This window comes from Marmota flaviventris, chromosome 2 (assembly GCF_047511675.1).
Source record: "Marmota flaviventris isolate mMarFla1 chromosome 2, mMarFla1.hap1, whole genome shotgun sequence".
Taxonomy (NCBI): domain Eukaryota; kingdom Metazoa; phylum Chordata; class Mammalia; order Rodentia; family Sciuridae; genus Marmota; species Marmota flaviventris.
This window is the reverse complement of record NC_092499.1, coordinates 177,353,903-177,422,324: the sequence shown is the minus strand read 5'-3', so window position 1 is coordinate 177,422,324 and position 68,422 is coordinate 177,353,903. Positions and strand designations below refer to the sequence as shown.

The window sequence follows — 68,422 nt, the reverse complement described above, 5'->3', positions numbered from 1 at the left end:
TGGCCATCCCCAGTTTCTTCCTTCACCCACACCATCAGCACCAAACCCACAGGTGCCCCCTTCCAAGTTTGCCCACCAGTCAGCCCCCAATAGAAGCCTCAGCTCATAAAATCCCAAAGTCCCTCCCCAGAGCAGGAGGGAAAGAGATGATCAAAAAGGTGTCTGTCCTTCGTAATTGCCTGGGAGGGAAGTCAAACACCCGACCAGAGACAGTGCCCAAGCTGTGGGCCTGGGCAAGTCTCCTTCCCTTGGAGGGCCTTAGTGTCCCCTATATAAAGTGGGCAAGGGCCGACTCCACACCACCTCTTACTCTGGTTTCTTCCATTTCAGATGCTAAAAGGCAGGGAAGACACCAGCTTACAGGGACTCTGGGGACACCTAGCGGCAGAGAGGAGCAGAAAGCAAATTCTGGGCTGCTGGGAGAGGGGCGTTGGGGTGTGTCCCACAATAAGGAACTAAATCCATTCAAGCAGTCACTGAGTCACTGCTGGGTCGAGTCCCTTCCCTCGGCAGTTTCAGCCATTTTAGTTCCAAGGCTTAAAAACACCCATATGTTAACATTGGTTACTGTGTCACAAGTTGCCAGAAATTTAGCAGCTTAAAAACAAGGTGCATGTGGCTGGGGTTGTGATTCAGCAATAGAGCACTCGCCTAGTATGTGTGGGGCCCTGGGTTCCATCCTCAGCACCACATATAAAAAGTAAATAAAGGTATTGTGTCCACCTACAACTAAACATACATACGTATATATATGCCTTTACTGTTTTCCAGTCTGGGTCAGGTGTCGGGCTGCCCTAGCTGGGTCTGCTCAGATCTCAAGGCAGCTGCCTAGGTATTGGCTGATGTGCATTCCTTTCTGGTTCTCAGCATCCTTTTACCAACTCAAGTGATTGTGGGCAGAATTTGGGTCTTTGTCTTAGGACAGAGTCTCCTGGAACTTTGCTGGCTGTCAGCTGGTGCCACCCTTAAGCCCTGAGAGCTGCTCACAGTGTCTTACCACATGGCCCTGTCACCAGGCCTCTCACAACATTGCCCTTTGTCAGAGATAGCAGAGAATCTTTCTGCTGTTTGGAGTCACCTGCCTCACAGAAGGTTTTAAGATGGTTTGTTGTTTGTGGTGGTGGTGGTGGTACCAGGGGTTGAACCCAGGGGTATTTAACCACTGAGTTATATCCACAGCCCTTTTTATTTGTTATTTTGAGACAAGGTATCACAAAGCTGCTTAGGGCCTCTTTAGGTTGCTGAGGCTGGACTCAAACTTGCAATCCTCCTGCCTCAGCCTCCTGAGTTGCTGGAATTACAGGCATGTGTCACCATATCCAGTATAAGATCATTTTTGGAAGTCTACTGGTGCTGGGCATGTGACACATGCACATGCTAATGACTGAGAAGACTGAGATGGAGGATGGCAAATTCTAGACCAACCTTAGCAACTTAGTAAGACCCTGTTTCCAAAAAAAGGATTTAAAAAAGGCTGAAGATGTAGCTCAGTGGTAGAGCACCCCTGAGTCCAACTCTCAGTACCAAAATAAATAAAGTGACATCCTTCATGCTAGATTTCCCCACACTCAAGGGGAGCAGGTTATGTGGGGCCTGAACACCAGTGGCTGGGGATTGAGGGCCATCTTAGGATTCTGTTTATCAGCCGAGGATTCCTGAGTCTCCCTACCCCCATATTGCCAGACCCGCGGCCTTGTGTGACCACTGGAGGTCTCATCGCTGCCTCAAACTCCACACGTTTAAAAATGCTCATTTCCACAGTGACCCCAGCCCTCTCCCCGCCTTGGTCTCCAGGTCCAGCGTGAACTACAAGGCCAGCCTTTGCGCTGTCGACTCCTCTTTCCCTCAGAGCTTCATATCCCCTAGATCTGTCGGTTCTCCCTTCAAAATGTGGCCGGAGCCCTCCCACCTCTGAGTCCTTCCAAGTCCTCCTGGTTCAGCCCTGGCCTGGCGTCCTGCACCAGCCGCCTCCTTGGCCCCTCGCCTGTCCTTGTGCCCAGTGTCTTGTTTCCCAGGGCCACCCGTGGGGTCTGGCTACCTGATGAGTCGGACCCTGTCCTGGGCTCCAGTCTTTGAATGGCTCCAGGTCATCAGCGTGGCCTGCTCTGCCCTGACAACCGCCCTGTGGCCCCACCTGGAGCTCTGACCTGGAGCTGCCATCGGACCACTGTTCCCCTCTCATGGTGCTCGTCACTCTGTTGTCAAAACCGCCCCAGAATCTTGAGCGTAATGAAAGGGCAGCTGTTCCCACTTGGGAGTTGGGGGCGGTTTGTTATTGCCTTTAAACTTGACACGTTTAAAATTAAAGAGTGGTTACTGGGACAGTCGGGCAAGGCGGGCGAGGGGAGGAGGCTTTCCACACTCCTGCGCAGTCAGGGAAGACCAAGGACAGCCCAGGCCACCAAGGCCTTGAAGGTGTTTGGATCTTGTCCTGGGTCCCCACGCTGCAGCCTGAGGGTCTTTTTTGACCCTGGCTGAAAACTTTTCACCCTCAGGATACCTCTGAAGTTCCTGACCTTGAGGAGTTCCAGGCCTTTTGCAGTTGGCTCCTTCTCTGGCTGGGCTCTGAGACTCCAGGTCAAGCCGATTGGCTCTGCTCTCTGAGGAATTGGAGGGGCCTTGGGCTAATCATGTTGCTTTCTTGTTCGTTTGTTTTTAGTTGAAGATGGACACAATACTTTTATTTAATTTATTTATATGAGGTGCTAAGAATCGAACCCAGTGCCTCACATGTGCTAGGCAAGTGCTCTGCCACTGAGCCCCAGCCCCAGCCCTCGTGTTGCCTTTGGAGGCCTCAGTTTCCCCAGCTGTACGAGTGGGTGGTTGGACTAGAAGTCTCCAAGAGCAACCCACCCTGGCACTCTCAGATCTATGAAAAGGAGGGAGAAGTGTGTTTGTGGGCAAACCTGCCGTCTAGCTGCTTCTGAGTTGCCTAGCAATGGATCAACCCTCTCCCTCATCCTTGGGGGTTTCTTAGCAACCCAGTTTCTCACCCTCGGCTGCTTTCAGGATTTCCTTTTAACTAAATGTCAAGTTCTGCTCGTTCTGCTCCAGAAAATCTGAGGCCAAAGGCCTCTATGGAGGCCTGGCTACAAACCTAGCGTGGAAAGAGGCCTGGCTTGGAGGACAGAGGAGGATTTGCTGTGTGACTTGAAAAACCTTTCTGGCTTTTATTTCAGACTGTTTTTACTTGTCACATGCTCCTTAGGCTTTCTCTCATCTCTTGTATATGTTTGGTTTGGCTACTAATTTATTTACGCCTGCAGTAAAATTTTACTAAGCACCTACTATGTGCCAGGCATTATCTTAGGGATTGGGGATCCATCAATGAAAAAGACAGATGCAGTCCCTGCCTCTTGGAGCTTATACTCTAGTGGATGGAAAGACAGTGAATAAATAGATAAATAAATACAATGGTGTCATGACAGAGGTCACAATGGTACAGAGTGAAGAGTGGTCATATCAGTCAGGATAGGCTGGGAAACCAGAGCTGTGCTGGGGAGAAGTCCTGGTTCTGCCTTTCTCCAACCCCTATGGTGCCTCTCATTGGCTGAGCTGAGCTGGAAGTCAGTGAGAGAGGATGGGCAGCCCCCGGGTCAGCTCTGCACAGCAGGGAAAGAGTGTGGAATCCACTGGAGGACAATAGGCCCAGGAGGACCGCTGGCTCCTTGGGAGGTGCACAGCTTTTTCAATCCACTCCCTAAATATTTTGATAATTTTTAAAAATATTTTTTTTAGTTGAAATTGGACACAATATATTTGTTTTTATTTATTTATTTTTAGGTGGTGCTGAGGATTGAACCCAGGGCCTCGCCCATGCTAGGCGAGTGCTCTACTGCTGAGCCACAACCCCAGGCGCAATTTCTTTGAAGTGGTGGTAAAATGGGTATAGCATAAAATTCACCATCTAAACCATTTTTAATGTTTTGGTTAGTGCATTATAGTTAGACATCATTCATTTCCACATATTCATAGATGCATGCAATATGGGGTGCTCAATTTCAATCCCCAGTACTTCCCCTTCCCTCCCCTCCTTCCCCGTGTTAACCATTTTTTTAAATATTTATTTTTTAGTTGTAGTTGGACACAATACCTTTATTTTGTTTATTTATTTTTATGTGGTTCTGAGGATCGAACCCAGGGCCTCGCATGTGCTAGGTGAGCAATCTACCGCTGAGCTACAACCCCACGCCCCCACATTTTAAAAAATTTATCTATTTATTTATTTTGGTACTGGGGATTGAACCCAGTGCCACTTTACCACTGAGCTTTTACACCTCCAGGCCTCTTTCTTTCCTTCCTTCCTTCTTTTTAAATTTTGAAATAGGGTCTCATTAAGTGGCTGAGAATCTCACTAAGATGCTGAGGCTGGCCTCAAACTTGGGATCCTCCTGCCTGAGCCTCCTGAGTTGCTAGAATTACAGGCACATGCCACCACACCCAGCTCACCTTAGCCATTTTCAAGTATATAGTTCAATAGCAAATAAGTTCACATTATTGGGCAAGGAAGGAGTGGCACCATCCACCTCCTGAACTCTTTTCATCTTGCAAATTGGAAACTCTGTACCCATTAGATGCTAAATCTCCTTTGCCCACCAATCCTGGTCCCTGGCTTTCTGCTTTTTCTATGAATTCTATATGAACTCTCTATGTTGTAGCATGGGTCAGAATTTCCTTCCTTTTTAAGGCTGAATAATACTCCAGTGTATGTAGAGGCCAATTTTGTTTATCCATTCATCCCTTCATGGATGCTTGGGTTGCTTCCACTTTCTGGCACTATGAATAATGCTGCTGAGAACTCGGTTTACAAATACCTTTTCAAGGTACATGGCTTTCAAATCTTTTGGGTATGTACTTGGAAATAGAACTGTTGGATCATAGGTCATTTTATTTTTAATTTTCCAAGGGATCACCCAACTGTTTCCAGAGCATCTGCACCATTTTACACTCTCACCAACAATCCTCCTGCCTCAGCCTCCCCGGTAGCTGGGACTGCAGGTAGCTGGGACTGCAGGTTAGCTGCCACACTAGCTATGCTTAATCAATACATTGTCCTTAGGTCTGCTTTAATGCTTTGCTTTCATGCCCTAAACCTCTCTCTATATCTAAAGGCAGTAATCAAGAATAACAGGTGGCAAAGTCACACCTTTAATGGGATCTTGGCCCTGAATCATTTTATCCATGTGAGAAGTTTTATAGGGAATTTTTCGCTCAAAGCCTTTTTAAAATCCAATCTCCTACTTTAATTGATTTCAGCCCTGAGGTACTTTTTTCCAGAGAGAGGAAATTTTAAAAATTGGTGTGAAGGTCACACCCTTAAATTTAATCTTTGCCCTGAAGTATTTTAATGAATTGATAGATTTTACTATGCTCAGCGTGGTTTTTTTTTTTTTTCCTTTTTATTTTATTTTATTTTTTTTTAGTTCCAGGGTACTTTACTACCAAGTCATATCCCCAGCCCTTTTAATTTTGAGATGGGGCCTTGCTAAGTGGCTGAGGCTGGCCTCAGCCTGTGATCCTCCTGCCTCAGCCTTCCTAGTGGCTGGGATTGAGATGGCAGGTATACACCACCACGCCCGCACGCTGGCTTTTTCTGTCATTCTGTGTGTGTGTGTGTGTGTGTGTGTGTGTGTTTTACTGGTGATTGAACTCAAGGTTTTATACATGGCAAGTGCTTGACCGCTAAGCTCTGTCTCCAGTCCTTTTTTTTCAGTTGTCAGTGGACATTTATTCGTATGTGGGGCTGAGAATCGAATGTCACACATGCTAGACAACCCATCCCACCCCCACTCCCAGTCCTTTTTATTTTGAGACAGGGTCTCTCTAAGTTGCAGAGGCTGCCTTGGACTTTCCATCCTCCTGCCCCAGCCTCCGGGTCCCTGAGATTACAAGATGGTACCACCACACCAGGCTGCTCAGCACCTTTTTAAAGCTCATCCCTTTCTATTTGGGATCTAGAAGTATTAGACCAACTTTTATTTTAAGACTCACTCCCCCCACCCTTTTCTTTTTTCTTTTTCTTTTTTTTTTTTTTAATCAGGGGTTGAACTCAGGGGCACTCAACCACTGAGCCACATCCCCAGCCCTATTTTGTATTTTATTTAGAGACAGGGTCTCACTGAGTTGCTTAGTGCCTCGCCATTGCTGAGGCTGGCTTTGAACTCGCGATCCTCCTGTCTCAGCCTCCTGAGCTGGGATGACAGGTGTGCGCCACGCACTTTCCTTTTATTCCTACTTGTAGACCACATGGCAAGTGCTCTACCGCTAAGCTTTGGCCAGGCTGGTCTTTAACTCTTGGGTTCAAGCAATCCTAAACTCATCTCTATCTTGAATTTTTTGTTTGTTTGGTTTTTGACCCTGGGGATTGAACCCAGGGCCTCAAATATATTCAACAAGCAACTCCACCCCTGAGCTACAACCCCAACCCTTGAATTTATTTATTTGGTAATGCAAAACCCAGGGGCATTCAACCACTGGGCCACATCCCCAGCCCTATTTTTGTATTTTATTTAGAGTCAGGGTCTTAGGGCCTCACTGAGTTGCTGAGGCTTGTTTTGAACTCACGATCCTCCTGCCTCAGCCTCCAGAGCTGCGGGGATTACAGGCATGCGCCACCGCACCCAGCCTCTAAATATTTTGACGAACTCAGCCAAAGGTGCCCATGTAGTCTGCTTTCCAAGGTACTACAGTAAAAATTTTATCAAATGCTTTTGCCTGACAAAGATTCCAGCCTTTCTGCCCACCGCCGGGGCAGCAGTCTGGGCTGCACATTTTGGTTACATAAGTGTACTTCTGGTACCAACGTCTATCAGTCAGGGTAGGCCAGATGTGACATAGTAACAAATGAACTCCAAAATAACAGTGGATTAACACAACAAAGCCTTCTTTCTTCCTGAAACTACTCTGATGTTGTGACCCTCCAGAGCAGCTGTCCTCCACTTGGTGACTTAGCAGTCCTGTCTCCTTCTCTCTTCTAATCCACCATGGCCCCCACAATTGTCATGGCCAGAGGAGAGATAATGTGTGTGTGTGTGTGTGCGTGTGTGTGTGTGTGTGTGTGTGTGTGATGTTCTGGCTCTTAAATGCTGTTACGTTTTACTCTTTATTTATTTGCAGTACACTGAACTATATCTCCAGGCCTTTTTAATTTTTATTTTGAGACAGGGTCTCACTAAGTTGCTCAGGCTGGCCTCAAACCAGTAATTTTCCTGCCTCAGGCTCCCAGGTCACTGGGTTTACAACTGTAGAAGTTTTAAAATATGGCTCCCAAATTATTTGACATTTTTCCTGCGGAGGGGTAGGGAGCATGTCTCCTCCACTTGAATGTAGCTTCAGTGACCAACAGACTAGGGTAGAAGCCTCAGGAATGGTGGCACACACCTGGAGTCCTAGTTGCTTGGGAGGCTGAGGCAGGAGGATTGCAAGTTCAAAGCCAGCCTCAGCCAAAGTGAGGCCCTAAGCAACTCAGTGAGACTCTTTCTCTAAATAAAATACAAAAAAGGGCTGGGGATGGAGCTCAGTGGTTGAGTGCCCCTAAGTTCAATCCCTGGTACCAAAAAAAAAAAAAAAAGGGGCAGGAATCTCACTGGGCAAGAGTTCCAGGAGGTTTTCCAAGGGGGCAATGGGACCTCGCTGCGCCTGGGTGGGCTTCTTGACTTGCATCACTGAAAATAACTTTCGGATTGTTGAAAGCAAGGCCCAAGCAAAGACGTACTAAAGGACAGCAAAACTAAGGCACGCACACCCGAGAGGCAGGCAGCTGACACCGCCACCTCTCAAAGAAGAGATGACGGTGATGCTCCCAGGGTTGAGCTCCTGACTATATATAGGGTTTTTCTAAGAAAAGTTTAGGTTTCCAGGCAAACTTTTGTGAAAGTCAAATCCCATGTCAATCATTTGCTATTTGGGGATCATAATGTTTCTTTCTGGTTAAACTCTCTAGCAAGAAATCAGCTGGGGGACCTTGTGTCGCTCTTTGACTCTAGTGACATTTAAATTGGTTGTTTCTGTTCTGATTGATCCAGTCCGAGCGTTCGCTGGAGGTTTTGTTCATCTAACTAGAGACAAGCAGAGGATGACTGAGGCTGCGGGCTGAGCTCACAGCCCACAGCCATTACCCACTTGCCAGCCGTGTAACCGAGCCATCTTGGAAGTGGATCTGTCGAGTCCCAGATGAAGCCACCCAGCTACTGCCAGGTGGAGTGTTTGGGGCCTTCCTGCAGAGGCCTGCCCAAGTTGCAGGTTTGTGAACAGAATAACGATTGTCCTAGTCTCAAGTCACGTGTTTTAGGGTAGTTTGTTATGTAGCAGTAACAACTGGAATAAATGCTTTGGCCCAGAAATGACCTGCATTGTAGCTTACCAGTTCTGACCAGTAAGCCACACGGGTTTCCTAACTGTGAAGGGTTGGGAGATATATGTGGAGAACAGAGAAATGTGGATAGCGGTTTGTGTCCATCACAGTGTCTGAATCAACCTTTGAGGGCTGGGATATGGCTCAGTGGTATAGTGCTTGTCTAGCACGCATGAGGCCTGGTTTCCACCCCCAGACTGGAAATTAAAAAAATAAAAAAAAGCTTTGATAATGTGACCTACAAGCAGAGATCTGAATAAAGCAGGAAGCTAGCTATGAGCTGGGCACAGTGGCTCATGCCTATAATCCCAGCCACTTGGAAGGCTGAGGTAGGAGGATCATAAATTGGAGGCCCCTGGGGCAACTTAGTGAGACCCTGTCTCAAAATAGAAGATTAAAAAGGCTAGGGGTGTAGCTCATTGTGCAAGGCCCTGAGTTCAATCCCCAGCACTGCACACACAAACACAAACACAAACACATAAACACAAGATTCCACTGCTGTTATGATTTGGGTCTTAAATGTCTCCCAAAAGCTCATATATTGAAGGTTTGGTCCCCCGGGCAACAGTTTTCAGAGGTGCAGACTTTGGGAGGTGGCTGGGTCATGATGGCTCTAACCTTATGAACATCATGAATAGATTAATCCACTTATGAATTCATAGCTTAATGGGCTTGGGGGAAGGGACTCTGTTATAAACTCTCTCTCTCTCTCCCTCTCTGTCTGGACTTTCTGCCTGCCAGTAGGTGAACAGCTTTCCTCCACCACACGCTTCTGCCATGATGCTCTGCTTACCACAGGCCCACAAGCAACTGGGCTAAGCCCCCATGAACTGAAACCTTTGAAGCTCTGAGCCAAAATAAACATTTCCTCCTTTCAAGTTGTTTATCTTAGGTATTTGTCACAGTAACAGAAAACTGACTTAACATAATCACTGCCATCATCAGATTGTTTTTTTTTTTTAATATGTATTTTTTTTTTTTTTTTAGTTTTAGGTGGACACAATATCTTGATTTTACATTTATGTGGTGCTGAGGATTGAACTCAGTGCCTCACGCAATGCTAGGAGAGCACTCTACCACTGAGCCACAACCCCAGCCTATCATATTATTATTGGTTGTTCCAACTCTTCACTTCCTTTTTTTAAAAACTTTAGTAAAACACACATAATATAAAATGTAACCTTCATGACTTTTAGTACATTCACAATACTATATAACCATCACCACTATCTAGTTCCAAAATATTTCATTACTCCAAAAGGAACACTGATGTGTTCTGACCATAGATTTGCCAACTCTGGATATTTCTTGTAAATAGAGTCATATAATATGTGAACTTGGTTGTTTGAGACAGGGTCTCACTATGTTGCCCAGACTGACCTGGAGCCCTGGGCTCACTTGATCCTCCTGCATCCTGAGTAGCTGGGACTAGAGGAGCTCTCTGTCGCATCCAGCCAGGACTTTTGGATCCGCTTTACCACCCTCTTCAAGTCTCCAGCTGAACTAGAAACTTCTTCTTTCTTTCTTTTTCTTTTTTGTACCATGGATTCGACCCAGGGGTGCTCAACTACTGAGCCACTGAGTCCCTTTTATTTTGAGACAAGGTCTCGCTAAACTGCTGAGGCTGCCTTTGATCCAGCCTCCCCAGCCTCTGGGATTAAAGGGTGCAGCACTGAGCCTGGCCTTCCTGTTTCCTAATGGACGGTGTCTTGTTTCTCTCAGCAGACAATTCATCAGGTGTCACCTTGTTCACCTTCCTGCCTACTCACGCGTGAACCGGCAGAACTGCTGTGGTAATAACAAGATTCCAGGAGTTCCCACTCTGCTCCAAGTGCTTCGAGCATCTCACTATATGCACATCTCATTTCACTCTTCCAGCCACTTTGAGAGGCCAATACTTACATAATCTCTGTTACAGTCAGGGAAACAGAGTCTCAGAGTGGCCGAGTCACGTCAGCAGCAAGTGGCAGAATCAAGATTCAAACCTGGATCTGTTGACTTCCGAGTTCAGCTCAAAATCACTGAGCTGTATCTCTTGCCAACGACCACCTCCCTCCTTCCAGGGCCTCAGAGGACAGGGGATCCCTCCTTTAGCTCGAGGTCGGCCCATTTGCCTGCACGGTCGACCTGGTTTCTTCCCATCACCTCCAGAACCTCATCCACCCTTCTCTGATAACCACTGGCTCCCTCAGGTCCTCCCCACACATTTTCTCCAAACTACTCCACATAACAGCTCCCATCTCCTCGCTTTCCTGTCCCCTCACCTCCCAAACCACTGCAGTCTGCCTTCCTCCCCTCCACACCCTACACCCTCCTGATCCCCACTGATCTTGTTGCCAAATCTAAGTCCTCTTGTCTTCCTCTGCGCCTCTACCACACTTGGCAGGGCTGATCAGGCCCTCCTTGGAAATGTCTCCTTGGTTTCTGTGACACAGGGTGCCCCACCCTTTCAGATGCTGCTCCCCCCACCCTCTGCGGCTCTGTGGATGCTGCTCTGGCTCTCCTCCTCTCCTGATCTCTTCAAATGGTATGACCCTTTTAAAACAGGTCCAAAATGTCTCCCATTGAGTAATAAGTCTATGTCCCTTCCCTTTGAATCTGGCCCCACCTTAGTGACTGCTCAAATGACAGACCACCATGGACCAGGCTCCATTCCATGGTGACTGACTGCTGAAGCTGGGTCACAAGGGCAATGTGGCCTGGCTCACTGGAGCCCGGAACCAGGGTGGGAGAAGTTTCACTGCCTGAGGCCACCGTGCTGTGCAGAAACCAAATCAGCTCCCGCAGGGAGACCTCCTGGAGAGGCCTGGACTATAAAAGAAAAGAGAGAGAGATGCTCGGCCACCCCCAGATGCTCCCGCTGCTGGCTGCTCCAGCTCTTACCACAAAAGCGACCCCAAGGCTGAACCACCCAGATGAACCCTCCTCACACTCCTGACCCACAAAAACCGTGAAAGATGATGGAATGGTAGCCTCTAGTGTGGTCTGTTCACCGTCTTGTAACCAGAACAGAGCGGTCTCGATTTGTTCCCGCCACTATATTAGGGGTGACTTAAGCCACAAACATTCATTTCCCAGTTTGGCTGGCTGCAAAGTCCAAGATGAAGGTGCCAGCAGATTCACCTGCTGCCAGGTGAGGGCCTGCTTCCTGATTGGCAGACAGCCCTCTTCTGCGGGTAGCCTCTGAGTCAGGCAGCAGAGGGATAAGCAGGCTCGGCCTGTCTCCTCAGCAGGGGCTCCAATGACTCTCAAAGAGCCCACTTCCAAATGTCACCATGTTAGGACTTCAGTCCATAGCAGAGGGGTGCCTGGGTTCTGACCCAAGTTCCCTTCCTTTGGTTTCCCTGCAGTTCATTTTACCCCCCTGATCAGATCACATTCCTTTCCTCTTTTTTTTTTTAATATTTTTTTAGTTGTACATGGACACAATACCTTTATTTTATGTGTTTATTTTTATGTGGTGCTGAGAATCAAACCCAGGGCCTCCCACATGCCAGGCAAGCGCTCTACCACTGAGATTCAGCCTCAGCCCACATTCCACCCTCTTGACAACCTTCCATGGCTCCACAGTACCCTCAGATTGTAGTCCAAATTTTTTCCCTCCAGGGCTTGAAACCCACAGTCTCACTTCTGCCTGCATCTACAGTCCAGCGTGCACACACACACACACACACAATGAGTAAGTCCTTCAGTACAAAGCTTTTAAACACATAATGAACATCAAATGTTGCAACTATTATTAGTTTGTGTTCAGTAAATATTTATTGAGCTGTCTATTCCATGCCAAGCACTATGGGAGGCTCAGAGATACTGTAGTGAACAAGAAAGATGTGGTCCTATCCTTGAAGGGCTCATTCATTCCCGTTCCCCTGTCCCAAGGCACACAGAGAGACAATGCATGGTCAAGACATCAAGGCATGTTCCTGCAATGGTGTCTGATGAAGTTCAGGCAGGTACCATGACTGTCCCAAGACCACACACCAAATGTGGGACTTTCCCAAGACCACACAGCAAATGCTTGAGCACATAACAAGGCCTGAAGCTGATGCAGCTGTCTGGGAGGTGGCAGCTGGCACACACTGCCCAGGGCAGAACCAAGTCGGATGGGGAGGGAGGGCGGGGCTCCCTGCCTTACTGGCTCCTTCCGGAGCGGATAGGGCAAATGGCCTCTCTCCAAACACCTCCTCCCCACCTCTAGCTCCTCTAGGCGGGATGGAGCTCCAGCTCCATCCAAGTCAGAGGGACTGATCCTTAGCCGGGGGTGGAGACTCAAAGAGGAAGAGGCCAAGCACAGGGGCACTGTCTGTAATCCCAGCAACTCCAAGGCTGGGGGAGAAAAACGCAACTTCAAGACCAGCCTGGGCAATTTAGGGAGAACCTGCCTCAAAGCAAAAAGTGAAAAAGGCTGGGGATGTGGCTTTAGGGGTTATGCGTCCCTGGGTTCAATCCCCAGTACCAAAAAATAAACAAATAATTAAAAAATAAAAAAGGATGGGAGTGTATGCAGAGCAGCGGTAGGGTACCCCCGGGTTCAATGCCCAGGAGCGGGGGCGGGTTGGGGAGAATGGAAGGAACCCACGGGATTCCACGAGAGGTGAGGACTCCTGAGAGATCAGGGACTCGGGTACCCCTGGGAAGGAGGTGCCCAGGGAGAGAGGCGGGGCTCTAGGAGGGAGCGCGCCGAGATGGGAGGGGGCGAAGGAAGTGGGTTCAGCCAGGAGATGCAGGTTTCTCCACTCCGGTGGGGAGCTTCACGAGAGGGGTGGAGACCCAGAGGAGGCACTGAAGAGATGGAGACTCAGTGATGGGTCTTCAGTGAGAGGAGTGGGCAGCTGAGGAGTGATGAGAGCTCAGATGAGGAGTTCGAGGGACCGCAGGAGGGGCCGAGGTCCAGGCAGGCGGTGGGCTCTGCAGAAGGAGCCTGGGGTCTGAGGGAGAAGGGAACTGGGAAGGGTTCAGGGCTTCGGGGAGCTTCCAGCAGCCGCAATCTGCAGACCCAGCCCCTAGGGCGGGCCGGCGCCCCCCTCCTCTTTCTGCCCCCGTACCGCCCCCCCCGCCCCCAGCCCCGGACTGCGGCGGCGCACGCGCGGACCAGACCCGCTTTGGCTCTGCTCGTCTCCAGCTCCTGTTGGCTCGGCGGAGACTGCTGGTGGATAGGTGAGCTCAGCCCCTGCTCCACTAGCACCGACCCCTATCCGGCCGTCTCCCGGGTTCCAGAGAACCTCACCCTCTAACCGCATCCTCAGCCCGGCCGCGTCTGGCTGGGTAGGACCGACATCTGCGCCCTGGTCTTGAGCTTCGGGAGGTGGGGGGTCCCAGGGAAGTATCAGGGGGCAGACGGCAGGAGCTTCATCACGCCCCCACACCCCAGGGTCGGTAGCTGGGCGGAGGCTTCAACGGCCAAGATCGCCCCCCAACCTCCCTCCAAAAACCCATTCCTAATCCATTCTGCCTCAGTTTCCCTCTAAGGGAAAGGACGCAGCTAATTTCACCCAGGGGAAGGGTGGTCGAGTCCGAAAGAGCGATGCTGGGGGCGGGGGGCTGATTTCCCCAGCCATCCCTCCAGGAGGGTGCCCCTTCTGACCGCCGGGGCAGCGTAGGGTGCTGGAGTGGGCGGGTCTGGGGGGTCTGGGAAGGGGAACTGAATAGGGCCATCAAGATGCGACAGATTCCATCCATCTTCAGGCCCTCAGACTTGTCACCTCCGTGTACGTTTCCCTTCCCTCGCCTCCTCCACCGCAGTCTCCCCACCCTCGCCCTCGGCCAACGCAGCCCCCTCCTCTTCCCGCGGCGTTCCCACCAATTCCTCCCCGCTGCTGGCTGGGGACACCTCCCTAGCGGTTCCCATGGCAACCCCCGAGGATCCTCAGCCTCCTTTCCCTCCCAGCCCTCCCTCTCCAGCTAGACCTCCTCCTCGCAAGCCTAAAATGGGAGGGGGAGGGACCAGCGGAGGGGAGGCACCGTCAAGGTCACCTTCCTTCTCTAGTATCTACAGGACTGAGTGATTGTATAGATTTGGGGGCGGGGGGAGCCGTGAATTAAAGGGAGGAGCTAACCCAGGCCCACATTCCTCGATCCCCTCCCCGCCCCCTCACGTGGGGTCTTCAATTAAAAGTCCCTGTTCTGAGGCCCTAACTGCCTCGGGGCCCCATTCATTCTCCCTACTCCGGCCTCCCTAGCGGGGGCGGTCACCCTGTTGGCCACGCCCTCGCCGAGCCCCGCCCCCTCGCCAGATCCCTGCTTTCCATCCAGACTTCTCGCCCTTTCCTTCTTCTGTTGCTTTTCGGCTTTTGGTCTCTGCCATTTCTCATTCTCTGTTACTTTATTTTTTTTTCCTTTTTCCCCCTCTTTCTTCACCTGAATTGTAACTGAGGAAGTTTGACAGCCGCGATCTATGGACAGGCAATCTTGGCCGCAAACCCTCGCTCTGTGTGGCTCCGCGGGGTCCTGAGGAAGCGCCCCTGTGTGTGTGTCTGCGTGTGTCTATAACGTGTGTGTCCACGTGCGTCTGTGTGGTCGTCTCCGTGCCCGTCTGGGCCTCGGTGTGGTGTCCTGGTGGTTTGTGCGTGTGCAGATTTCTCTGTGCTGTGTGTGTATATGAAAGTGCTGGTGAGTCTCCACGCAGGGACTGGAGGGTCACATCTGATTGGAAGTGAGGGGGCCCTGGATTGGTCTACCCGTCTTTGGTTTGAAGCTGCTCTGAAGACCCTGGTGGGGGTGGGAGGACAGAAGGCTGCACCTGCAGGCTCCAGTTTTAGCCTTACCTGTGCTCACACAACTTCCAGGAGGCCCTAGGTTCAATTCCCCCGCAACCAGCCTGGGGCACCTTCCCCTCCTGACACCTGTGTTCCCTTCTGTGAAAAATAAAGGTTCTTAAATAGGGTTCTCTGGAAATCAGCAGCCCTTAATCCTAAGAGCCCCTAATCCTGAGGGCCCCGAGTTCCCCTCCGGTGAAGCCGAAACTCCGCGGAAGTTGGAGGCTGTGTAGAGGCAGCCCTGGGAGAAAACTTGTAGCTTGGAGACTCCGGGCCCCACTGGACAAGTGTTGGCCATGACAGTTGCCCCTCCGAGGGGCCCAGAAGAGGGGATGAGATTTGGAAGAGAGGGAGATAAGGATCTCTCACTCCAGACACTGAGCCCCAGAAGTTCAGGATGGACGTAATAACAAAGAAATCCTAGTCATAATCATAACAGCTACCTTTACAGCACCAGACACGATAACTAAGTGAAACAGGTATCATTGTTAGCTCTATTTTACAAATGAGGAACCCAAGGCTCAGAGAGGTTAAAGCACTTGTCTAAGGTCACACAGTGAGGTAGTGGTGGGTCTGGGGTTGTAGTCCAAGTAGTCGGGCACATGGATGGACACCTGCACTGCAGGGCCCCAGGCTAAGCGCTTCTGTCATTGGTTCCTTCATAGATACTTAGGGAACACCAGCTAGGATTCCAGAGGCCTGGCCATGCTAGAGGTGAGGTGTGCAGAGCGGGAGGATGGCTGAGCGCAGCTATTCAGGAGGCTGAGGCAGGAGGATCCCAAGTTCAAGCCCAGCCTGGGTAACTTAGAGCTTGGCTCAAGATAAAAAAATAAAAAGGGCGGGGGATGTAGCTCAGTGGTAAAGGGCCCCTGGGTCCCATCTCCAGTACAAAAGAAAAAAAAAAAAAAAAAGTGGGAGAAGTGTGTGGGATACAAGGTTGCAAAGTAGGAGGGCTACCATGGGCAGCTCCCACTGACCCTGTCTCTGTCAGCTGCCCCTTGCCTGCCCCACAGGGATCCATGATGCTGAGCTGCGGTCGTCCCTGCACCTGTGGCCATGGCACCGGTGTGGAGGAAAGCAAGTGGTATGGGGTGCGCTCCTACCTGCACCTCTTCTATGAGGACTGTGCGGGTACTGCCCTCAGTGATGACCCTGAAGGGCCACCTGTCCTGTGTCCCCGCCGACCCTGGCCCTCATTGTGCTGGAAGGTAAGGGAACAGGAGCAACTCCTGTGATTCCTGTGGCTACATGGGGGAGGTGGGATTGGATTTGAGGTTCAGAGAATAGAAGTCAAAGGAACCGTGGAGAGTTAGGGTCTTGCACATTCAAGCAACAGGAAACCCAAGTGATAGCCAGGCGCAGGGGGCCACGCCTGTATCCCCAGCGACTCTGGACACTGAGGCAGGAGGATCGCAAGTTTCAGACCAGCCTGGGCAACTTAGCACTATCCTGTCACAAAAAACAAAAAGGGCTGGGATGTAGCTAGAGTGCCCCTGAGTTCAATCCCCATTACTGGGAAGGGGGACCTCAAATAGGTTTGAACAGTAAAGTGTGCTCATTGCTCATTTTGTAGAAGACATCGGAGGTTGGGTGCCTGTGGACAAAGTCTGATGCGGGAGTTCAAACCATCAATCATGTGGAGGATTTTGCATTTTCTCTTAGTCTTTGGGCTCCCGGTGGTGTCCCTCTCTATAGCCCATGAGTTTTTGGCTTTCTCCACATGTCCCCCAAATAACTACTATTGTGCTGGCCTCAGACCTTTAAGGAAAATCAGAGTCTCCTCTGTATTTCCTTCATAAAAGAAACAGTGAAACCAGCCAGAAGTTAAAAATGCAGCTGGGCATGGTGGCACATGCCTGTAATCCCAGAGGCTCAGGAGACTGAGGCACGAGGATGGAAAGTTCAAGGTCAGCCTCAGCAATTTAGTGAGGTCCTAAGCAACTTAGAGAGATCCTATCTCTAAATAAAATATAAAAAGGGGGCTGGGGTTGTGGCTCAGTGGTAGAGCCCTTACCTAGCATGCATGAGGCACTGGGTTCCATCCTCAGCACACATAAAAATAAAACAAAGATCTATGTCCACCTAAAACTAAAAAATAAATATTTTTAAAAGGGGGGGGGCCTGAGGATGTGGCTCAATGATTGAGTGCCCCTGGGTTCAATCCATGGTAACAACAACAACAACAACAACAAAGCATTACTGTCAGGTGTAGTGGTGCACACCTATAATCCCAGAGACTCTGGAGGCTGAGGCAGGAGGATTGCAAGTTTGAAGCCAGGCTGGGCCACTTAGCCAATACTCTGTCTCAAAAAAAAAAAAAAAAAAAAAAAAAAAAGCTAGGGATGTCACTCAGTGGTTGAATGCTCTTGGGTTCAATTCCAATATGGAAAAAAGATTACCATTTACATTAGTATGGGGAGTGGGGAGAAAGAAATAGGAATATAGGTGTAAATATGACAAAGTATGTATAATATGAGGAAAACTACAAAACCTTATGAAAAATATCAAAGAACTGGCCAGCCATGGTGATAAGTGTGTGTAATTCCAGAGACTTTGGAGGCTGAGGCCAGCCTCTGCAACTTAGTGAGACCCTGTCTCAAAATTAAAAAAAGGGCTGGGGATTTAATTTAGCAAAATACCCCTGGTATGTATGTATGTATCTCTCTCTCTCTCTCTCTCTCTCTCTCTCTCTCTCTCTCACACACACACACACACACACACACACACATACACACACACAACATGGAAGAACTAATAAGCATCCTGATTGTTTTCCCTGAGTAAGGGAGGTTTTAGATGAGATCTGAGGATGCATAGGTGTTAACCTAACAGAAAGACAGAGCAGAAAGGACAAGGTGATAAAAGGGGACCTGAATAATGATGGAGGGGACTCGGGATTGGTCAGAGAAAATCACTGCTAGCTGGGAGTTGGGAAGGCGATTGATCTGAGGCCTCAAGATTCCAAACGGAGCTGCTCCTGTCCGTCAGAGCCCAGCAGGTATGTTCTGTGATCCCGCCTCTTGAGGTTGGATCATGGAATCACTATTAAATCCAGGGGAGCCAAGGCGATCCTGGCCCCCAGGGACCCTGACGATCTCCTCGTCTGTCTGCCTCTCCAGATCAGCCTGTCCTCAGGGACTCTGCTCCTGCTGCTGGGGGTGGCAGCCCTGACCACTGGCTACGCAGTGCCCCCCAAGCTGGAGAGCATCAGCGATGGTAAGTTCCCATCGTTGGATCAGCGGGCAGCAGACTACAACCAGGCCCTGGGCACCTGCCGCCTGGCCGGCACAGCACTGTGTGTGGCGGCCGGGGTCCTGCTGGCTATCTGCCTCTTCTGGGCCATGACGGGTTGGCTGAGCCAGGACACCAAGGCAGAGCCCTTGGACACCGAAGCTGACCACCACGTGGAAGTCTTCAGGGACGAGCCAGAGCCCCGGCTGTCCCCCATCTTCCGTGATGCCAGCGGTCAGTCGTGGTTCTCGACCCCCACCAGCCCCTTTGGGCAGTCATCTGTGCAGACCATCCAGCCCAAGCGGGACTCTTGAGCTGCCCGTGTGGAAGCTCAGGGAGGAGCAGACCCTTCATCCAGACCCAGTGCACCTCGCCTTCCCAGGCCCCCAACGTCCCCTTTCAGCAGGGCCGCTCTATCCAAGCCCCAGAAGGCCCAGCTCGAGGTCACCTGGAGCCCAGATCCCACACTCCTTCCCCAGGAGACGGGTCCCAACTCATCCAGATGCCACCCCTTCTCAGACCTCCCAGACGACCCCCACCCCTCCTTCCCAAGACCCCTCAGGGGCCGAGAACCTTGCCCTCAGCCTGTCCCCGCTCTTTCCCCCGTGGCCGGGGCTAGCTGCTTGTGCTTTCAGACCATCAACACTTGCCTCTGGACCTGGAGGGGCTTGGGCCAGATTCTAGAGTTCTGTGACAGTCCCATTCCCCCCAGGATGTGAGCACTGCCCTCCCCAGACTAAGGCCAGGGGACGGGGAGGGGCGTCCTCCTGGCCAGGTTGCTGGCTTGGACTTGCCTTCCAGAATGAGGTGAAGACACACCTCGCACACCTTGTCTTCACCCACATTTTGGCATCAGAGCCCCACAGTCCACCCCCACTTCACAGAAGAGGTGGCTGTGGGAGGCAGAGAGGTGATCTGTCAAGCAGAACCAGCCTTTTCAGACTTCTCTCGGGCCAGCTGTGGGCCAGCTGTGGTTCTGCAGCTGGAGCAGTCTCACACCTTCCTGGTTCCCAGGGGATTCCCAGGATGGTGGACAGGTTTGGCCCAGAGCGACTAGCCAGCGGCCTGATGGTTCTAGATGGCTCCGAAATTATTTTGGACATGGATTTAAATGCCCCTCAAAGTCCGCCCCCCAGACCCCAATGCCCACTGGCTCTGGCCCTGACCTTGACCCTGATAGCAAATGTCCCTCCCTGGAGGCACAGCCCCTCCCTCCTACAGGATCTTCAGCCAGAGGTGTCATCTCCTTTCTCTGCCACTAGGGGGGGCGCCGAGACCGCTGGAGGACGTCCTCCGCCCCTAGTCCCGGAAGGCTTCCGGGGAGGGTCCCCAGGCCTCCGCCGGGTCCTGCACCCATTCCATCTCACCTTCCCCTTCAATAAACAGCTGGGATGGACACTGACTTTGCTTCTTTTCTCCGGGATCACCGGGTCGTGGGGGATCAGGAGCGCCTACTGTGTGCGGGAGCTCACGTCCACTGTTTCTCTTGCTCCTCAGGATAACCCTGGAGAAAGGGGTCGTTTTCTTCCTTTTCCAGGTACAATCACCAGTGGTCAGAGGGATGAAATTGTCCTCCCAGGCCTTCCCAAGGGAGATTTAAATGCCAGGCTGGAACCTCGCCGACTCCGGAGGCTGAGGCAGGAGGATGAAGTTCACGGCCAGCTTCAGCAATTTAGGGCTGGGGTGTAGCTCAGTGGCCCAGAGCCTCGGGGTTCAATCCCCAGCACCCCCCCCCCGCACCCCCACCCTGCAATAACGAAGCTAGCCCTGGCCCATCCCTGGAGGGTAGAGCTCCCAGTCCTGAGGAGGAAGGAAATTTGTCATCCCCAAGGGGGATGCGGGGGAGGGGCCCTGGGCACCTGTCCCCTGGCGGGCACAGCACTCCGTGGAGGGGGAGCTGGAGCCGAAGGAGGGTTGTCTCGGGGGCTGTAAGACCCACTGAGGGGAGGCCCTGCCCAGGGCCCAGGCCCCGTTGTCAGCGCTCTCCAGAATCACTTGACCCTGGCAACAACAGGTGACGGTGACCTGTTGTTCCCAAACTGGGCTCCTCAATTCCCAACCCCATCCACCTGGAGGCTGAATTCCAGCTCAGTCCTCCCCAACCAGCCTACACCCCCCCACACACCCCCACCCCCGCCTGCCCAGCCTTCGGGCCTCCACCCAACCCTTCCCACAGCCCCAGTCTTCCTCCAAGCCTTTGCTTCCTCACACCCTGAACCAAAGCCTCTGCAGGTCGTCAGCTGACCTTGGACACCCTGCGCCAGCCCTAGCCCTGAGCTGCGCCCTCAGCTCCCCAGCTCAGCCACCTGGCCCCTGGCACACGCATGGCCCCCAGCTTCTCCGCGGCCTCCGGATTCCACCTTGTACACACCCACATGCCCTCGCCACGTCTGATCCCCAGAGCAGCCTGACACGTCTGGGTAGGACTTAAATTAGGGCAGATTGCTCGCGGCTCCCACCAACTCAGGGTAAGACCTGAAGCCCTCCCCGTGGCCGTGGCCGGCAGGGCCTCCTGTTGCCCCCGGTCCCACCCCTCCCCGTCCTCCTCTCCAGCCACTTGAGCCCCCTGTTCCTCCAACTTCAGGCCCTGCGCGGGCCCCTGCCTGCTGGCATGCTTCTCACGGTCAAGGCCTGGCCTCCCTCAACACTCTGCTCAGAGGTCACCTTCTCAATAAGCAGCCTATCTGACAATGTGGCTATGTCCCATTTCCCCATTCCCTGTGCACACTGGCTATTGGCTTTCACTTTTTTATAGCCTTTATCATCGTTCATTACCTGTCTACCCCGTCCCACAGGAGCCCTGCAAGCACAAGACGCTCCACGCGCCTCCCCTCCTGATGCAGCTCCAGAGCCTCAAATTGCATTGAGCAGGGGATTGAACCCAGGGCACTTTACCACTGAGTTACATCCCCAGCCCTTTTTATTTATATGTTGGGGATTGAACCCAGGGCTCTGTGCATAGGAGCAAGCACTTTACCAACTGAGTTATATCCCCAGCCCCCTTTTTATTTCTTATTTTGAGACAGGGTCTTGCCAAGTTGCCCCAGGCTTGCCTTGAACTTGTGATCCTCCTGCCTCAGCCTCTGGAGTAGCTGGAATTACAGGCATGCCCCACTGCGCCCAGCCTCAGAACAATTTTGTTTAATAAATCATCCCTAGTTTTGTAGATGAGGACATTAAAGCTCAGAGACATTGTGTAATTTGCTCAGGGAAGCACAGCTCATAAGGGGCAGATCTGGGATTCAGAGTACACAGTTGGTGTCACACTATACTGTCCCTTGGTTTGAAAGTCTAAAAACATATCCAGATATTTTCTGTCAGGTGGAACAGAGTCAACAGTGTGAACTGTTTGTTGTTGTTGGGTCTTTTTTTTTTTTTTTTTTTTTTTTTTTTTGGTTTATTTGTTTTGTTTTTTGGTACTGAGGAAAGAAAGAGAGAGATGTGAGGACATTGCATATGCACAAAATTTCTTTTTTTTTTTTAAGAGACAGAGAATTTTTTAATATCTATTTTTTAGTTTTTCGATGGACACAACATCTTTATTTATTTTTATGTGGTGCTGAGGATCGAACCCAGCGCCCCGCGTGTGCCAGGCGAGCATGCTACCGCTTGAGCCACATCCCCAGCCCGCACAAAATTTCTATTGATCTTTTATTTATTTAGATGCTGGGAATTGAACACAGGGCCTCATGCATGCTAGGTAAATGCTCTACCACTCAACTACACCCCTAGCCCTTCACCCTTTTGCTTTTTTGTTAATATAAGGATTTTTTAGTTATAGATGGATCATTTTCTTTTTTTCTTTTCTTTTTCTTTTCTTTTCTTTCTTTCTTTCTTTTTTTTTTCCCCAGTGCTGAGGATTGAGCCCAGGGGCACTTAACCACTGAGCCACATCCCCAGCCCTATTTTGTATTTTATTAGAGACAGGGTCTCACTGAGTTGCTTAGCACCTCACTTTTGCTGAGGCTGGCTTTGAACTCCCGATCCTCCTGCCTCAGCCTCCTGAGCCACTGGGATTACAGGCCTGCGCCACCATGCCCAGCCCATTTTTCATTTTGAATCTTGTGAGTGTTTTTTCTTTTAAAATAATTAACTTCAAAAATTTAAATAATACAACTAATTAAATACATTTAATACATGAGGGAGAAGAGATAAATCTTCCTAATAAAAGTGTTCCAATTAATAAATGTAGAATTTAGAGAAATAGGAAAATCATCATTAGAAAACCATTCTACCAAGAAATGACAAAATAAATAGGTAATACTTTAGGGTGAAGTGATATATTTGCATAGCCTCAAAGTATTAAGTATTGAATCCTCAGTACAAAAAAAATAACAATAGTAAAAAATTGTGTGTGTGTGTGTGTGTGGTTTTGTTTTGTTTTTGATACAGAGAATTGAACCCAGAAGTGCTTTCCCACTGAGCCACATCCCTCAACCCGTTTTAATTTTTATTTTGAGACAGGGTCTTGCAAAATTGCTTTGGGCCTTCTAAATTGCTGAGGCTGGCCTCAAACTTACAATCCTCCTGCCTCAGCCTCCTGAGCTATAGGGATCACAGGCCTGTGCCACCACCCTCAGCTAATAATAGTAAAAGTTTAAAATGCAATTGCTCTGCTCATGGTGGAATAGCAGAGGGATCAAGAGTACACCCCACCAAAATGTGGAAAAAATAAAGAATGGACCAAAAACAAATGAACCCCAAAATGGCTTCCCAGAGACAGTTTCCAGAATGTGGCATGCATTTCAATCCCCTCTGTCAGTACTCGATGGAACAAATAGGCAGAAAATCATGAAGGACGTGGAAGATTCCATCGATGCTGTCGATCACTCTGCCCTAAGTGACTTCTGTGAGAGAGAGATCACTCAACAACAGCAGGATGCACAAGGCCTTGGTGGGTCGTCCTGGAGACCTGGGGAAGACAGAGGGCGCGGCTGTCTCAGGGCGCCCTCTGGTGTCCTCGGAAGTGGTTGCAGCTGGGCGGTCTGGAAGCCTCATCCGCCTGCGAGAAGCTGTTCCCTGGGGCCATGGGGGCTCCCTCTCCTCTCTAAGGTGGGGGAGATCTGAGAGAGGCAGAGTCAGCCAGTGGGGTTCACCTTCTGCCCCACTTCTCTTTTATCCAAGAGCCTGAACCCCCACAGCACCTGGAGGCCGCCCTCCCTCCTGCATACCCTCCCCCGTCCCTGCTGACCCAGAGAGAGCCTGGCACCTCACCCCAACTGCAGCACAGAAGGGGTGAGCTGGGGCCACTGCCTGGCCTCCCGCAGGGCGTGCTGAGGGCCCCAGGGCGAGAGAGACAAAGCAGCATTCACCAGAGGAGGAAGGTGTCCTGGGAGGTGGGCAGAGAGGACAGCCAGCCAGCAGCCAGGCAGGCCCCAGAATCTGACACCAAGTCTTATTCCCTCAAGGCACTGTGTGAGCCAGAGGAATTTCTTAACCTCTCTGAGCTTCTGTTTGGATTTTTAAAAATTTTGTTTTGTTTTTGTTTTTGTCTCTAAAATAAGGGTAGCAAGAATATGAAGCTCTATCAATCAATCTCTCTCTCTCTCTCTCACTAGAGATTCAACCCAGGGACACTTTATCACTATTACATCCCCAGCCCTGTTTATTTTTATTTATTTTCTATTTCGAGACAAAGTCTGGCTAAGTCACCCAAGCTGGCCTCCAAAATGAGGCCTTCCTGCCTCCGCCTCCTAATCTCTTGCGATTGTTTAAAGACCTGGTGGGCTTAGCATAGTGTCCGGCACATGGAAGTGTCCCTAAAAGCTATGAAAGAGAAAAGCTGAGGTTCAGAATAAGCAGACAACACCAGGTTAAAATTCTAGACGACTCAGACAGGAAGGACCTTGCCCTCCAGGGACTTCAGGGTCTGGCGGAGAGGACAGTCCTGCCAACTGACAATGGAGACAGAGCAGGGTAAACACTAGGATAGAAGAACAATGTAATGTCACCTCACAGGGACAGGGACATTCAGAAAGCAGTACATAATAGCGGTGTGCACAGCACTTTCGGGGCTGGGCTCTGTTCTCAGCACTTTCTGAGGATCCGCCTGTTCAGGCCTCTTAATTCCCATTAGCTTCAGTTCACAGAAAAACTGAGCACAGAGTGTTTTCGTGTTCTGTCCAAAATTGCGCAGTTGGCAGAGCTGGAATTTGAACCCAAGCAATGCAGGCCCAGAATGCCCCATACCTCTGGAGGGTGCAGACGCGGCCTGGCAGACTCTGCCCACAGAGCTGCCTGAGAAGGGGGGAGGTCATGTTCAGAAGCGCGCGCGCGCACACACACACACACACACACACACAGGCAGCTCCTGGGTGTCTTTTCCAAGGAACCAACTCCTGCCTGAAGCAGGGTCTCAGAAGCTCCCCGGGAACAGCCATGCACTGCTAGACCCACACAGGCAGCCTCCTGTGGCGCACAGATGCATGCATTCCTGTGTCAACCGACAGGCCCGCAGGCAGGGACCTGTGTGCACATGCACACCAAGAGGCACACAAACTGTTACCGTGAGGGTGACAGCCGCTGACAGGCTCACTGGGTAAGTGCTCTTTCTCTGATATTGACTGAGCAGCTACATTTATTGAGCACTTACCTTAGGTAAAGATAAGGCTTGGAGAAGTGAGGTGGTTGACCCAGGGTTACAATCTAGTAGATGGCTGAGGTTCAAACTGGCCCAAGAGCAAGGCGTAGTGGCACACACCTGCAGTCCCAGCTCCTCGGGAGCTTGAAACAGGAAGATAGCTTGGGCCCAGGAGTTTGAGGCCAGCCCGGACAACACAGAGTGATCCTGTCTCAAAAACAAACAAACTGGGCACAGTGGGGGCACGCCTGAAATCCCAGCAACTCAAGAGGCTGAGGCAGGAGGATCACAAGTTCAAGTCCAGCCTCAGACATTTAGCAAGACCCTCAGCAACTTAGAAAGTACCAAGGACTAGGGATGTGGCTCAGTGGTAAAGTACCTCTGGGTTCAATTCCCAGTACAAAAAAATAAAAACCAGCAGGGTGTGGTGTTGCACCCCTGTAATCCCAGTAACTCAGAAGGCTAGAGTAGGAAGGTTTCAAGTTTGAGGCCAGCCTGGGCAAATTTGTGAGCCCCTGTCTCAAAATAAAAAATAAAAAGGCTGGGGAGGTAGCTCAGTGGCAAAGTAATCCCTGGATTTCATCCCAAGATACAAACAGGGCTGGGACATGGCTCAGTTGGTAGAGTGCTTGCCTTGCATACACAAGGCCCTGGGTTCCATCTCCAGAACCAGGAAAACAAACAAACCGTACCACAAATAAACCCCGGTCCTATGTATATTTTTTGGATTGAACCCAGGGGCATGTAACCACTGAGCCACCCTCTCCTTTTTTGAGACAGGGTCTTACTAAATTGCTGAGGCTGGCCTTGAACTTTTAATCCTCCTACTTTAGCCTCCCAAGTCCATGCACTGCCGGGCCCGGATGGTCCTATGGTATTAAACAGGGCCATGGGCCTCCACCGCTGTGGAGGTGTATCCCTGCGCTAGATGTGCCATGCATGGCTGGATTCCCACACTGACATTCCCTGTGGCCTTGACATGCCATGTCCTTGGCCAGGCCACATGCTCACATGAGCTTGTTGACAGGTGTGCACCACAGATGTGTGTGGCAAGGGGACCAGTGTGACCCTGGCCTTGCTCCAAGTCTCACCTGAGTTGATGTCAGCAGGACTGAATTTCCTGTCCCAGCATACTGAAGCCAAGCTCTGGGCACCGGGCCATGGGGGACCTGGTGAGGGTGACACTCACAGGATTTCATAAGCATCTGGCCTGGGACAGACATGTGGCCTAGAAGGAGGGAGAAACACAAGATGTCCTCTGTCCTTTGTGTACCTGGGCAGGGTCCATGGACCAGATTTGAATGGGGAAGAGCTGAGAGGACTTGGCAGCTAATATGAGCTAGAGGAGGGGTGGGGAGGAAGGGCAGGTGGGGCTGCAGCTTTGCTAGCTCCAAGAGGCCCTGGAAGAGTGAGTGTGAGCTGAGTGCAGTGGTGCCCACTGAAATCCCAATGGCTAGGGAGGCTGAGGCAGGAGGATTGCGAGTTCAAAGCCAGCCTCAGCAACAGTGAGAGGCTGAGCACCCCAGTGAGACCCTGTTTCTATTTTTTTTTTCTTTTTTTTGTGGTGCTGGGGATTGAACCCAGGCCTTGTGCGTGTGAGGAAAGCACTCTGCCAACTGAGCTATGTCCCCAGCCTGAGACCCTGTTTCTAAATAAAACATGAAACAGGGCTGGGGTGTGGCTCAGTGGTTGAGCGCCCCTGAGTTCAATCCTGGTACAAAGGAAAAAAAAAAAAGTAAGAGGGTGAGAGTGGGAAGAAAGGGAGGAATGGAGGCATGGGTCCTTGTGCCCACCAGGCAAGTGCTCTGTCCCTGAGCTCCACCCCCACCCAGGAGTGAATAAATAAGAGAGTGTGGAAGCCGGGAAGCAGTGCTTCATTTTTCCCAGATCTCCAGGGCCCGCTCTGGCTGGCCTGTGGGTCCCAGGGACTTGGTGAATGGCAGGGTAGCAGCGTTGGGAGACACCAGTCGGGCTGGTCACTAGGAGGACCAGTACATGCAGGATGGCCCCTCCGTGTAAGCAGGGCTGTGTGTGGTGTGTCTGGGGAGCAGGTGGGGTGAGCGCAGGGCCCAGGCGTCTGCCACGGTGTTCTCAGACTAGCTTCAGTCATGCCCCCGGGAATCCTTGCAGCTCAGGAGGCTGAGGCAGGAGGACGACAAGTTTGAGGCCAGCCTCAGCAACTTAGCGAGGCCCTAAGCAACTTAGCAAGACCCTGTCTCAAAGTAGAAACAAATAAAAAAGGGTTGGGATGTGGCTCAGTGGTAGAGGGCCCTGGATCCAAACCCCAGTACGGCATTAAAAAAATAATAATAATCACCAGCTTTGGCCACTGTCCAAAGCCTCCATCAGTGCAAACCCCCACCCTCGCCCTCATTCCCCTTTCTCTAAAACCCAAAGTCATTGTCAATGGACAATAAGGACCGGGTTCCCTGGCTGCCTGTGTAGCCAGAGTGCTTTTCTCCATCGCTTTTCCCATTTGGTTTTGGGGGCGAGTGGCCTGACCTCATGCAAGTGCTTGCCTCCCATGCACAAGGCCCTGGGGTCTGCCCCAGCACCACAAAAAATAAAAATAAAATAGAGACAGGGTCTCACTGAGTTGCTCAGCCTCTCACTGTTGCTGAGGCTGGCTTTGAACTCGCGATCCTCCTGCCTCCGCCTCCCCAGCCGCTGGGATCTCAGGCCTCCAGCTAAGCCTCAGTTACAAAATCCTGAGAAGCGCCAGGGATAAAAGAGCCAGAATTACAGGTGGGAGACAAACTGCGGGGGCCGCCGTGGGCACGGCACTTTTTAGGTGGTGGCTCTCTGATATGATATTTCACCTGAGACCTGAAGGAAGATTCTGGAAAAAAATGGAGCATCTAGACCAAAGGCCAAGAGGCAGGAAGGTCCAGGGCCACCCCAAAGGATGTGAAGTGGGAGTTCAAGGTGGAGGCAGGCCTAGGAGGTAACTCAGCAAGGCTGGAAGGGGGCACCTCCTTTGTTATCCTCCCACTTTATAGACTGGAACCTGTCGCTCAGAGAGGGCAAGCGGCTGGTCCAACCTCACACAGAAAATTAGAGGCCATTTGGAGATCAAGCCCATGTCCGTCCTGGTCCCAGAACCCCAGCATTTTGTCTTTTACTCCGGGGTGCCACAGGGACACACTCCTGCCATATACACCGACATCCACACATTGCACGTACACACGGGAGCACGTGCATACACACGCACGCACACGCACGCACACGCACACACACACGCACACTCACACACTAAGACCCACCACGAAGGGTGGGACCAGGTGGGAGCCCAAGGTCCCAACATCATCCCCGGGGTCTCCTGGGCCCCTAAGAAGGCAGGATGTCACTCAGGCCCCGCTTCTGGCCACTCTGGGCCAAGGAAAAGTTAAATGGCAGAAGAGGGAAGTGGCTCCCTCGTGGCTGTGGGGTGCAGAGATGGGCGGAGGGCAGAGGGCGAGAGCCGTGGGCACCTCCTGTCCGGAGCAGCAGGTGGGAGCCCCAAGAGAGGAGGCCGAGGGGCAGGGTCCCACAGGCAGGGCCTCCAACTCCTGCTCAGCCAGAGGCCGCCCCCCCCTCCCAGGGTCCCGCAGGAGGGGGACACTTGCTGCCACCAAGACCCCTGGGGTCTCCGATCCTGGGAGTTCCTCTCCTACTTTTGACTCTGAGGCTGTAAAATGTGGAACGGTCCATCCACGGGAACCAGAGCGCCCCAGGAAGGCTGCACTTTGTTCCCAGGGTGGCCAGGACCAAAAGCTTTGAGAACACCCCGGGCTAGGGAAGCCGGGGGACAGAGGCCCTCGCTCCTCTGCCAGGAGGTGGACGGCACAGTCTCTCGGGTGAGATCCCCAGGACAGGGGCAATGCAGACACTTGACTGAGAAATTCTGCATTGAGGAAGTGACCTCAGGGTTCTCTCCACCACCTGGGAACCTGCAGCATCGCCTGCAGCAAAAGACTGGCCGGACCTTGGACCTGCCGTTCCTCTAGCACATCCCTACCACTGCGGCCTGCAGAGCGGCACAAGCGCAGGAGGCAGGTCCCTCTGAGTTGTCGTGGACCAGTCCCAAGACAAACTCTGAAACAGGAAGGGAAAAAAGCCATCTGAGCCAAGGTGGTGGTGCACACCTAAGATTCCAGCTACTCAGAGGCTGAGGCAGGCTGATCACCAGGCCCCAGCCCGGCCCTTTTTATATTTCATTTAGAGTCAGGGTCTCACTGAGTTGCTTAGGGCCTTGTCAAATTGCTGAAGCTGGCTTTGAACTCTTGATCCTCCTGCCTCAGCCTCCCAAACTGCTGGGATTACAGGCACGCACCACTGTGCCCTCCTTGAATGTGGTTTTTTTTTTCTTTTTGTTTCTTTTTTTTATATATATATATTTATTCTTAAGTTTTAGTTGGACACAATGTCTTTACTTTACACTTATGTGGTGCTGAGGATCGAACCCAGTGCCTCCTGCATGCTGGGCGAGCACTCTACCACTGAGCCACACCCCAGCCCTGTTTTTTTTTTTTTTTTCTTTACCTACAATATTTACAAGTTACAATGCATTTATCAGGAGAGAACTCCATCACGAGTCCAGGAACGCTGACGGACTATGAATCCAGGCATATCTTCCACCACCCAATCCAATCATTGAACATCTGCTCTCTCATCTCCCAGCCTGTGCCTCTTTCAGTCTGTCTGACCCACAGCTCCGGTGATCTATTTTGGACCACTTCTCAGTTTAATCCCTCCCAAGGCCTCTCCCCATGACTCACCAGAGTCCTTTCAAAGACCTCCAAAGTTCACCAGGCACAGTGGCCCACTCCTGTAATCCTAGCAACTCTGGAGGCTGAGACAGGAGGATTGCAAATTTGAGGCCGGCTTCAGCAAATGAGTGAAATCTTGTCTCAAAAAAACTAAAAAGGGCTGGGGGTGTGGCTCAGTGGCAAAACACCCCTGGGTTGAATCCCACCCCCATGCCAAAAAAAAAACCAAAAAACCAAAGGCCTCCAAAGTTCCAGATCTGAACCTCATCACCTCTCTGGCTGTCTCTTATCCCCCACCACTCCACTAAAACCTCACAGACCTACCTCCTCCTCCCCTCACCCCTCTGTGGACTCCCCCTCCCCCTTTCCCCTCCCCTCCCCCTCTCCCCTCTTCCCACCCTCCCCCTCCCCCACCTCCCCCTCCCCCTCCCCCAACTCTCCCCCTCTAGTGTGTACCATGATTCATTTATTATGTTAATTGTTTCTAGTACCATTTTTTGTCTGCTCCCCCTCTGTCATTTCCCGCCTTTAGAACAGTGCCTGGCAAACAGCAAAGACTTAGTAAATGAATGAGAGTGTGAGTTGCATGATGGACAGTGCACAGCTGTGCGGGTGGGTGATGGACAGATGCCTGTTCAGTGGTGTGAAAATGGAAGCGAGAGAGATGAGAGAGTGGACAGGAAGTTGAATGGATGGGGCGAAGGATTGTTCTGGGTGAATAACAACATGGGCCGATAAGGGGTGGGCACGCGGGCTGCAGGAAGGGGTGCACTCAGCTCCTGTTCTCGGGCACTTAGCACACGCCGGGTACTGATCGGGTGTTGGAGCCAACTGGGAGGCGCTGCACCTAATGGAGTTGAGGGGGAGATACTCACGGAACAAGGGTTACAAAATATGTCTGTGCTTTCAGCTGCAATAAGTGTCATGATGGGGAAGAACAGTATCGTCATCTGCCCTAGCTGGCAACCTAATGCGGGGTTCACAAAAATCTGACTATTCCAATAACTCAAGACAACGACAAAGAAAGTGGGAACACACAGAAGTACCTTTTCAATAATCCAGGGACGGCTCTGCCATGTCCCTGGAAAGAGCCAGCCACTGGAATTCTTTATTCTTATATAGGGGACACACAAGGGGAGGCTCCATGGAACATTCTATCCCCCAAAGGGCAAAGGGGTAGGATTACAAAGGAACAGGGGAGTGTAACCCCCAAAGGTGACGCCTACACCTGGAGCCACACCTTGTACCCGAGCTGGACAACGCCCCAGTCACTAGGAAACTGTAACTGGTCAGAGCCCCCTGCGTCAGCGGGTTCATCCAGGGCAGCTCCCGGTGGCACAGGATGCTCTGGAAGAGGAAAACAGTGGGTAAGTGGTGGAAATCAGCAGGTAGGTGGAGGTGGACAGGACCTGGGCTGGACTGCCTCACCTACAGGTGCCAATGGGCTGGGGCACCATGCGACATTTCCAGACCAGAGCCTCTCCACCACACGGCTCTGTCTTCAGGGACCCTGTCCTCGCTGTCCCTGCTCTGACTCAGCACATGCCCCAGCCCAGCCCCAGTGGCCCTGCCGCCTCCACGTCCAGCGCCCCCCCTGCTGGGTCAGTCTTGGGCTACTCAGCAGCGCTCCAAGTTCACGGCAGCCCCTGGGCCATCCTCCGCCTGAGGTGGGGAGGGGACTGGAAGGAAGGGGAGCAGGGACCAAGCTCCGATGACTGGGCCTGAGCACTGACCCTCTGCGTTCTAGAAAGAGTGTCTGTGGCCGTGCACACCTGCGGTCTCAGCTACTCCAAGGCCCCCGCAGGAGGATCACAAGCTGGAGGTCAGCCTCAGCAGCTTAGCGAGACCCTGCCTCAAAATAAAAGGGCTGGGGATGCAGCCAAAGGTCAAGTGTCCTGAGTCTGTGACGCAAGTATCTGGGACTCAAGGTGGAGTTCATCTGGGACTAGAGTCAACGTTATAGATCAGACACAGCTAAATTGTAACAGTCGGAGACGGAATTGGAGTTCAGAGCATGGATCCAGATGGGAAAAGGTGGTGCCAGGTCAGTGACCAAGTCAGTGCTGAGTGGGGCAGGAGGCAGCGGTTAGCATGGCTGATCAAGGGCATGATCAGGGCTCACACTATGTCCAAGTTTTCAGGTCCGAGGATAGTCCCAGCCCAGTGTCAGGCAACAGGGCTCAGCCTATGAGCAGAGTGAAGGATCAGGGCTCAGTGTCCAGGACACTGGCCTAGTCTCCTCTCTGTAGATGGAGCTGCCTCTGGATCCCCTGAGGGGCACCTTCTCGCTGACCGGAAGCCTTTGCACTGCCAGCACCCCTCAAACCCTCCCCCCCATCCCTAGGTCCTCCCCAGGGCACTCCCTGAGTGCCAGGCCTGGCTCTGTGTCCTCAGGGCCCATGCTGGCAGCGAGGGGAGCAGGTGGGGGAGGGCTGGGGCAGAGCTCCCGTGGGATCCAGGACGTGCCTTGCGCAAGGTTTTCTGATGCAACCGGCTGGACACACTGCCCACCCCCCCCACCCCACCCCACCCCTCCCGCCTCCCGCTTTTCTCAGAAAGGGAAGGGCTGGGCAGTGGCCTGGGCTGAACACAAATCATTCTCTTCCTCCCGGCCTCTGATAGCTCCAGACCTGCAGCCGCAGAAAGGAAGGCGGGGCGGGGGTCGGATGACTCAGCAAGGGGGCTGGATTGGGGGCTCCCCCCCCCAGCTGGAAGGCAAGGAAGAGAAGGTCCCCCAAGTTTGAAGATCCCCAGCCCCCACCGCACCCCCACCTCCAGCCCCCCCCCCCCCCACAAGGCAGTAATTATATGGCTGAGCCCAGGGAGGGACTTGGTAGCTGCTCAAGACCCCCGACCCTCACAGAAGCAGGACTGTCCTGTTGCTGCCTTCCCGCTCCCCCACTCAGGGGCGGGGAGGACCCTTCACCCTTGAGCTTTCCCTGGACCCTTCCCTCGGTCTCACTGAGGCTCTTGAAATAGTGGATCAATGTGAGCTTTGGAACCACACCAACCTGGGCTCAAACACCGCCCACTTTCTGTGTGACCCTGGGCAGGTGACTTCTCTCTGACTGATCGCTTGTGCAAGTCATGAATCCATCCTCAGTGGGCAGGGCTGTGGGCGGATTATGTGAGGAAGTGCCAGAGGGTATGTGCCGGGAGAGGTGCCCACTTCTCTGGCTGTGTGTGGGGAGGTCAGTGCAGCAGCCTGGACCCCCAGGAAAAGAGTCATTAATGGAGTGCTCAGTGAACTTGAGTTCAATGCCAGGAACCCTTCTAGGTGTAACATTTGTTACCCTTCACCTTCTGAATGCTCTAAGGTTTATTTATTTATTTAGGTTTATTTATTTATTTAGGATCCAGGGATTGAACTCAGGGACACTTGCCCACTGAGCCACCTCCCCAGCCCCAAATTGTTTTTTATTTAGAGACAGAGTCTCACTGAATTGCTTAGCACCTCCCTTTTGCTGAGGCTGGCTTTGAACTCACGATCCTCCTGTCTCGGCCTCCTGATCTAAGGTTTGTTTATTTATTTTTTTAAAAATCCTTATTTCATTTTTTATGTGGTGCTGAGAATCGTACCTAGTGCATGCTAGGCGTGCTACCACTTGACCCACATCCCCAGCCCTTATTTATTTTTTAAATGTTTTTTTCTCTCTTCTTCCCCCTCTCCCTCCCTAACAAGATTAGGGAGGCAGTGTTCTCTTTTCTTCCCCCAGTTAACTCCCCCAACACACCCACTACTGGAAGGAGATGCCTGCTGAGGATCTGGGCAGAGAATATCTCTCAAATTAACAAGTGGACCCTAACATGCCATCAGGGTGCCCTGGCACCCCCTACTGGAATGTAACCCTTGAAAAATTCCTTTAAAACCTCCCTGTCCCTTCTGATCCAAAGAGTCACAGCCATTGGGACAGGAGTCCCCTGTGTTTCTCCTTTGCTGGCAAAGCAATAAATCTTTTTCTTTTTTCTCAAAACCTCATTATTAAATTGGCATTGATTGGCATTAGGGACAGGGACCCAGCTTTCGGTTACATAGGCACTTGATCTATATCAGCCCATGGGATCATTTGATTCAATAGCCATTCCCAGTAACAACAGGCAGCAGTTTAGTGATTCTGTAGAAGGATAATACTGTGTTATATCCATCCCACTTGGGCCTCGTGTAGCTATGTGACTTGGCAGTGTCACACAACAAGGACAGGTGCCCCAAGGCAGCAGACTAGAAATCACGTGAGTTTTGAGCCAGACAGACGGATTCTGGATCCCACTGATCCCTTCCCCATAAGACAAGGATGTCACCTCCTGAGCCTGACTTCTTCTTGTCTCCAGGGATGGAAGCACCAACTTCGTGGGGAGGGTTGAGGACAACGTGACTTGACAATGTGGGGCCACACAGGGCCATGCTCCGCCCACAGGCACAAGACCCCTTCCCCCTGAAGAAACCCAGGCTGCCACTGGGTCACTGCTAGGCTGGGCTTCGTGCATTTCCCGACCCAACCCGTGTCAGCCTGATGATGAAGGACTTCTGCAAAGCCCCTGGTGACTGCAGAGCAGGGGGAGGTGCCCCGTCTCCTAGCTAAGGGCTCCCCAAGAGGAGCACCGGCCCTGAGGTGTGACTCTTGAATCACCCACCATCGTCCCCAAATTGACTGGCTCCACTCCGGTAACACATTTCTGTTATCAGCTCCAGGTTTTCTCTTTAACCAGCCCCGCCCCTCCCCCCTTCTTCTTCTCCCCTGGGGGCTGAGCCCAGGGGCCCTCAACCAGGGAGCCACAGCCCAGCCCTTTTTATTTTTATTTGAGGCAGGTTCTCACTAAATTGCTGAGGCTGGCTTGGAACTTGAGATCCTCCTGCCTCAGGTTCCCAAATCGATGGGATTACAGGTTTGAGACTGCTGAACAGAAGTTTTGAATCATTGACCCCACGTGGAAAACTATCATTTGCCATAAAAAAGAAGTCAACAGGCAGGCAGGTGTGGGGGCGCATGCCTGTAATCAAGGGCTTATTTTCTTTTTAAAAATATTTTTATGTATATTTTTGTTGTAGATGAACACACAGTATATTTATTTATTTTTATGTGGTGCTGAGGATCGAACTCAGTGCCTCACACATGCCACATGAGCACTTTACCACTGAGCTACAGCCTCAGCCCCTGAACCAGGGCTCATGTATGCCAGGCATGTTCTCCACCACTGAGCCAGATCCCCAGCTTGAGCAGATTAGATTAAATAGATAAAATTTCTCTTTCCTTTCCTTCCCTCCCTCTGCAGTGTTGGGATGGACTCCAGGGCTGGTGCATGCTGGGCACCTGCTCTACCCCTGGGCTACATCCCTGGCCCCTAAAATAATTCGTTTCTTATTACTTATCTTCAATGTACCACTAAAAAAAAATAAAATAAAATTACATAAGCAGCTTGGATTTTGCTTCTTTTAGGAAATCCTGGTGTAGAAAATTTGGATTTAGGGGCTGGGGATGTGGCTCAAGTGGTAGCGCGCTCGCCTGGCATGCGTGCGGCCCGGGTTCGATCCTCAGCACCACATACAAAGATGTTGTGTCCGCCGAAAACTAAGAAATAAATATTAAAAAATTCTCTCTAAAAAAAAAAAGAAAATTTGGATTTGACAGCTGGAGCTGAGACAGGCCCTCTTGGGGGCCCGCCGTGCTCACGTGAGGTGATATTCCGGGGACCACAAATTCATGTGGAGTTGCAAAGATTCTGAAATTTCCCAGCACAGTGTGGGGAGTGGCATCAGCTACCCCAGATTCAAATCTCAATACTGCCAAGCTGGGTAAGCCCCTGACCTTGACTCCTCTGGTCTGTAGAATGGAGGTGATAGTCCCCATTTCACAGCTCCTTAAGTGACTCACATTTCTGCCTCAGGCCCATTGCACTTGCTGTTGTATGTTTCCCTCTCACATCTTTGCACCACCCATCCCTGTTTTTCCTTAAAAATCTTAAACATTACCTTTCTGATGAGCCCTACTGAAAATAGCAACTCTCAGTCATGATACAGAATAAATCTATCCAATTTTATTTTTTCTTTCATGTCAAAAAAAAATCCACATAGTGGAGCTGGGGGTGTTGCTCAGTGGTAGAATGCTTGCCTAACACTCAGGAGACCCTGGATTCAATCCACGGCAACACACACACACACACACACACATTCTACTTTTATAACTTTTTAAAAATGATCTTGGTTATTGATTTTATGTTTTTGATAGTGATTTATCTCCCTATTGATTTATAAGATCTGTGAGGGTAGAGATGGTCACTATGGTCACCCCCAGGCCGCAGCATTTAGGACAGAGCCTAACATAGCACACAACAAAGTTAGGAATGTCCAAATGAACCAAGCTGGCTTCAGAGAAGTGCTTGCAGAAGTGCTTGCCTTCTCTGGCCTCTGACAGTTGTGGAATCTTCGGCCAGTCTTGGAGTTCTGGTGTAGAAAATAAGTTCACTCACTCCTCCCCAGCAGGGGAGCCCCCCGGGTTAAATAAGATCCCAGAATCCTGGTATGCCCAGAGAGCTCTGAGGCACAAATGAGCTGGTCTGGTCCCTGGGGTCTGGAGCCAGGGAAACAAAATGACTCTGTCCTAACTCCTGTGCAACTTTGCCTGGAGGAAGTACTCTTTGATACAGGTGAGCTCAGGTATCAAGATCTAAAAGGAATTTCCAAGAAAGGCACTGGATCCCTGGGGCTCAGGAACTTTCCACCAACAGCTAAGGCCTGGGGGGCAAGCCCTGTTTCGGGTCCCTTCTCCTTGTGAGTCTCCATTGTTTCCACTCTATTTATTGAGCACCTACAATGTGCCACACATTGTTCTACACGTTTTATGTGCATGAAGTTATTAGTCCTCAGGAAAACCCTATGAAGTGAGTTCTGAGTCCATTTTTTTTTTTTGCAGAAGGAAACTGAGGCAGGGTTTCAAGTGGCTTTTCTTTGTAGCACGCTTGGTAGGAGCAGAGATGGCATGCACACTTAGGTGGGATGGCTCTAGGGCGCTTCCTCTAACCGCTGGGCTGGGCTGCCTCTATCTAATGTATGCTGGGAGGCTCTGCTGGTCTCAGACCTCTCCAGGACAGGCCACTGGTTGCTTTGAGCCCAGAGTCAGTCAGTTCTTAACGCGGTAGTCTTCTTAACGCTTGGGGTGGGGATGGGGGTGGGAATGGTTTGTAACAGGAGAAGCAAGCGGGAGCCCCCCTGTAATCCTAGATACTCAGGAGGCTGAGGTAGTAGGGTGGCAAGTGTAAGGGCACCTGGGCCACTTGGCCAAACTCTCTCAAGGGAAAAAGGCCGGGCACGCAGCTCCGCGGTGGAGGGTGTGCCTAGCGTGCACAGCGCCCTGGGTTCTATCCCAAGAACTGAGAGAGGGGACGGGCCCGGGAGCGAGCGCGAGAGAGGCGCATCGGGCCACAGTGACGACCTCGCGGCTGGCTCTTTTCTCTCTTCGCATCACCCCGGGAAGGCAGGATGATCTTGGAAACGGGGAGGAGGTCGCTGGGGAAAGCAAAACATTTCCCTAAGGTGATAGGTGGCTGCACCCCAAAACTCCACGATCGGAGAGAGTTGAGACCAGACACCCCGCGTGGGCCAGCCAAGGGAGAGGGACCCAGGAACAGTGGGACGACCCGAGGGAGGGGCCGGGGCGGAGCGCTGGGGTGGCGACCCGGGAGGCGGGGCTCGGGGGATGGTGCAATTCGGCGCCGGAGGGCATCAGACGCCGGCGGATTAGCCCGGGTTTACATCACCCGGCGGCCGGGAGAGAGACGCGGCGCCGGCGCCCACCGCACACTCGCAGCGGGAGCAGCGGAGACTCCACACGCGTCGTCTGCTAGTGGCGGGGCCGCGAGCTGGACCCGGGCCCCGAGATCGGCCGCCGCAGCGGAGCGGGCTGCGTTCCCCCTGCGGGTGCCCTGGCGACACTGAGTACCCGAGGCGCCAGGATCCGCGCTGGGCTCCAGGACAAGGTACTCTGCAGGTCGGGGCCGGAAGGACCTGGCGGACAGGAGGGGCGGCCAGGGCGGAGACGGAGGGTGCGTACGGAGCCCTCCGCGCCACGCACCCACTACGTTCCACTTTGGTCACACTCCGCCGTCTGGGGTCCCGCCGGGTCTCAGGTGTTCCCCCGGGCAGGGCGTGGGGTCCGCGCGAGTGTGACCGAGTCCGACTGGCGCGATGGTGCGCACGGACAGGGCGTGGCAGCTGTGTCCCCTGTGTCCAGGACTGAGGTGACGGCTGTCACTTGGGAGAGGGTTGGGCGGTAGTCTGGGCGTGTTTAGGCGAGGGGCGTGTGTGCGGGACCTGTAGGGGGCGCTGGGGGACCGTGGAGGGTCTGGGTGTGTATTAGTGGGGTGTCGGGGCTCGGCGTGAGCCTGCAGAAGTCTCGGTGAGGGTCTCGGGGCTTTGGGTTGTGTTGACAGTGGGACCTTGGGGAGGGTTGGCTGTGCCGAGGACGCCGTCGGGCAGCCGGGGAGCGGGGTGCAGAGAGCGCAGGCGGGGACGCGCGGGCTGCCCTGGCACGTGCGCCGGAGCCGCTGCGACCGCGTGGGCTGCACGTGCGGACTCGGGTGTGGGGGCGAAGGCCCAGGTCCGCCGGGGCCGCATCCCTGGGGCCCACACTCCCTCCCTTTGCCTCGTCCTTTTCCTGTCACCGACCTGCCCTCAATTTCCGCGGAGCCTTTTGATCCCAAACATCCGCCTGCTGGAGCTTCCGCTCCCAAGGGCGGGGCCTGGCGGGGACAGCGGCGCAGGGCGAGGTCGCAGACTGCCCTAGGGCTGTATGTACTTGCTTGCCCTCTTCCATGTGGAAGGCCAGGTGTGTGCCCCCGTCTGCCCTGGATTCTGTGTGCCTGTGCCTGGCTGGCTTGGAAAAGGGGGTGTGTGTGTGTGTGTGATTGAACTTCAAGGCCTCTGAGCCACACCCATCCCTTTTTATTTGGTGACAGGGTCTAGAAAACTTCTTAGGGCCTTGTTCCGTTGCTGAGGAACAAGGTGAACTCTCCATCCTCCCGCCTCAGCCTCAGGAGCCACTGGGATTCCAGGCGTGCACCCGGCTGCCTTACTGGGAGACATATTTCTGAGGTGTGTGAGCACCTGTGGACGGTGGGTGGTGTGGCGGGTATTTGGTGTGACCTGCCCTCCCTCTCCCTGACCAGTGTGGCAGGGAACCCCAAGAGGTAGGAGGGGCCTTCCTTCTGCAGGGGAGGCCCGGTCCTCCAGTGTGACCTGCCCACTTCTTGCTCATTTGTGGACTTGGATAACCCATCTGTCCAGCACAGCTTGGCTTGGCCCACCCAGCTCTGAGGTGGGGAGGATGCAGGGGTCCACTAAGGTGGCCTGAGGATACTATATGTCCACCACCAGAGCCACTCCCGGCCAATAGGGAACCCAGCATTTGAACAGCCAGGCATCTTCTTGTTTGACAATCAGAACAATCTTGTGAGATTGTTCTAATTCACCCTGGCCTCATCGCTGGGGAGATCTCTTAAGATCCCCGTGGGTGGCACTTAAAACGTTCAGCCATGAGTAATAATAATAGTGATGCAACTATAGTAGTGACCATTTTAACATCTATGTTGCAACAGTTGCATGCTACTGTGGACCCACCGACCTACCTACCTTCCTTCCTTCCTCCCTCCCTTCCTTCCTTCCTTCCCTGGTTAGCCTTGAACTTGAACTTGGATCCTTCTGCCTTAGCCTCTGAGTAGCTGAGATTGCAGTCACAGGGCTCAGCTACATTTTTTTTTCTTTTTATTTCACCATTACAATAATCCTTTGAGCTTTTCTTCTCATTCCCATAGTACAGGAACTGAGGCACAGAAAGGTTGAGGAACTTACCCAGGGCTACCCAGCCAGAAAAGGCCTGAGCCAGAATTAGAACCTAGGAATATCTGACTACACCTTACCCCCATGTACACTTATTGCCTACTTAAACACTTTTTTATTTTTATTTTTATTTTTTTAATGAGATGCCCAGGGTCAAACCTAGGGCCTCATGCACTTTGGGCGAGGGCTTTACCTCTGAGCTGCGCTCAGGTCCCTTGTATGTTACACTCTTAGCAAGTCAGGATGATGGCCTTTTACTTGACAAGGGGGCTCCTCCCCTCCTGAGGCGTTTGGGAGCCACATGAAGAGGAGAGCCTGTCTGATGCTCCCTGCGGGTGCCACTTTGACTGTTGGGAGGTCCTTACGGGGCTGAGGTGTCTCCCTCTCTAACCCTTATGCCTCCTTGGCCTGGAACCTGAGTGTGTGACACTGGAGAAACTGTCCCTCCTCCACATGCCGTTGCCCATCCTCCACCAACGCACATCGTCACACTGCTGCCCTCCATCCAGAAGCTGCATCTGCCTGTGGCCCCGTCTGGTGGACATGTGCCCAGCGATGCCAGGAGCTCTGGGGCCATCAGGGAAGAGTACCTGCAACTCCCCCCAGGGAGAAAGAACGACATTGTTTTGAAACACAAGCAATAAGTGATGCAGAACCTTCATTTAAAAATATGGAGCCTGTGTGGCAGCGCATGCCTGGAACCCCAGCAACTCGGATCCCAAATTCAAGGCCAGCCTCGGCAACTAAGTGAGGCCCTGTCTCAAAATAAAAAATAACCTAAAATAAAATAAAAATGTTGAAATTGAAAGTCCCCTTGACTTTCTACCCAAACTGCTTTCCCTCTAGGCCATGCAGTTAGGTGGCAGGAGTTACTGTGGCCAGTGGACACATAATCGTTTCCTGTGTGCATATAAATGTGAAGGTATTTTGTCTAATATGCTGGTGCCATTTTTTTTTTTTTTTTTTTTTTACCAAATAGGATCATCTCCGGGCTCTGTTCTGCGGCTGACTTTGTTCATGTAGGTTCACTGTGGAGCATGCAGCCACATGTTCACTCACCGTCCTCCCTCCCTTCGGTCGTAGATAATAGATGCTTATGAGATTTGAGGAACAGAACCGTGCAGTCTCTACCTCCCTCTCCCCAGCTGCCAGTTCCATCTCTCAACTCAGCTTTTTTTTTTTTAAGCTTCCTCTTTGTGTGGGGGTGGGTTGCTAGAGATTGAACCCAGGGTGGTTTACCATTGAGCTACGTCCCATCCCCTTTTTAATTTTTTGAGACAGGGTCTCCCTAAGTTATTGAGGTTGGCCTCAAACTTGTGATCCTCCTGCCTCAGCCTCCTGAGTCACTGGGATTGTGGGTGTGCACTGCTGCATCCAGTTACTGTACTTTTTTTTTTTTTTTTTTTGGCACTAGGGATTGAACCCAGGGGTGCTTTACCATTGTGCTTTACAAACATTGTGCTACATCCCCAGTCCTTTGTATTTTTCATTTTGAGATAGGGTCTTACTAAGTTGTTGAGGCTGGCCTTGAACTTGGGATCCTTCTGCCTCAGCCTCCCCAGTTGCTGGAGTTACAGGTGTGTGCCCCTATGCTGTTTTTACACATTATTTTTAATATAAGAGCACTGTCTATATACAATTCTGTGTATTTTTTTCCCTCTTAATATATGATCAATAAACATCAGTTTGTTAAGTGTTTGTTGGTTCTTCTTCAGAGTTATATAGTATTCTACCACGCGGCTGTCCTGGCCTGTGTTAGCCTTCCACTACAGCAATTTCAGGCTCTGATGGACAGCCTTTCATATTTAATGTTTTGGTGGCAGTGTAGCTGGAGGATAAACTCCCAGAAGGGGGCCCCCAGGCAAAGGTGCCTGCTATTGTGATTTTAATGCGCCCGGCCCCCCAGCAGGGGAAGAAGGGGCCCGCCAGCACCTCTCCCCTGCTCTCCTCCCTTCTTTCTAGATGCCAGCTGCTCCCCTGGCTGCTCCCGCAGGCTCCCACTCCAGGAAGAATCCACTGGAGCTGAAAGACGACCCAGACGTGGAGTGTCCCATCCCAAAGCGAGCTCGAAGCGAGTCCCAGACCATGCCACCGCCCTGCCTGCTGCCCCCGAGCCCACCCCCTGCTCCGGACCGAGCTCCGGCGGTGGCTCCTGCCTCCAGGCTTGGGCCATATGTCCTCCTGCAGCCCAAGGAGGACGGGCGAACCTACCGGGCCCTGCACTGCCCCACGGGCACCGAGCACACCTGCAAGGTATGTTGGGGGCCTTGGGAGGTTCCCGGCTCCTTGCCAGAGTGCGGAGGCCCCAGAACCCCTCATTCTCAGGTTCTTTTTGGAGGCAGCCCGTGAGTCCCTGGCTGGGGATTAGTTGTGTGCCTTTTTTTTTTGGGGGGGGGGAGGGTACCAGGGATTGAACTCAGGGGTACTCGACCACTGAGCCCCATCCCCAGGCCTATTTTGTATTTTATTTAGAGACAGGGTCTCACTGAGTTGCTTAGGGTCTTGCTAAGTTGCTGAGATTGGATTTGAACTCGCGATCATCCTGTATTAGCCTCCCAGGCCGCTGGGATGACAGGTGTGCACCACCAAGCCCAGTTTAGCTGTGTGGCTTCTAACAAGTCACTTCCTTTTTCTGAAGCTCAATTTTACCATCCGTAAATGGAACACAGCTTTCAGATGTATGTTTAATGCCCATAAACTCCTAAAACATTTCCCAACACCCTGGCCACTCTCACCACTTGCCCGCCACCCTTTCCAGCCACACTGACCTCTGGCAGAGTTTCTAGAGCCTGTCTGCTCTTGACTGCCTCAGGGCCTTTGCACTGCCAGTGCCCCTCACCTGGGAAGCTTCTCCCATGGGAATCTTTAAATCATTCAGGTGCCCAGAGTTCCTTCTGGGTCATGCTGTCTAAAATGGGCCAGCTTCCAAAGTACTATTTCTTCTAGGATCTTTCTGGGCTGGAAGCACTCAGCAGTACTTGTAAATACTGAGTTCCTTGACTTTTTTGCACTGTCTGCTTGCTGTGTTGGACTGCAGGCATCAGGAGAGAAAGGGCCGTGGCTGTCAGTCATTTGGCTCCCCAGTGGCTGGCACAGATACAAACTGATTGGCTGAGTGAAAGGGTGCCAGGCAGTGGCTCTGAGGATGATAAGCATAAACTGCTCTTTGCTCTTCTGGCTTTCTCCTGCTGTAAGGCTTTTCTGTTTAGTTTTTTTTTTTTTTTTTTAAATTTTTATATGTTGGTACTGGGGACTGAACCCAGGGGTACTTTAACACTGAGCTACATTCCCAGTCCTTTTTATTTTTTAAGACAGGGTGTCATTAAATTGTTCAGGGCCTCCTTTAGTTGCTAAGGCTGGCCTCGAATTTGTGATCCTCCTGCCTCAGCCTCCCAAATCACTGGGATTACAGACGTGCACAACTGCACCCAACTGGCTTACCTGTTAATTTTCAATTTTCTGAAGTTGAAGGCCATACAGGGTAGCAGTTAAGGGCAGATGAAGGATCCCATAAGTTTAAGACCCGGCTGGGCCGTGGCTTCTCAGTTTCTTAACTGTAAAGGGGGGATGTGGGGGGTGACCCTTCTTATGGGGCTTTTGTGGGCACTGAGGGACTTGGAAAGTGGGCACAGTGGACGCACAGGAGTGTCTAAGGTTGGCTGGGCCTGCTCACAAGGCCACCCTGCCCTTCGGGGACCCGGCTGCTCACGCGGTCCCCGCCTGCAGGTGTACCCGGCCTGTGACTCCCGCGCCGTGTTGGAGCCCTACGCGCGGCTGCCCCGCCACGAGCACGTGGCCCGGCCTACGGAGGTCCTGGTGGGCACCCAGCACCTCTACGTCTTTTTCACTCGGACCCACGGGGACATGCACAGCCTGGTTCGCAGCCGCCGCCGAGTCCCTGAGCCTGAAGCCGCTGCGCTGTTCCGTCAGATGGCCGCCGCCGTGGCGCACTGCCACCAGCAGGGGCTGGTCCTGAGGGATCTCAAACTGCGACGCTTCGTCTTCACCAACCGTGAGAGGTGAGTGCGGCTGAGGAGTCCTCGAGGCAGACCTAAGAGGTGGCCCCTGCTGCAGAAAATGAGGCCCAGGCTGGCGCGGGGGCACACGCTTGGATCGGGAGGCTGAGGCCGGAGGATCTTAAGTCTTAAGCCAGCCTCAGCCACGCGGAGGCGCTAAGCAACTCAGTGAGACCCTGTCTCTGAATAAACTACAAAATAGGGCTGGGGATGGGGCTCAGGGGTGGAGTGCCCCCAAATTCAATCCACGGTACCCAACCCCCCACCACCACCAAAAAAAGAAAAAAGAAAGAAAAAGAAAAGAAAGAAAGAAACCGAGACCTAGAAGGCAGAGTAACTTAAGCAAGAAGTGGAGAAACTCAGAGCTGGCAGCATAATTTGGTACAACATGCACGTATTTGGTTAGCATGTGCGAGGCCCTGGGGCTTATTTTATTTTATTGTATTTTTGGTACCAGGGATTGAACTCAGGGATGCTTAACCAGTGAGCCACATCCCCAGCCCTTTTTTTATTTTTTTTATTTTGAGACAGGGTCTGGCTAAATTGCTTAGGGCCCACTAAGTTGGTGACTTTGAACTTGTGATCCTCCTGCCTGTAATCCCAGAGTCGATTCTACATTCCCCCGGCTTCCTTCCACATTTTGTATCAGAGCAGCATGCCTTTGAGTAAAAGTTGCATGTAAAATTATCTTGATTTTAAACTGGTAGGTAACTTGGTCAGCGCAGCGACCCCAGACCTTCTGGAGGAAAGTGCTCCCTTCTCTTTTGAAGGCAGTAGTTCAAGAATAGCTAACAGCTGGCTGCCGTGGCGCACACCTGTCATTCCAGCTACTGGCGAGACTGAGGCAAGAGGTTTGCAAGCCTCTTCCGTTTAGCAGGGCCCTCTCTCAGAATAAAATAACAATAACAGTGGCAGAGTGCCCCTGGATCCAATTTCAATGCCCAGTACTTCAAAAAGAGAAAAAGGAAAAAAAAAAGAATAGTTAGCAGAAGAGGGTCTGTGGATCCAGGGAGATGATTCTGCCTTTCACCTGCTTTTGTTTGCACTGGGGTATTGGCTTCACTTGCACAAGCCTTTCTTTCTTTATCTATAAAATGGGCCAATAATGCTGACCCTGCCCCACCCCCAGGCTGCAAGTCATAGGATATCAGCTTTTTGTGAACTGTCTGGAGGCCACCAGGAAGTGGGCCATAAGGAAGATGAGTTGCAGTGGTCATTGAATAATTGTTATTGAAGCCTTTCGGGGGCTGGGCGTGTGGCTCAGTGGTAAAGCACTCGCCTAGCACATGTGAGGACCTGAGTTCGATCCTCAGCACCACATAAAAATAAAGGTATTGTGTTCAACTAAGCTATTAAAAAAAAAAAAAAAGCCATTTGGAGTGCCCTGTAGGAGCTGTTTAAAGTAGAAATTGCGAGGCGGGGGATGGTTCCGTGGTAGAGAGCCTGGCGAACATCAGCAAGGCCTCGGGTTCAATCCTCAGCACTGCCCAAACCACAATAAATTACAAGCTGCAAATGGCGGGCCAACATTTTAAATACTGGACTTTTTCATTAAAATATGATTTCTGGGGCTGGGGATGTGGCTCAGTGAGGAGTGCTTGCCCAGCATGCAGGAGGCCTGGGTTTGATTGCTAGTGCTGCCCATGCCCTTGCCAAAAAGATTTCTGGCTGCTTTGGGGGGAAATATGGGAATAAGGTGAGGGTTTGGATGCCTGGCTGCTAGTGGGGTGAGCCAGAGCTCCCATCCCGGCCCGAAGCCTGGAGCTCTGACACGGTGTCTTCTTTACAGATTGTAGCGACAGTGAAATGAGCTGAGCCAGGAAATGGCTTAGCCAAGGGCCAGCGCACATGGACACTGCAGGCTAGCGTAACTTGGTCATTCCCCTTGGAGGCAGGACCTTGCTGAGATGTTCCATGCACTTCCAGTTTTCTCTGTCTGTCTGTCTGTCTCTCTCTCTCTCTCAGTACTGGGGATTGAACTCAGGTGCCCTTTACCACTGAACTACACCCCAGACCCTTTTTTTGGGGGAATACTGGGGATTGAACTCAGGGGCACTCGACCACTGAGCCACACCCCATCCCTATTTTGCATTTTATTTAGAGACAGAGTCTCACTGAGTTGCTTAGGGTCTCACTAAGTTGCTGAGGCTGGATTTGAACTCACGATCCTCCTGTATTAGCCTCCGGGGCCACTGGGATGACAGATGGCGCCACCTCACCAGGTTCACTACCAGCCTCTCTATTCTATTTTGAGACAGGGTCTCACTAGGTTGCCCAGGCTGGCCTTGAACTTGCGACCCTTTTCCCTCAGCCTCACTATCATGGGATTGCACCTGGTTGGAATCTCATTTAAACGCAACTGCTCCGTGACCTGGGGAGACACAGGAGCCTAGGCTTCCCCACCTGTGAGATGAGATGAATTGTCCACCCTCCCAGAACCGGCTCTGTCTGTCCAATGCCAGCAGATCCCAGGGAAGGGGGTGCCCCTGAAGGTGACACTGGATGGTGGCCTGGGGGGCTCCAGGGGGCTCTAACCTTCTGTCTCCGCCCAGGACGAGGCTGGTGCTGGAGAACCTGGAGGACGCCTGCGTCCTGACGGGCCCCGACGACTCCCTGTGGGACAAGCACGCGTGCCCGGCCTACGCGGGGCCCGAGATCCTGAGCTCGCGGGCCTCCTACTCGGGCAGGGCCGCCGACGTCTGGAGCCTGGGTGTGGCGCTCTTCACCATGCTGGCCGGCCACTACCCCTTCCAGGACACGGAGCCTGCTCTGCTCTTTGGCAAGATCCGCCGCGGGGCCTTTGCCCTGCCCCGGGGCCTCTCCGCGCCTGCGCGCTGCCTGGTGCGCTGCCTGCTCCGCCGGGAGCCCGCTGAGCGGCTCACGGCCCCGGGCATCCTGCTGCACCCCTGGCTACGGGGGGACCCCGTCGCCTCAGTCCCATTCCGCTCCCGTCTCTGGGAAGCTGACCAGGTGGTTCCCGATGGGCCGGGGCTGGAGGAGGCTGAGGAGGAGCTGGGCGAAGGGGAGGTGGGTCTGTACGGCTAGGGCCACCGTCCTGGGCTGCCAGCTGCAGACAGTGGATTGAGTTTGGGGGACTTCTCCAAACTTTTTCCAACTTCTTTGGACTGAGCCAACCCTTAAGTGCCTTCTGGGAGGAAGAAAGGAGGAGGCACTGGTAGGTGCATATGCATATGTCCTGCTTGGATGCTCCCTGTTTCTAAGTTCCCTTGTTGGTGCTGGACACTGAACAAACGGTACAAACCTCCTTGCTTGCAGAGCTGACAAGCTGGCATAGGTCAGTGTCTGCCTGGCACACTTAGTACCAGGGTCAGCCTCCACTTGTACTGGTGTCAGGTCCTCTGTCCCGAGGACAGTCCCTTTTCCAAACAGCCCAGCTACCTTTGTATCTTCCACCTTTCAAGGAAAGGAACGCATCTCCATGCCAAAGGTCCCAGCGTTTGCCCTCAGGACTGCAGAGCCCAGGCCGGCTGGAAATGGTGCTCTAGCTGTTTTGTGCTCCTGAATAAGGCATTCTCCTTAAGGGGTGCGTGGCATGCTCTGTAATCCCAGCAACTCTGGAGGCTGAGGCAGGAGGATCGCAAGTTTGAGTCCAACCTCGGTAACTGAATGAGACCCTGTCTGAAAATAAAACTTGAAAATGGCTGGGGATGGAGCTCAGTGGTAGAGAATCCCTGGGTCAGTCCCCAGTTCTATAGGAGAAACAAACACTCTCCTTCCAGGCCTAGGTCAAAGATTTGGGCCCAAAGGACACAAGAATCCCACTCTGAGGCTGGTTCTCATTGGACTCAAGGAATGCTTGGGAATGGGGGTCCAAGTCTGCTGTCCCCTTAGCCCCTGAGGATCTTTGGGGGTCAGGACTACACAGGGTTTGTGTCATGGCCACTGGAAAGCCTCAGGCCTATTCTGGACATACTCAGGGTTCAGGACTGGGTCAATACCATGGATTTGGAACTATGAGTCGCTGTTCGCACCTTGTGCCTAATTAAAAAAAAAAAAAAGAACTGTGAAATAATTTTATTTCTCTGGGAGATTCCTTGTAACCTCACAACCATCTCTTACCAGCTCTCCCTGCCTTTAAAACTGTCCTCCACGTGAAAGGCCAGACACGTGGTTGGTGAGGACACACTCCCCGCAGCCCAGTGGGTTTTACTGAACACTCTCTGGTTTCTGAGTCCAACTAGCATAAACACCGGCTGGGGGTGTAGCTCTGGTAGAGGTGGATGTGCCTCACACGCTCAAGGCCCCCACTTTGATCCTCAACATGGCAAAAAAAAAAAAAAAAGCTTAAAAAGAAAGAAACATATTTCACCCAAAGCAAGAAGCCAGTGAGTGAGGTCCGCTTGGTTGAGTGGGTTCTCAGAGCTGTTGGCAAGGATGCCGCTCCCCAGCTCCTTCTGTCCTTCGCTCAGTTGTCGCCCAAAAGAGCTGGCACAGTGACTGTGGCAGTCATGTGCCACATTAGAGGAAGAAGGGGGGTGGCCTTGCAGCACTTGCGGACTCTACCCTGAAGTCAGGCTGCCCAGGGTTAAATCCTGGCTCACTAGCAGCAAGAGGACAGGCACCAGTGAGCAGGTTTGCTTCTGTCACTGTGGCACATGTCCATCGGCCAACCCCTGTCATTCAGATTCTCTCTGAATGGGAGGAACTGAAAATGTGTGGCCTTTTAAAATATATATATGGGAGAGCTGGGGCTGGGGCTGAGCAGTAGAGCGCTCGCCTAGCATGGGTGGGGTCCTGGGTTCCATCCTCAGCACCACATATAAATGAATGAAATAAAGGTATTGTGTCCACCTACAAGTAAAAAGTGTGTGTGTGTGTGTGTGTGTTTGCATACACTAATATCCATAATGTGAAATATGTAGGGCCTGTGTTCCTGAGGAAACAAGGGCCATGAACTTGTCCCCTTCTCTCTATGTGGCTAAGCCTTGCCTGCCACTTGAGGCAGGACCTGGAGCCTCTTCTCACCTTACTGGCCTCCTCTTTCCTGTGCCTCAGAATCTTCCAGAATTTTTTTTTTCAGGAAACAGATTTATTGGCTGCAGGGTCCCGAGGGGTTATCGCCTAAAACATCCTCTGAACCTTGATTCTGAAAATTTTGGAACTTTCTACCCAAGTATAAAGTGGAGGGGTGGTGGGAGGTTTACATTTTTGTTTGAATCTACACTAAAGTATCTTTTTTCTTGAATTCACAGAAACTGCTTTTCGTCCCATTTTTTAGCTTAGTCAGGTTTTACAACAAAAGCAGAAGTGACATCATCAAGTCTGCTGCCAAACTTGATTTTAGAAAGTCCTAACCCACATTGAGTTTTTTTTTTTTAGATATATATTTTTAGTTGTTGATGGACCTTTATATTTTCATTTATTTATATGTGGTGCTGAGACTCGAACCCAGTGCCTCACACATGCTAGGCAAGTGCTCTACCACTGAGCCACAGACCCAACCCCTGAATTTTTTTTTTTTTTTTTTTTTTTTGTACCACGGATTGAACTCGGGGGCACTCAACCACTGAGCCACATCCCCAGCCCTATTTTGTATTTTATTTAGAGATAGGATCTCACTGAGTTGCTTAGCACCTTGCCCTTGCTGAGGCTGGCTTTGAACTCGATTCTCTTGTCTCAGCCTCCTGAGCCACAGGGATTACAGGCATGCGCCACTGTGCCTGGACTTTTTTTTTTTTTTTTTTTTTTTTTAAGAGAGAGAGAGAGAGGAAAGAAAGAATTTTAATATTTATTTTTTAGTTTTCGGCAGACACAACATCCTTGTTTGTATGTGGTGCTGAGGATCGAACCTGGGCCGCACGCATGCCAGGCGAGCGCGCTACCGCTTGAGCCACATCCCCAGCCCTTTTTTTTTTTTTAATATATTTTTTTAGTTGTAGATTGACAACATAGTTTTACTTTATTTATTTATTTTTATGTGGTGCTGAGGATGGAACCCAGTGCCTCACACATGCTAGGCAAGTGCTCTACAACTGAGCCACAAATCGAGCCCCAACACTGAATTTTTTATCAAAATTTTTCCTGATATTCTGACAAGAAGAGGAACATATATGTTACAAATATGGTGGGGGTTTCTGCTTCGTTATGGTAAGGGTCCTCTGGGTGGGGGTCTCTGGTTTGCTTCACAAGTATCTGGGATTTCAGATGTGTGGCACCTCCTGTGGCCCAGAACAGAATTTCTTAAATGCCATCGGTTGGAGCATACATCCCCAGGGTGTGTGTTTAAATACAAATTCCTGTACCTTCCCCAGACCTCCCAAATCAGAACATCTGTGGGTTCTGCATCTTAACCAATACACAGGGTGATGCTACTGAGCATCCAAGTTGGAGAACCCCTGTATTTAGAGAAATCCTGACTCTTTGGGGACTGAAAGCTCATTTCAGCCCCTCTTTGGAACAGTTTGACCCTAGTCGAGGTGTAAAATGGACAATTTAGCAGGATCCTTCTTCAAAATAAATGTAACTAGTGGTAGAGCGCTCTGGGGTTCAAACTCTGGTACTGGAAAAAAAAGTCTACAATAGGTAACTTCTATAGAGATAAAATTATATAAGCACATGGAGGGGCGGAGGATGGGGAAGTGGACATGTATGCTGATGAATTCAGGGTTTCTTTGGGGGTGATAAATATATTCTAAAATTAGATTGTGGAAATGGGTGAACAACTCTATAAATGTACTAAAGCCCATTAAAGTGTACACATAAGTGGGCCAATGTTATGGTGCATAAACCGTATCCCAATAAAGACGTGAAAGGAAGAACAGTTATGTTACGGGACTGGGGCCTTCCAGGAAACTAAAGAAGCACGAAGTCCCCCTTCAAATCCTGATTCTGCAATCAAGTCAGGAAGCCTTCAGACATGTTGCTCAGAGGAACAGGCCTGAGCTTATTGAAGGGATAGGAAAAGGGAAAGGGGACACAGAGAGGGACAACGAGCCTCTCCTGCACTCCAGTTTTTTGGGGATTCCAGAGAAGTTTCCAGAGAGTCTGCCCAGATCCACCTCTTGGCTTTTGACTGACAGCAGCATGACATCACACTTTCAAGTCCCCGCTGCCATGGCAACTCTAGGTCACTTTAGTCCATACCAACAGGTTCTAATTGGATTCTTAGCCATACATTCTTACAGGTTTTATGATCAGGAGGAATTATGCTTATCTCCCTGAGTTTCAGGATCCGGTCTGTGAAAAGGGTTCCAAATGTCTCCCCCTCAGGGTAATTTGGTTCCTTTATTCAACATTATTTTCGGGCCTGCATTTCTCCTGCAGACAATAGGTAGTTTGCTGAGGAATGTGACAGAGCCTGTCCACCTAAGCCAGGCAGGGCTGCAGGGAAATGCTTCTTGGAAAAGAAAGCATGTGGGGGTCAGCACAGCAGGGCTCTTGTGTTCCCACCACCCTCATCTGTCTGTTCCCTATTAATCAGACCAACAGATAATGTCAACAGCCCTTGTGGAAGTCAGGAAAGACAATGGAATGTACCTTTTCAAGAGTCTGAAAAAATAGCCACACCCAGCTAAAAACTCATTCAAGAAGGAGGTTTAGGAGTCAGGCATGGTGGTGCACGCAAGCCTGTAATCTCAGCAATTTGCCTGAAATCTCAGCAATTTAGAAGGCTGCTGCAGGAAGATCACAAGTTCAGGCCAGCCTCAGCAACTTAGGGAGCCCCCTAAAATAACTCAACCAGGCCCTGTCTCAAAACAACAAAAAAATAAAAAGGGCTGGGGATGTGACTCAGTGATTAAGCACCCCTGGGTTCACTTCCCAGTAGCAAAAGAAAAATAAAAGTCTAAATAAAGTTTTTAAAATTTATTTTAGTTTTAAGTGGGCACAATATCTTTATTTTATATTTACGTGGTGCTGAGGATCGAACTCAGTGCCTCAAGCATGCTAGGTGAGCACTCTACCACTGAGCCACAACCCCAGCCCTAAATAAAGTTGGTTTTTTTGTTTTTTTTTTTCAAAGAAAAGTATGAACATTCGTCACCAGAAACCTCTTCCTATGGAAAAATTCTAAAGCAGCAGATTCCAAAAGGCTGAGTTATCCCAGAACCCTGAAGCCAGTGAGGCTTGAGTACAGCGAACCCAAGTGAGGGTGTCAGAGACAAAGGCAGAGGTTGTGGGTGGCAGCTGGCAGGGCTGGGGAGGACTTTGGCTCTTCCTTTTAGTGATATGGGAGTATCTGAGTGGGCTGACTTGGATCTGATACACATTTTAGCATGATGTTCTGGTACCTGGGCAGAAGGTGCCTGCAGGTAGGGGAGGGGCTGGCAGAAAAAGAAACAAGGAGCCAGGAGAGGACGCTAATCCGACTCGACTGGGAAAGGACAGAGGACTGAGGCAGGCGCCACGGGATGGGGCATTGGAGGAGGCGAGGAGTGAGTTTCTGAATCTACTCTGCAGATGAAGCTCACAGGATCTGCTGATCCGTGGAATGAAAAGTGGGAGAAAATTTTAAAGAGGCAGAAGCCTGGAGTACATCGGGCTCCCTGACTTTTTTTGTAAGGCGGATGCAAACTTCGTCAATGAACGAATGAAAAGTAGAGGGTGAAAGCCTAGAGGCAGCCTCCGGTCTGGTTGAGGGTGGGTTCCTGAACCTGCCAGGTTTGGATTCAGATTCCTCTCTGACCTTGACAAGGTCAGATACAATCTGGAGCCCGCTTAGAGCTCTCCAAAGCTGTCAGCAGTGGTGTCAAACGACCGGGTCTCTCAAGCCCCGCCCCTCCTGGCCCAGGCCCCGCCTTCACCCCTTCAGGCCCGGCCCCTCCCTCCAGACAGGCTCCGGCCCCTCCCTCTAGAAGGCCCCGGCCCCGCCCTCCAGAAGGCCCCGGCCCCGCCCTCCAGAAGGCCCCGGCCCCGCCCTCCCGACAGGCTCGGGCTCAGCTCAGACCCCCGTCCTCCGGTCCAGGTCCCGCCCACGATCCCCAGGCCCCGCCCCCGGCGGCGGCACGGCGCTTCGGGTGAGCCCGGGTCGGGGGTTTTGTGGTCAGTACGAGGGGGCCGCCTGGATCGGGGAGGCTGGGCGCTGGGGACGGCCGGGCCCGCGGGGGCGGGGGCGGGGGCGCGGGGACAGCCTCGGCGCCTCCTGCCGCTGGGGCCGGGCGGGGGGTCCCGGGTGAGGAGACAATTTTCCGGCCCCCCCGCCCCACTTCCGGGGCCACCACTTTCACTTTCTCTTCCGCCGGAGCTGGTCCCCTGCTTCCGAATGACAGGCGCCTCCGGGAGCGCTGGGGTAGGGCCGCAGCCCCAGACCGCAGGGGCGCTCCCAGGGGAAGCGGGGCGCCCCTCGGGGACCTGGAGCGCCCCCGCCGTGCGGCGCCGGCGTCCTCTCCCTCCTTTCCGCCCCAGCCCCGTTTCCTCTTTCGCCCGTTGCCTGGGTGCCCCCTGCGCTTTCACCGTCCCGGGTGGGGTTCTGGCCAGTTCCCTGTGCCAGGCCCGGGCCCCGGGTGGTGTGACGCTACCCGGCTGCCGCCCGGGACACCAAAGCATGGAAGGGGCTTGGGCCGGCGCCCAAGGCCACTGGCCGAGGCTGAGTCGCTCCTGGTCGCATGCTCTCTCCCAGGTGGCCTGGAGGAAGCATTTCCACGAAGCCACAGCCCCCCTCTGGGGGATGGGCGCAGCCAAGCCAGATGGACGAGAAGATCAAGAAAGGTGGGCACAGAGGGAGGGAGAGGAGGGGTCCCAGCCTTGCCTGCCCTCTCTCTGCCCACCTGCCCTTCAGTTTCTTCTCTTGCATTCTGGGCCGGCTCTGTGCTGAGATAGGAGGTGGGCGGGCACTACCAGAGGACACTGACTTGAGACCTGGGCGGGTGGGGAGACGGACCTCAGCGGGCCTATCAGAATTCCTTGCCTCTTCTTTTGCCCAGGCCACCCAACATTGTAGAACCTGGGCGGTTTCACTGCCCAGCTGCAAACCCTTCCTTGCCCCTGTGTTCTTAGAACCAAGTCCTGAGCCCTGGGTGACCCCCCACCCCCTCTCCCTGCACTTACCCCCTTGCTGACTGTAGTGGAGCCCCACTGGCTTCTGTTCTGATCCTGCTGCGCCTTCTCTTACTCCTCTCCACATGAACACCACCCCCTTCACCCTCCACGTCCCCCCTGCTGCTCCTCCTCAGATCTCAGCACCGTCCCTGATCTCCTTACCCTGTTTATTTCTTGCCAACATGGACCACAATCTGATTTCTTTTTTTGTCCTGTTAAATTTGTTTATTTCTCCCTCTCCTCTGGACTGGCAGGTCTTTGAGGGGAGGGGCCCTGTTTATTTTAACCATTTCCTGGGACTGTGGGTCACACACTGTAGGAGCTCAGTGAATGCTCATCAGATAAATGAATGGAAGTATGGGAAGTCTTGAGTAGGAAGGAAAAATGGAACCAAATGAGCCTAAGTTGGCAGGAGTAGAGAGTGTCAGAGAAGGGACTTTCTTCCAGAGAAAGGGACTTTAAAGCTGGGTAGAGAAGGATATGTAGTAGTTTATCAGGAAGATAGGGAGCTGCGTGTGTGCACACGGGGTCACCATGTCCCTCATCCCCTTCACCCCCCACCTCCCCAAATGTAACCTGTGCTAACCTGCTTCTATTTTGCTGACAATAGCAGAGGAGATGGCCCTAAGTCTCGCCCGGGCAGTAGCTGGTGGGGATGAACAGGCGGCTATGAAGTGTGCCATCTGGCTGGCAGAGCAACGGGTGCCCGTGAGTGTGAAACTGAAGCCTGAGGTCTCCCTGACACAGGACATCAGGTGAGGCCTGCGTGGTTGGCCAGGGACTTGGGCTTCCTGAACCTTCATGGGCAGCCTATCAAATGTTCTTTTCTTTTCTTTTTTGCACCAGGTATTGAACCTGGGGTGCTTAACCACTGAGCAACATCCCCAGCCCTTTTGTTTTTTATTTTGAGATAAGGTCTCACTGAATGGCTCTAATTTGCCTCAGCCTCGGGATTGCAGGCATGTGCCACTGCACCCTCGAGAATGATTCTTGGCTGGGCACGGTGGCGCTCACCTGTAATCCCAGTGGCTCAGGAGGCGTAGGCAGGAGGATTGTGAGTTCAGAGCCAACCTCAGCAACTTAGGGAGCCCCTGAGCAACTCAGCGAGACCCTGTCTCTAAATAAAATATAAAAAGGGCTGGGGACATGGCTTAGTGGCCGAATGTCCCTGGATTCAAACACCAGTTTGTCACTGAGATGTGGGGCAGGTTATTTTACCTCTCAGAGTTTGCTTTCTCATTTTTTAAAATGAAACAATAACAGTAGTGATAGGGTTGTTAGGATATCAGTCTTCATATAATAGAAGAAAAATAACAGTGGCATAAAAAATGTCAGTTCAAATTTGGAGGTTCTGCGCTCATGGTCCTCAGAGGCACATCTTTCTTCTGTCTCATTATTCATGAAGTTCATCTCATGGTTCAAAATGACTGTTCCAGCTCCAGCCATTACATCAGGAAGAAGGGAAGACTTCTCTTAAGAACGTAGACTAGAAGTTGCACATACTTCTGCTTCATTCCTAATCTTGTTCTCACAGCCACACTCAGTCTGCAGGGAGGCTGTGAAATACAGCCGGGTATCCAGCTAGACTGCAGGGTTCTCTTAGCAAGGAAAGCAAGGGAGAATGGATGCTGTCAGTCTTTGCCCCAGAGGTTTTAATCTCTACTGAAACACCAAAGTGTAATCACTCAATAAATGTTGATGTCTCTGATTCTTTTTTTACTGCTTTTTTATTGCTGCCTATTAAGGTAATAGTGTGTCAGAGTTGTGCAGTCATCCCCACAGTCGATTTTAGAACATTTTATTATCCCATAAAGAAAACCCATACTCAGCTGGGCATGGTGTCGCATACCTGTAATCCCAGTGACCCGTGAGGCCAGCCTCAGCAATTTAGTGAAGCTCTAAGCAACTTAGTGAGACCCTGTGTCAAAATAAAAAATAAAAAGGGCTGGGGATGTGGCTCAGTGGTGAAGTATTTCTGGGTCCAATTCCCCAGTAACAAAAAAGAAAAAGAAAATAATGTACTCATTAGCAGTAAGTCCCTCTCCACCTTCTTTCCAGGGCCATCTATCTCTAGGGATTTGTCTATTCTGGAAATTTTATTTATGTGGAATCTTACCACAGGTGGTTTTTTGGTCTGGCATCTTTCACTTAACATGTTTTCTAGATTCATCCATGTTTACCATATGTATCTGAACTTTTTTCTTTTTATTGCTGAACAACAATCCACTGTGTGGACAAATCACTTTGTCTTTAGCCTTCAGTCAGTTGATGGTCATTCAGGTTGTTCGTACTTCCTGGCTGTTATGAATAATGCTTCTGTGAACATGTGTGACCAGGTGGACTTGTTTTCATTTCTCTTGGGGTTACCTCCCAGTGGCATTGCTGGGTCACAGGGTAACTCTACATTAACCCTAATGAGGAACTGCAAGGCTGGTTCTCCAAGTGGCTGCACCATTTCACATTCTGGCCAGCAGCGTGTGGTTTTGATTATAGCATCCTCGTGAGTTTGAAGTAGTATCCCAATGTGGCTTTGACTTGTAGTTCCCAAATCATTTGTTAACTAATGATGTGGAGCATCTTGTCATGTGATTGTTGGTCATTTGCATCTTTTCTTTGGATAACTGCCTATATATGTCTTTTGCCAGCTTTTTGTTGTTGTTTTATTGTTTTGTTTTGGTACTGGGGATTGAACCCAGGGGCACTTTTCTACTGAGCTACACCCCAGTGCTTTTTATGTATTTATTTTTCATTTTGAGGCAGGGTCTCGTTAGGTTGCTTAGGGCCTCACTAAAGTGCCCAGACTGGCCTCAAACTTGTGATCCTTCTGCCTCAGCCTTCCAAGTGGCTGGGATTACAGGTGTGTGCCACCGCACCTGGCTTCAGATTCGTTCTTGCTATCCTTGCTTTGCAGATGTAATGTGTTCCCAAGTCTGAGAGTGCTCATTAGATTGTTCTGCACTTTACATCATCTCTGTTTCCTTTGGAGTCAGTTCTGGTTTTTCCTATTAGCTCTTCCTTTTCATATTTTTAGTCTTCCAAAAGTGTTTGAGGATCCTTGAGAAAAATTTATAATATCAGGCTGAGGTTCAGTGAAAGAGTGCTTGCCCAGCATGTGGGAGGCCCTGGGTTCTGTCCCCACTACTGCAGACAACAACAAAACCACTGGAATAGGGGCTGGGGTTTGGCTCAGCAGTAGAGTGCTTGCCCAGCACATCTGAGATGCTGGGTCCATCCTCAGCACCACATAAAAATAAATAAATAAAGGTATTATGTCCAACAACAGGGAAAAAAAAAAAGCACTGAAATAATGGTGTTTGGCCTTAAATCCTGCCTCTGGCAGTCATTCCTTGTACTTTGGCATAAACATGTAACATGTTTATCTGTGGAAAAGAGACAACAGTACTGCCTGTGAGCTCCTTGAGAGGATTAAGAGTCAGTATGCACTGGGCCTCTGCACGTGGTAAATGACCACTTTTGGAGGTTTGGCTGAAAGGCCTGGAGAAGGGATGGAAGAGGCTGGAGAAGTGGGGAGGGCAGCCCCCGTGCTGCCAGTTGTGGCTCAGGCTAAGTGCTGCCTGGGGCTGGTGGAGGGACTTCGGCTGTGGCCCTAATAGAGGAGGAAGCAGAGGGACCCGGGAATCCAGGGGAGTCTCCTCAAGACGGGAGACTTGTGAGTGGACATGCGAGCAAATGTGTACACGTCCTAGCTGGTGGCCATGGCGGACCTGTGGCCCCCCTCTCCCCTCCAGGCTGTGTGTCAGCGTGGAGGATGCCCAGATGCACACCGTCACCATCTGGCTCACTGTGCGCCCTGATATGACCGTGGCCTCCCTCAAGGACATGGTGAGTGAGGGGCTGGTGGGAGTCCCTGTGGGGCTTGTTTCGGCGCCTCTCCTCACCTCCGCCCTCCTCCCTCCCTCCCCTCTCTTGGCCCCTGCCAGGTATTCCTGGACTATGGCTTCCCACCCACACTGCAGCAGTGGGTAATTGGGCAGCGGTTGGCACGGGACCAGGAGACTCTACACTCCCATGGCGTGCGGCGGAATGGGGACAGTGCCTACCTCTACCTGCTGTCAGCCTGCAACACCTCGCTTAACCCTCGGGAGCTGCAGCGGGAGCGGCAGCTGCGGATGCTGGAAGGTGAGGCCCTGGCCCAGGCAGTGGGGCGCACACAGGGCCAGGCTCACCTGAGGCCGTAGCGAGCAGGGCACAGTGCCTGCCTAGACGGGGGGTCAGGGACAGAGACGTGGGCAGAGAGCGCTACAGGGAACCCTCTTTAGAACATCTGGTGTGGGGCGAGGTGGAGTTCCGCCTTGGCCCTGGCATTTACCAGAACTGTGTGACCTCAGGCAGGTTCGTTCCTGTCTCTGAATCTTCAGTTTCTATAATCTGTAAACGGGGTATGGTGATAATTATAACTAGTATTTATTTTAAATTTCTTACTTTTGCAGTATTTCATAACTACAGAAAAGTTACAGAATTGCACAAAAAAATTACATAAGTTCCAAAGTACTTTTTTTTTTTTTTGGTACCAGGGATTGAACCAGGAGCACTTTACCACTGAGCCGCATCTCCAGCCCTTTTTGAGACAGGGTCTTCCTAAGTTGCTAAGTTGCTAAGGCTGGTCTTGAACTTGCAATCCTCCTGTCTCAGCCACCCGGGTCGCTAGGATTACAGGCGTGCACCACCGCACTTGCTTTCCCAAATATGAACACTTTACCATATTTGCTTTGCTTTATCATTCTCTTCTAAATATAAAATGGTTTTAATTTCTGAACCATTTGAGAATAAGGGTCAGACATGATGTCCCCTTCCCCAAATACTTCAGTGTCATTTCTGTAAATAAAAAGGTCATTTTCTTGTGTTACCATGTGCAGCTCTCCAATTCAGAAATCAGCATCAATGTAGTACAGTCAGCCCCTCTCAGGTTTCACCAGTAGCCCCACAGATATCCTTCATGGCAAAAGAAGCAGTCCCATCCCAACCCTCCTCCCGGGGCTCTCCCTGGTTCCTGACTCCCCTGAGCTGACTGGAAGTCTGGCGCCATTCCTTCTTTTTCTCTGGTTTCTTCACAAATGGATCCCTGGGTGTTCTGACAGGCCTCCTCAGAGGGGACCCTGCGGCTCTTTGGGTGCATCAGGAGGCCCGAGTCTGGAGCATCATGGGTGGGGTAGGGATCTGATCCCTGAGGGAGCCAGAATGCCCGCCTGGCAGGACAAGGCTGGAGTCAGGTCCAGGGAGGAGAGAGGCTGAAGGTGGGGTGCCTGGCTGGCTCAGGGTGTGGACAGTGGATAGCATGGATCCGGCCGGCCTTCCTCCTCTGCAGATCTGGGATTCAAGGATCTCACGCTGCAGCCAAGGGGTCCCCTGGAGCCAGATCCTTCCAAGTCCGGGGCCCCCCAGGAGCCTGGCCAGCAGCCAGATGCAGTGCCCGAGCCCCCACCGGTAAGCGGCAGTCCTGTGTGCCCTGCCTGCCCCACCCGGTCTGCCACTCTGCTCATGGCTCTCTGCTCCCAGGTGGGCTGGCAGTGCCCTGGCTGCACCTTCATCAACAAGCCCACGCGACCTGGCTGCGAGATGTGCTGCCAGGCGCGGCCAGAGACCTACCAGGTTCCCACCTCTTATCAGCCGGATGCGGAGGAGCGAGCGCGCCTGGCCAGCGAGGAAGAGGCGCTGCGCCAGTACCAGCAGGTGGGCGCTCCAGTCCCGGGACAGACTCCTGCCCACTGGACACGGGAGGCCTAGGCCAGGAAGGGAGCCCCCTGCCGCTCCTCCCTCGTTACTGCCCTGCCCTCCTGACCTTACCGCTAGCTGTGGCCCTTCACTTGACTGCGCGCTGCCTGTCTCTGAGGTCACCCTGGGCCGGGACTCTGCTTCCTGCTGTGGAGCACATCCAGTTTCTTCATGTGCTCCGTCCTGTGTGGGCTGTGTCTCCGTCTGCACTTTAACAACCCCCCATGTACGCAAGTGTCCCTGCTGTGACCTCAACATCCGTGCTGTGACCTTGAGGCGGCCTGAGCAGGGACCTCACCCCTATCCACCTGTACCCTCACTCCTCCCAACCTTGTCCTCTCCTGCCCCTACTCCCCTCGCCTCTGGCCCCGCCTACCCTGGCCTCTCACTCTCCCTGGGGGAATGACTGCCCTCCAGGAGCCCCTGTGGTGACACCCCTCTCCCTACCAGCACAGCCCCTGCCCCACCCTGGCCATCACCCCACTCCGGTCCCATCTGTAGCCTTGCTTGTCTCCCGGCTTTGCCGCCCCTTCCTAACTGACCAGACCCCACCTGTGCCCTCTGCGTCTCCGCCCCGCCCCGCCCCGCCCCGGTGCCTGGCAGGACCTCAGCCCCCTCAGACCCCGGCCACGTCCTTTCCACCGCTGTTCCACCCGCTTCCCAGCCTGGCCAGCCTGGCCACGCTCGCCCGCCCCGCCCCTCTCCCTCACCCTGCCCCCACCCTGGTCTCACCACCCCCAAGACCCTGACCCGCCCCGTGGCCTCGCTCGTGTGCCCAGCGGAAGCAGCAGCAGCAGGAGGGGAACTACCTGCAGCACGTGCAGCTGGAGCAGCGGAGCCTGGTGCTGAACACCGAGCCCGCCGAGTGCCCCGTGTGCTACTCGGCGCTGGCGCCCGGCGAGGCGGTGGTGCTGCGCGAGTGCCTGCACACCTTCTGCAGGTGCGCCCCGCCCCCACCCAGCGGCGCGCGGTCCCTCGCAGGGCCGCCAGTGGGTGGGCCTGTGTGCTTTCATTTCCTTGGACACCCGCAGAACCTTCCAGGTAGGCCCTGTCTCCCCAAGGGCAGAGGAGCAGTGGGAGGTACAGAGAGGCCAAGCGACTTCCCCAAGGCCACACAGCCCACGTAAGAAACCCAGACATGAACTCAGGCATTCTGACTGCAGACTTTCTGCCCTTATTTTAACCCCAACTACCCAGGCCCAGGTGAGGGGAATGGGCCGCTTTCCCTCGCAGCTTGTATCAACTTTGGCCTCTACTGGCTGGCGCTATCCCCCACCCCACCCCACCCCAATCGTGGCTCTTCCACCCCTGGACTGGGCCACGGTGGTCATTGCTAGAGCTGTACTGAGCGCCAGGTCCCCTCTTCCTCCTGGAGGTGACATTGGGGAGGAGGCCTATGTTAATGGATAATTGCTGGCTGAGCAGTGGGTCATGAGCCCTGCTTGGGGACAGTCAGGACGCCTCTAAGGAGCGTCCCTGGAACAGAAGATTGGGCCCAGGCTTGGACCTCGACCTCACTTGTCTCAGGAGACCTGTGGGTCCAGAGGAGAGGGACAGAGGGGTTGGGCTTCCCGGGGCTCAGCGAGCACATGGGGGTTTGCGTGGGTGCTGGGGTGCAAGGGGTGGGGAGCTCCTGGGCACTGACACTGCTGCGGTGCTGAGAGTGGACTTAGGGGCCAGGTGGGGGCAGGGAGGAGGCTGTGTCACCAGGTGGAGTGATGGGGGCCTGGGTCAGAGCAGCAGGGAACAGCGGGGCTGCTGGATGGAAGGAAGTCGGGTGTTGAGGAGAAGCCCAGCTAGGGCCCTGGGGTCAGGCTGCGCCATGGGAGGGTGGAGTCCCTGTGGGTATTTGTAGGACCTAACCCTGTCCTCCCCCCCAGGGAGTGCCTGCAGGGCACCATCCGCAACTGCCAGGAGGCCGAGGTCTCCTGCCCCTTCATCGACAACACCTACTCCTGCCCCGGCAAGCTGCTGGAGAGGGAGATCCGGGCGGTAAGGCTGGGGGCAGGAAGGCCCCAGAGTCCTTGGAGCTGGCCTAAGCTGGCCTGACATCTCAGTAGACATTTTTCAAGAGCCTCCTCCATGTTGGGCACTGGGGTCCAACCAGGACAGGATTTGGGGGAAGTAGCTGAAACTTACTGACAGTTGTAACTTTTCCTTCATGAAGGGAAGAGATAGAGCTGTTGGGGTGGGGAGCTCTGGGCCCCGGGGCTGGGTGTATGACCTGAGTTCCTTTCTTTCTTTCTTTCTTTTTTTTTTTTTTAAAGAGAGAGAGAGAGAATTTTTTAATATTTATTTTTTAGTTTTGGGCAGACACAACATCTTTGTTTGTATGTGGTGCTGAGGATCGAACCCGGGCCCCACGCATGCCAGGCGAGCGCTACCGCTTGAGCCACATCCCCAGCCCCTGAGTTCCTTTCAAGAATTGTGGAGATTGTGGTGGAGGGTGTGCATGAACAAGTTAGAGTAGACTTGGCACATGGCAAGCCCTTGTATCAGCTGGTTTTTGCTGTGTAACAAGTCACCCCAGATTTAATGGCTCCCAACAATTTAAGTGATCAGTTGCAAGTTAGTGATTCCAGTTAGGCTGAGCAGGGGGTGCTTCTTGTCTGCGCTGGGCCAGGCTGCTCTTTTCTGGGCTTGACAGGTGGGCCACTATGGTGGACTGGTTCATGTGGCCCCTCTCCACCTGCAGGCTGGCAGGGCTCACTTGGTGGTGGTTCCAGGGTTCCAGGAGCAGCTGTGGGGAGCCTGGGTGTGGGAGTGCTTGCGAGTCTCTGCTGTCTTCTACCTGCTGTCCCTGTGGGAGGGGACATGAGCAACAGCCTAGCACAGTGCTGTGGAGGCTCCTGTGTGCGTGCTGCTGCTCTTGTGGTTCAGGTTATTAAGGGGTCAGTTTCCCCTCTGGGTACTGATGACTTGAGCAAATCCTTCCCTCCTCTGGACCTCCATTTCCCCATCACAGTGTAAACTGTTGGGCTTGATTCACCAACTTCAAATTGCAAGAAAATGGCCTTCCCAGAATCGAGCGTCTAGGGTTCGCAGGCCAAAACATGGAGGCAGGGCCAGAGGTGCCAAGGGCCAGATGGGAGATGCTTCCCAGACATGCACATAGGACCCCCGTTTCTTCCCATCCCAGGACATCCTCCGACTGCATTTTGTCCCGTTTCCTCCAGTATTTCTGGCAGACATATTTTTAAAAAAAAAAAAAAATCAACTTTATTAAATTATACTTAGTACACAATAAAATGTACCCATTGTCACTGTGCAGCTGGATGAGTTCTTTTTCTTTTCTTTTCTTCTCTTCTTTTTCAGTGCTGGTTATCAAACCCAGGGCCCTTCCCAGGCTAGGCAAGCTTTCTACCCTAACCCAGAGCCCTAACCACCACCCAGTCAAGATACAGAGCAGAGGCCTGATTCTTACCTCATTGTAACTGGCAAAGACGCACCAACTTATTATTTTGCTGAAGAATCTTACATATAATACAAAAATGTTATATAATATAATAATCATTTCCTCTGTCTGTATGACATTGATTTGTATGTGGGGAGCTGAACTTAGAGCCTCATACATGCTTAGCAGGTCCTCTGCCTTGAGTTGTATCCCCAGCCCAAACTGGGATTTTTTTTTTTTTTTTTTTTTTTTGCGGGGGACTATCAGGAATTGAATCCAGGAGGGCTTAACCACTGAGCTACATCTCCAGCCCTTTTTATTTTTTAATTTCAGACAGGAGTCTAACTTGCTTAGGGCCTCACTGAATTGCTGAGACTGACCTCAGACTTGTGATCCTCCTACCTCAGCCTCCCAAGTTGCTGGGATTACAGGTGTGCACCACCATGCCTGGCCCAAATTGATTTTTTTGAGTATGATGTACCAGGATACTAATTTAACTATATTGCCCTTATCATTGCTTCTTCTTCTTATTTTTTTTTTCCCATGGTACTAGGTATTGAACCCAGGACCTCCTGCATGCTAGACATGTACTCCACCATCTAATTACATCCCTAGCCCTTTTAATTTATTTTTATTTTTGGTTTATTGTTTATTTATTTACTTTGATGCCAGGGATTGAAACCAGGGATTCTTAACCACTGAGCCACATCCCCAACCTGTATTTTTTATTTTGAGGCAGGATATTCTTTTTACTTATTTATTTATTTATTTAGAGATATTATCTTGCTGAGTTGCTGAGGCTGGCCTCAAACTTGCTATCCTGCGTCAGCCTGCTGAGTGGCTGAGATCGAAGGCCTGCACCTTGGCACCCGGCTTTCATGGAGCCTTTAAACACTAGAAGGGTTATAGGAGAAAAGTACTCGGGACTGGGTTGACTGTATGGGCTGGGGCTTCCTGGAGGATATTTGGTGGCACAGAGGGCCATCTGTCGGGTATTCTGAACCCCAAGCACAAGGACATGGTGTGTTGGCAGCTCCTGAGCCCCGAGGATTACCAGCGGTTTCTGGACCTGAGCGTCTCCATTGCCGAGAACCGCAGCGCCTTCAGCTACCACTGCAAGACCCCAGACTGCAAGGGCTGGTGCTTCTTTGAGGATGATGTAAACGAGTTCACCTGCCCCGTGTGTTTCCACGTCAACTGCCTGCTCTGCAAGGTGCGTGGTCCCACGCTGCCTCCTCCCCTGGTTCTGTGGAGGCTGACTGCATCAGAGATCAGCGCCTGTTCCCATGGGGAGGGAGCGGCGATGTTGGTCTGGGAGTTGTGATGAGGAGCTGCATGTCGCTGCCCTGACCCGGGAGGCCAATCCCAGCACTGGCCCCGGCACAGCCTAGTACTGATCCTGATCCTGGACCACGTCCTGGTCCTGGGCTGAGTTCAGCTTTGGCCCTAGTCACAGACTGAATCCTGGTCCCGTATGGAGCCCTGACCCTTGCGAGCCCCAAACTTGGCCCCAAACTCAGCTCAGACTCTACATCGCACACTTAACTGGTCCCATGCTAAGCCAGACACCGAGACCCACCCAACCCTGCCCCATCCTTCCCCAGGCACATCCCAATGCCTTTAAAAGTTGCCCATTAAAGTGATGAGCAGGCAGAGCCCAGGCTCAGACTCAGGCTTGGCAAACTGGGTCTCCAAGCAATGGACCTCTGGTGGGGTCAGAACCACAGAGGCCCAGGGACCTTCTCTGGTTGTGCCTGAAGTAGTGCTTCCAGTCTGAAGCCCCGGGAACTCTCTCCTGGACACCCCCCCCTCCCCCCACCCCGCAGGCCATCCACGAGCGCATGAACTGCAGGGAGTATCAGGACGACCTGGCCTTGCGCGCTCAGAATGACGTGGCAGCCCGGCAGACCACGGAGATGCTGAGGGTGAGCCAGGGTCGGGCTGATTTCTGCTCTGGGGGCTTCTCCGAGCTGAGTTCACAGATCCCTGGAGGCGCAGAGCTCCCTTCTGTCAACTCCCATCCCGGGATGGGCCTTAGGCCCGGAGTCAGGTGGTGAGCAGCAGGAGCAGGGTCTGGGTGGAGGCAGGGGACCGCTGTGACAAAGGAGGCCAGAGAAGTTCTGGGAGGGCGCTGGAAGCCTCCAGGGATGGGCGCGGCAGGCGGCAGTCCCCGCCCACTCACCCTCTGCTCCAGGTGCTGCTGCAGCAGGGCGAGGCCATGCACTGCCCGCAGTGCCATATTGTGGTGCAGAAGAAGGATGGGTGCGACTGGATCCGCTGCACCGTCTGCCACACCGAGATCTGCTGGGTCACCAAGGGCCCGCGGTGGGGCCCTGGGGTGAGTTGTCCAAGGAGCAGAAGGCTTGGGGGTGGGGTGGGGAGAGTGGGGCTTGCCTGGGAGAGGGGCTTGGAAAACTATAGCCTGGGGACTGTGCCAAGCCCCACATGCTAGACAAGTGCTCTGCCACCGAGCCCCAGCCCGGCCCAGGAGAGGGTTTTTTAACATCTGTTTGTTTGTTTTTTTAACTGAACACAGGCAGGTGTGCGCTACCATTGAGCACATACCCAGCCCATTTTTATTTTTTTGGTACCCGGTTTTGAACCTTGGGGCTCTTTACCATGAAGCTACATCTCTAGCCCTTATTATTTGTTTAGAGAGGGTCTCACTAAGTTGCTGAGGCTGACCTCGAACTTATGATTCTCCTGCCTCAGCCTCCTGCATTGCGACTGCACCTTGCTTTTTACACTTTAATTTTTTTTTAAATTTGTTCTAATTAGTTACACATGACAGTAGCTTTTTACATTTTTATTTTTTAATCATTTTTATTTATTTATTTTTAAATTTTTTTAGTTGAAAACGGACACAATATCTTTATTATTCTTTTTGTATTTGTTTATTTTTACATGGTGCTGGGGACCGAACCCAGGGCCTCACGCTTGGGAGGCAAGCACTCTACCACTGAGCTACAACCCCAGCCCATTTATTTTTATTTTAAAAGTATTTATTTATTGGTACTGGGGATTAAACCCAGGGGTGCTTAACCACTGAGCTACATCTTCAGCCCTTTTTATTTTTTATTGTGAGACAGGGTCTCACTAAATTCTAAAGCCTCTCATTAAATTTCTGAGTCTGGCCTTGAACTTGGGATCCTCCTGCCTCAGCCTCCTGAGTCACTAGAGTTATAAGCATGTGCCACTGAGCCCAGCTACATCTTTAAATGGTGTAAACAGTATTGAAAGCGCACAGTATTTCATGACAGGTGAAAAAGATATGAAATCTAGGCTGGGGGAGTACCTCAGTGGTAGGTGCTTGCCTAGTATATGTGAGGCCTTGGGTTCAGCCCTGATCACTCTGCAGAAAACAGAAAATTAGGTGAAATCCAGATTTCAGTGTCCTCAGTACAGTTCTGTCCGAGGCCAGCCACACTCTTGTCCTGGCCTCCAGTCTCTGGCTGCTTTGGTGCCCCAGGGGCTAAGTATATGGCTGCCAGTGCCCAACATCAGGCCTTTACAGGAACCTTCTCCCTCCCTGTTGCAGAGGACAGTGGGAAAGTGCAGTCAGGAGTCCGGCAGCCTCCTCCCTGGCCCCCCACACTGAGCACTTCCCTGAGGCTCAGCTTCCTCCCCTGGGACAACCTTGGAGCCTCAGGCTTGTCAGAATCAAATGACAAAGGCATTTGCTAGGTAGAGCGTCCCCTGGGAGCTCTCTGCTGAAGTCAGCTGTCCTCACTGGGGGTGTTACTGGAGTTGGGGCTCCTCGTGTGGCACACAGGAGACACAGAGAAATGGAGGGGTCTGCTCGCTCTCGCACCAGCGCTGCCCACCCGGATGTGCCAGTACTGTCCGAGCCTCTCCCACCCTGGGTCTGCGGCAGACGGACACGACTCTTGTAATAGGGGAGCTGCGGGGCCCAGAAAAGGCCTGCATGACCGCCTCTACCAGGTGGCCTAGCCAGGAGGGCCGCTCAGGAGGACCTGCGGGGACAGGGCCCGAGTGGCAGGTGTGCTCAGGTGGGTCTGAGGGAGCAGCACAGGCAGGCTGTCCTTCCTCCCTGCTTCAAGGACGCTTCCCTCTGTCCTCTAGGGCCCCGGAGACACCAGTGGGGGCTGCCGCTGCCGTGTGAATGGCATTCCTTGCCACCCAAGCTGTCAGAACTGCCACTGAACCCAAGATGGTGGACCCAGCCCTACATCCCGAGGCAGTTGTGGGCAGGGCTGGGCTCAGAACTTGGCTCTGATTTCTGGGCTGCAAGACCGTTTTGTGCTTTGGCCAAGGCAGAGGCCCTGTGGGGATGGCCTGTTTGTGACAGGTGGTGTAGAGGCCCCACCTGAGCCTGCTGTTGGGTCACCTGTGCCCAGTGCCTTTATCCTCTTCCTGCGGGCTTGCGGCCCATCCCTCGCCTCGTCCCTGCAGCCCAGACCTTCTGGAAGGGGCTCTGTGAGCCACCGGCACCCCCACTCCTCGCCTGCAGGTAACAGCTAGCCACAGCTCGCCCCTCCACGTTGGCTTTCTGGGGTGAATTTGCTCCGCCTTTGCTGTTGGAGGCTCAGAGCTGCTGAGACCGGGCCAGCTGAGAGCACGCCCTTGGGTCTGACCGCCACCATCTCCCTCTGTTGCCTGCATGAGCAGATTAAAATGCTTTTCCAGGAAGGGTGTGTGTCTTGTCCTTGAGAGGGAGTGTCACGGGCCAGTGTCCCTGAGGCCTCTGGGAATGACATCAAGAAGGTAATCTGTCAGCCCTTTTCAGTGGTAAGAAGAGGCTGTGACTCAGTGCTGGGACCCTGTACCAGAGCTGGCATCTCTGTGCCCAAGGACACAGTGGGCCATGGGGGACCTTTGGGTGGGGGAGGGAGGCTGAGGCTGGCTGGGGAGTCTTGCTGGTCCCCCTTGACCTCTCAGTGGGGAGCCAGCGGTGGGGAGCGGAGATTTCAGAACAGATAAGGCTGCTGTGCTTGAGGGGTGAGGTTGTCCATCCTAAATTTATTTTTTGGTACTGAGGATTCTAGCCCAGGGGCAGTTTGCCATTGAACTTCATCTCTAGCTGCTGAGGCTGACCTTGAACTTGTGATCCTCCTGCCTCAATTTCTTGAGTGGCTGGGGTGATGGGCGTGTGCCACTGTCTCAGCTTGTCCATCCTAATTTTAATGTCTCAGGCAAGATGGCAAAGTATTGACCTAGTGATATTCATTAGTACCCACTCTGCTGGTCATATTAATAAAGCAAGGTCCGGAGACGTCCATTTTGTGCATTCCTCCTCCAAGCTGTGACCCATCCCCTATTGAGAGCTGGTTATTAATGCCCAAAGCAGAGTCTCTGCCACAAATGTGATCACGAGGGCAGGCAGCGGGTGCCTCTGCTGCTCCGGGCCTGACTCCAGGCTTAGATGCTAGGCCTGAGGATGTTGGGGGAAGGGTTTGTTCCAGCCCTTGAATAGGCACTGCCCCCTGTCTGGATGCCCAGAGCAAAAGGTGACCCCAGGCAGTGAGCAGACACCAGAGAACATGGGTGGGTAAGTGCCCTTGGCTTGCCGGTGTGGGTGCAGGTCACTGACTCTGGCTGGCGGTGGCTGGCAGCCTCCCCAGCCCTGGGGGAGGATCAGGCAGAGCTGGCTCCAGCCCAGCCTGCAGGTGCCTTTCAGACTGCTAAGACCTCTCTCCACAGACCCAGCCCCAGGCCTGGGCTTCCCCCTCCCCACAACCCCCACCCTTCATGGTCAGCTTTGTTGTGCCCTGGCTACTCCCTCCTTGGCCTTGCACATTGGGTGGGGTTTTCTGAAGCCAATTAGGT

The 68,422-nt window shown here is 52.4% G+C and overlaps 3 protein-coding genes across 10 annotated transcripts; all 3 read left to right on the top strand.

The window, feature by feature from the left end:
- Positions 1–16,127: 16,127 nt before the first annotated feature.
- Nrsn2 (neurensin 2) lies at positions 16,128–18,653 on the top strand. Of its 2 annotated transcripts, XM_027945139.2 has the most exons (3): positions 16,128–16,316; positions 18,228–18,322; positions 18,455–18,653. In XM_027945139.2, exons 1-3 carry the CDS (start codon positions 16,128–16,130, stop codon positions 18,651–18,653), a joined length of 483 nt encoding a protein of 160 aa, XP_027800940.1. The 2 variants fall into 2 exon arrangements, with proteins under 2 accessions (XP_027800940.1, XP_027800939.1); XM_027945138.2 differs by having other exon boundaries at positions 18,228–18,653.
- An 18,750-nt stretch (positions 18,654–37,403) lies between these two features.
- Trib3 (tribbles pseudokinase 3) lies at positions 37,404–48,219 on the top strand. Of its 3 annotated transcripts, none has more exons than XM_071608822.1 (5): positions 37,404–37,638; positions 40,476–41,073; positions 41,459–41,749; positions 43,223–43,515; positions 46,065–48,219. In XM_071608822.1, the coding sequence occupies exons 3-5, from the start codon at positions 41,459–41,461 to the stop codon at positions 46,555–46,557; spliced, it is 1,077 nt and encodes a 358-aa protein (XP_071464923.1). In that variant the 5' UTR covers positions 37,404–37,638; positions 40,476–41,073; the 3' UTR covers positions 46,558–48,219. The 3 variants fall into 3 exon arrangements, with proteins under 3 accessions (XP_071464923.1, XP_071464922.1, XP_027800892.1); XM_071608821.1 differs by having other exon boundaries at positions 38,617–41,073; XM_027945091.2 differs by lacking the exon at positions 40,476–41,073.
- A 4,166-nt stretch (positions 48,220–52,385) lies between these two features.
- Rbck1 (RANBP2-type and C3HC4-type zinc finger containing 1) lies at positions 52,386–67,285 on the top strand. Of its 5 annotated transcripts, none has more exons than XM_071608818.1 (13): positions 52,386–52,487; positions 53,090–53,178; positions 54,119–54,263; positions 57,258–57,351; positions 57,450–57,648; positions 58,835–58,953; positions 59,026–59,199; positions 60,021–60,181; positions 61,122–61,233; positions 63,669–63,848; positions 64,462–64,560; positions 64,830–64,973; positions 66,719–67,285. In XM_071608818.1, the coding sequence occupies exons 2-13, from the start codon at positions 53,157–53,159 to the stop codon at positions 66,797–66,799; spliced, it is 1,530 nt and encodes a 509-aa protein (XP_071464919.1). In that variant the 5' UTR covers positions 52,386–52,487; positions 53,090–53,156; the 3' UTR covers positions 66,800–67,285. The 5 variants fall into 5 exon arrangements, with proteins under 5 accessions (XP_071464919.1, XP_027800952.1, XP_027800953.1 ...); XM_027945151.2 differs by having other exon boundaries at positions 57,216–57,351; XM_027945152.2 differs by having other exon boundaries at positions 52,416–52,512; positions 57,216–57,351.
- Positions 67,286–68,422: the final 1,137 nt, after the last annotated feature.

What these genes read in the sequence shown, in the direction of transcription:
- Nrsn2 (XM_027945138.2), top strand. Translation starts at nt 16,128, where the DNA reads ATGATGCTGAGCTGCGGTCGTCCCTGCACCTGTGGCCATGGCACCGGT. An exon ending in GGCCCTCATTGTGCTGGAAG is followed by an intron (nt 16,317 to 18,227) that starts GTAAGGGAACAG and finishes CTGCCTCTCCAG; the next exon opens with ATCAGCCTGTCCTCAGGGAC.
- Trib3 (XM_027945091.2), top strand. Translation starts at nt 41,459, where the DNA reads ATGCCAGCTGCTCCCCTGGCTGCTCCCGCAGGCTCCCACTCCAGGAAG. An exon ending in GCACCGAGCACACCTGCAAG is followed by an intron (nt 41,750 to 43,222) that starts GTATGTTGGGGG and finishes CCCCGCCTGCAG; the next exon opens with GTGTACCCGGCCTGTGACTC. An exon ending in GTCTTCACCAACCGTGAGAG is followed by an intron (nt 43,516 to 46,064) that starts GTGAGTGCGGCT and finishes GTCTCCGCCCAG; the next exon opens with GACGAGGCTGGTGCTGGAGA.
- Rbck1 (XM_027945151.2), top strand. Translation starts at nt 53,157, where the DNA reads ATGGACGAGAAGATCAAGAAAG. An exon ending in CGCTGCGCCAGTACCAGCAG is followed by an intron (nt 59,200 to 60,020) that starts GTGGGCGCTCCA and finishes TCGTGTGCCCAG; the next exon opens with CGGAAGCAGCAGCAGCAGGA. An exon ending in TGCCTGCACACCTTCTGCAG is followed by an intron (nt 60,182 to 61,121) that starts GTGCGCCCCGCC and finishes CCTCCCCCCCAG; the next exon opens with GGAGTGCCTGCAGGGCACCA.